The following is a 62,038-nucleotide window of genomic DNA, read 5'->3' as shown; positions in this document are numbered from 1 at the left end:
AAACTGTTAAACCTTTTTCTTTTTTATACTCATAATTGTCTTTTTGTTCACAACTTCTCCACATTTTTAAGTGTTTCCCGAGCCAGAACGACCTATCTTTCTTCCTGGCTCTATAGAACGATACATTTGACCATTTTAAGCTTGGCCTACCATTTGATTGGAGCGATGAGGAACAGGTGGGGCTTGAAAAGGCCCACCTGTTCAAAGTGGGGAATGAGAGGACAAGTTTGAGAACCACTGCATTAGTGTCTGATTGGAAATGAGTTCATCATAGTTTTAAGGTGGACTTACCTGTGAAGTAGAAAAGCTTCTGCTGCAGTTTAGCGTAGTTGAATGAAATGCAAACCTGGAGTACTTCAGGACGTGTCGAGCTACGCTCATTCTGCACAAAAAAGAAGGATGAAAATGTAATAACCCAAATGTGTAGTATACACGTTTAATATTGAACCAGGCATTTTATTATAACAATATTATTTTAAGTGGGTAAAATGTCATTTTATTTTATTACACACTAACGTACTCTTTTCTTAAGTGGTAATATGTTATTTTATAGTTGTAATGACTACCTTTATTTTAATAAATGTGTAAAAAAGTGTTCTATTGTTATAATAAATGACTCTCTTAAATGGTATTACAGTTGTGTTTTGTTCTAATTGTGATGTAATAAAATATACTATATAATGTCATCTTAATTTGTATTTGACAATTTCTCTGCTATAACTGTTAGCTGTTATTGCGTGTACATCTTTTTATTACATTTCAATATGTTTTGTCTCGTGGTGTGGGTTTCATATTGTTTCATTGTTTTTCTTTTCAGATCTTTTCCCTGTCTACACGTTCTGCCTCATATGTTCACCGAAGACAATAACCTGTATGAAAGTACAGGAGCTCTCTATATTCAGTATAAATAAATACATTTTTGAGTTTTGTAATCACACAAAATTAATCTGAAAAGATCACTTTGGGCATATTCCTACGATTTACATTTCATGGAATCCTGCAAAACAAAGACAGCAGATGGCGCCATTGCTCACACAGCTTCAGATGTTAGGGAGCCCTCAGAAACTACAGTGCACACGAAGTCACAGCTATGGCTTATTACTGTTAGAAAATACATTCTTAAATTCATTCTATATAGAAAAGCAAATTATGCTAAACTAATTGGAACAAAAACAGAAGACATTTAGATCAAAAATGAGAAAGACAACAACAGTAATATTAAATTCAAACACTTCATTGAAATACTATGAAAACAGACGTACTGTTTAAAAGTCAAGAGAAAACATCAACACTTTTCTGGGGGGCAAATATATTTCCTCGACCCAAAAAAATAACTGACGGAAAAACGTGTGTCAACTAAAATAGGGGAATAACCAATGAAAGGAGAGTAATGTTCAAAAATGAAAAATACGGTGGCCGCCATGTCAATGTGGGAGAAAAGAAAAGGGAAATAATAATTATTAATATTATAATATATGTTAAATCATTACAAAACACTAATATAAAAAAGACTAGAATAGGGAATATCTCTTGCAGTTATTTAGTTGTTATGTGTTATGTAACTACTAAGGCTGCATGATTTGGAGAAACATTTTTGACTGACTATGCGATTACATTAATGATGGATGGATATTTTTTTGCATCATTATTTTCATTATCATTGAAAGATATTTAAAAATGATCAACATGTGATATTTAGAGAGGATGTGTACCAGATTACTAAAGTAGGTTGGGATATCTCTGCAGTTTCACAACACTTAATTCAAAATAATATTTTTTAACACATGGCGAGCTTCCTGAGATTTAAATATAGCATTAATAGTATTATGGAAGACAATGTGCCGTGTTGACATACAGAACTGACCAGTTAAGTAACTAGGTACATTGTAGTCAAATACTCTACTTTAGCACACTTTTGAGATAGCTGCACTTGACTACTCTAGTATTTCCATTTATGTTACTTTGTACTTCTATTCCACTACATTTATGTAGTGCCTTTAGTTACTTTGCAGGAATCGATTAATGAATAACAATATAATCAACACTTAACGAGACCTTAGTTATACTTGGGCTAAATGCACCCAGCAGTAAATAAAGTTATTGATATCACATTAATATATTATTATTATTATAATAATAATAATAATAATAATAACCAAAACATATAATAAATAATATTCTGAAATGAGTCAATCTTCATAATGAGTACTTTTACTTGTATTTCTTTAAGTATATTTTGATACCTATACTTTTGTACTCCGACTTGAGTAACGTTTTGATTGCAGGACTTTTATTGTAATAGAGTAGGCTATTACAACACTGGTATTTTTACTTTTACTCAAGTACGAGATCCCCTCTGGAACTCAGATAACTGTGTTTGAAAATTATGGAATATAGGATGTGCTTTGGTTATATAGCTAACAGTAATACACTGCGACACTAATAAAGAGGCACCTGCTGACCAAAGGAGGTCAAGTCTGGACTGTTCTAAACTCTCTGGACTTGTCAACTGATAAAAGAGTGCCAGTAAAACACCTTAGGGGATGGTTTCACCCTGTTATTTATCCTCAACAGGTTTGTGTTGCTCCACTGAACCAAAGGAAGCATGTGTTACCGTGAGCTACAGCCGAATAACACTGACCACCTATTTATCTAGCTAAGGCTAACACATGCTAGCTAGCTTTAGCTAACAACATTACTGCTAGCACCGTTGTGTTAGCCTTCTCTTGCAATGGCACAAGGTTATGGCCGCAACTGCGTTCAGTCCTTATTGAAGAAACACGTACCATGTAAGAATAATACTGGTAGAAGTTAAGGCACCACCAGGTCAGCTAGCACAACTTACTTGTCGGTGCTCTTTAATAGCCTACTGCGGTCAACTCAGCCGTCTTTCGCGTTCGCTTGGTCAAATCAGCAGCTCTTCATTTTTGAGTGCGCGATTAATAGCGCCTTTACGGTAATCACTGTTCAAGAGTAAAATAATGCATGTTTTGTTCTGCTTCTCAAAGGTCACTTCTTATTTAAATAAATATCTGAAATGTAGATATTAAATACATCAAATTGAACATATAAATGAAAACTATTTCACAGCAACCGCATCCCCCACTTTTTAGAAAAATTGAATAATAAAGGTGGGGTAGGTAAGTTTCAGAAACCGGCTCGAGATACACTTTTTGTTATATTCCATGGAATGCTCTTAACATCCCGATAGCAATGAATATCTGAAGTGCTTTGACAAAAAATCCATAAAAAATGTCATCTGTAGAAGCCGTAATACTGTAAAAAGTACAACCAATCATCTCGTGCACGCACAAATGTATCTCGTGCCCTCATTGGGCGTGCATTGCAGCAGTACTTTAATGACTCGCCAGGAACAGGCGGCCACTTTCACCAGTCTGCTGACGTCATGTGCGCGTTCATGTGTGTTGGAGGAGGTGCTCTGTAAGGAAGTCTGAAGGAAGGGGCGGATTATTTTCGGCTGTGTACTTTCACATTTTAGTGCACTCGAGCCGGTTTCTGAAACTTACCTACCCCACCTTTAAGATAAGATAAGAAGTACTTTATTGATCCCAATTTTGGAAATGTGTGCATTGCAGCAACATAAAATGTTTTGGCTCTATGAAACCTGATGTACTTATATGATTCTGTTTTCTTCAAGTTTGTATCTTCTTGGTTGAATGCACTTCAAGCTTTGGATAAAAGCGTCAGCTAAATGCAATGTAATGTAATAAAAAGACGTGTTAAAATACAAATGTACAGAAACAAGATATAAAGCAGGATATTATACATGTGTGTGAGGAATGGAATATTAAATATTAGATTGAACATAAATGTAAAATGTGCAGTGTGAGTATAAGTGAAGAATATTTGTTGTCACAAGAAAACGCTAAATACAACCTTTACTTTACATGTACATCACTATTTTTTTTACACAGAGTAATCCCAATCCCTAGCTAGCTTTTTAAACTTGTTGTCCATCTGCAGCCATACAAGTAATAAAAACATATAAACACAAAGAAAAAGTGATTATTTGATTGTGTAATTAAAATAGGAAATATACTTTTTCATGTTATTCGTATTACTTGTATACATTTTCATGTTGAACTAAAGGCTGGATATCTTTCATGCATCAAGGAAATTGAAAAATAAAAAAGTCAACATTAGTTCAAAAGTAAATAATGTTGTGTGCAAACATTTAAAATGTAAATATAAAATGATTACAAGTTGTCCCTTTGAAATTATTTCTGGAAAAAACATTTCTAAATAAATTATTAAAAAATGTTAATATAAGATTTTCTGCCTAATAGTTGAAATTGAACGTAAACTATCAAACACCACGTACATGGCAATTAACCCATTTGTGCCCACTATTAAAATGTACTTTGGTTGAAGTTAATAATAATATAAATATGTTATAAAGATCTTAATATATTATTGCTAGAGAGCAGGGACTTTCGAGCGGCTCTTTTGTGAGAAAATAGCTATATTTCTGATTGGCTGGGCGGATTGCAAACCACGCCCCGTAAAACTCCCAAAAAGTTTTGTGAAGCCGCCATTTTATTATCCTCGCATTAGCATTATTAGCATTAGCCCAGCGCAGAAACGCAGAGAGACTAATACTACAACTACAAATACACAATATTGGACACAGACTATAGGCTACTGTAAAGGGTACAAAGTGTAATTCACTAATGAAAGTCAAACATGTTTGTTTCTGTTTTATTGTGTGCATAGGCCTGTCACGATAAGCAATTAATTGACTTATCGTACAATAAATAAAAATGAACTCCATAACTTTTCAGACCTCGATACATTCCCATTTACATGAGGATGTGACTAGCAGTTTGAAAGGATGTACTTGAACTATTATTATATATTATCATTATGTCAGTGGTCTAAAATGGTCATACAACGGTGCCGACAATATTATCGTTTATCGCAATAATTTCCGGGAAAATGTATCCAACAAAATTAATTATCGTGAGAGGCCTATACATGAAACACACACACACACAAACAAATCTACAGACTTACTCCAAACTGCCAAATATATGAATTAACACACTCTCACTCAGGGACGTGCACACAGACATTTTGGGGGGAAGGTGCTCTAGTGAGAAAAAGGGCACTTCCCATAATCATTTATGAAAAAAAATGTAAAACAAAAAGTTAAATATAGTTGCACATCTCTGACTTACTGACCAATTTATTTTAATACCCTCACTCTCACGCAAGTGTTTAATACTCAACAGACTTCTACAAAAAAATCAGATAACACAGAGACAATGGTCTTCTTTAGTATTCACTACGCACAAGAGCAGACAACAAACTATTACAATTAATAGTTATTAAATGAGCAGCCAACAATCAAAATTATGAAGTTACTGTTTAAGGACATTACAGGCAAAAAGATCATTTTTTCATGTAGGCCTACTAGTTATTTTGGTCTATTTTGCTTCCATGTTTTCTTTCACTCTAATGGAAATATAACTTCCAAGAAACACATATAAATGGTGTTCATTTTACTACCATGTCTGAATTCATCTATAGGCTAGATTTAAAGCTAATCTGCATATTTAAACATTACATAATATTTCAGGGGAAAATACTGACTTGACGTATCTGGGGAAGTTGTGAGGTGATGTGTTTTTTTGTTTTATCCTTTTCACCTGCAATGCCTTGCCCCTGCATGCAAATTAGCGCATTTTAATTAGGCCTAGTCAACGCCTAATTTGCATATCAATGTGGCGATTGTGATGACGTTATTATATACACATTTTACTGTATTAACTTTAAGTGTCTCCCCTTAAGTACAGTACATTAGCTATTAGCCTACCTTAGTAACTATATTTGTTTTTGTCTTTTGGCTAATTAGCTGTAAACTTGAGGCACTGGCAGTTTAGTCATTTGTTCATCATCACTCACCTTCAAACAAGCCAAGAAAAGCCGGCATAACATGGGACTTTAAGGTGGGAGGTGCTGCTACCTGTCTGTCTGAAGGGACTGCCGATGTCCGCACCGCTGTGCAGGAGACGTGGAGGGAGGGAGGGAGAGCTACGGAACTTCACAGTCTAATCTCCTGACCTGATCTTTTAATTTTGTATTCAATCAATATATTGTTGGAAAGGGAAACTGTGCGCAAACAGCAGTAGATATATATTCATGGGCTCAAGCCCACTTTGATGTCTATGTGTGCACGTGCCTGCTCTCACTCTCATATAGTCTTTGACTCTATTTTGGCCTAGTTAGTAGAACAATAAACAGCAGACTTTAACTTTTTATCATTTCTACTGGATCTTAGATCTGCGCATGCGCAATACGGGTCGGGGATTGACCAACCGGCTCCCACTGCTCTGCTGTCTGTTAACGTTGATAAGAGTGGTGGGGGCGGGGAGGGAGCGGATCGACAGCTTGAGCAGAGCGTCAACTCAACATTGTAAATAACCAACCAAAACGATCGCCGGTTCATTTTGTTTTTGGCGTGAGAATAGTTTGGGCAGCGTGAGAGCGTGAGATTGAGAGTGAAAGCGTGTGTCACACGCCAGATGCGTGAGAGTTGGCAACCCTGGCAAAGGACGGATGTTGGTAGAAATGATAACTGCAAAACAACAGGAAAAGCTACTGAAAATGAAGACCCTGAATGAAGTTCGAATTAAAGCCCTGGCCACACAAGGACGATAACGCAAACGGACCGCAATCATTATCAAAAAAGTCTTCCGTCCACACGCAACAGGCACCAGAAACGTGTCCGTTCACACGAAACCGCTCGAAACCGCTGGAGACGCTGTAGTACATATATGCCAGACCTGTAAGTGGCGCTGTAGTCCTGCCACAAAAGCAGCGAAGAAGACTTCTCGTGCATGGTTGCCATGGTTTGCCCTTCTGTTTATTCTCCGCTGTGGACGCTCTGGCTCTTTTTCTCCCTCCCTGAGGCAAGCGCTGTAAATCTCTCCGGATAGTCCACCAGCAAATGACAAACACCCACCTCTTCCCAGTGCCTCTGCCAAGGGCCGAGGGGACCGTGCGGCAGAGTTTCAGTTAGATTTTTTTTTCGACGGTCAAGATGTTCATTAAAGTTTAAAGTGAAATCTTCCGGACAAAATTAGAAAAGTGCCGGTCAAAGGTCTTCTTTGTTATTTATTGAGCTTTAAAACAAATGAGTAACGACTCTATATAATAATATAAGAATAAAAAACGGAGCCTCTCTTTTCCTCCCCCTCTTCTGAGAGCCCAGCAGCTGATCTCTGAGCAGGAGAGGTGGGGAGAGGCGGGGCTATTGCTTCAATGTTATCAGGAAATGATCGTATAGGCAGGGGTGCACACAACCTTTTTGCCCTGGTTCTCAAAGGAGCACCTGGAGATGTTGCTTGGTGCGCATCCTTAAAATGAAATAAACCGGACCTTTTGAGGGGTACTTGACTTTATAAACGGGGGGGGGGAGTTGCGCTAGTGAGCACGCTCATGGACTGTTCACCGGAGCCTCGCAGCAGGGTTACTGTGCGGAGTGCATAAAGCAGACCCTTCACACGATAGCGAGGGGGTAGAGCGAGGGATCGACAGATGCCGTCGTGCTCGCGGACGGATTAAAAAAATCAAACCTTACGAATTATACTTTGGCGGCCGTTAATATACCTGGGTGGCCCGCCCAGGTAAAGTCTATGTGTGGGAAACCCTGCTATCTTACCAGTTCATATGCAACTCGCAAATATCTCTCTCTCTCTCAATGTTGGTGCGCAAATGCGCCTTTTTTCAAATGACCCGGTGCTCCTTTGTTCGCGGCGGGTGCGCATGCGCACCAGTTATGTGCAGCCCTGCGTATAGGCGTAAACACGGAGCCGTTTGGTCCCCCAGAGCATTTCGTTTGCAGATCTACCCACCTTGGGACCCGTTATCGTTTTCTGCGTTTCCATGTCGGCCTTGTGTGGCCGAACCGTCTATCTGATAGTGAAGAAGCTTAATTACCGCTGTGCTGGTACCGCATCCGCCGCCGCAAACACCTGCCGTTGTGAGGCTCCAGCGTCTCCGGCGCAGCGGCACTGTGAAAGTCCACCGCTGTTGCGAGGCTCCGGCTGTAACAGTCCACTACCTCCGCGAGGACCCAGGTTAGATTCCGGCCTGAGGTCCAAAAAATGTATTTAAAAAACAAAAATAATAATAATCTCCCGTTCATCGCGTCCATTCGCGACCCACCTACCACATCTCTGCCCCACATTTTGAAAAACGCTGAGTTAGAGCAATATCGTGTTTTACGGCGAGGGAGGCATTGTCATGGCAGCGGCTTTGGAGGAAAACTCACAATTTGCACATAGAAATGTTGAGGGCCGGATCATTAACCATCATCTGAAGTCTGGTGTTTTTTCGACCATTTTCCATGGAGTTACGACAACATCGTGTTTTATGGCGAGGGATGTGTTGCCATGGAAACGGATACCACCTAATTGACATCGAGCTGTTCAGGGCCGGAGCATTAATGATAGTCTGAAGTCTGGTGCTGTTTTGACCATTTTCCTTTGAGTTACGACAATATCGTGTTTTACGGCAACGGATGCCTCAGATCTGACGTTGAGCTGTTTAGGCATGGACCGGTGTTATACATGTGTAGTGTGGGGGACGATCGGACCGTGTCCATTGGAGTTACAGCGACATCATGTTTTATGGCGAGGGATGCGTTGCCATGGTAACACCACATTATATAACCTCAGTTTGACATAGAGCTGTTCAGGGCTGCAGTGTTAATAATAGTCTGATGTTTGGCGGCATTCTGAGCATGTCAGTTGGAGTTATGACATCATCGTGTTCCATGGCGAGGGATCGCCTAGCATCAAGCGAACGTGAAATTGGGCGCAAAATCACAGTGAAAAGTTACGTTGCGTGATAACTTTTATTCCCTCCATGTCTCGAGACGCTACCCGCCGAATTTGGAGTCAATCCGATAAAATCCAACGCCAAATTCAAATGGCCGACTTCCTGTACGTTTCTTATACACCTCCAAGAGGATTTTTGGTTCATCCCGCGCCCTAGATACAGATGTAGCACCTAATTTCGGACAGTTTGAAACGCGAGGGCCGTGATTGGTACGTGATCTGTCCTCGCTCAAGGGAAAACCTCCAGCTTGACTTAAAACCGCCCCCGTGATAAATAAATGTAATTATAATGAAGCCAGCTGCAATGGATCATTGATCCACCAGAGGGTGCAGTGGGGTTCCACACTGGAGCTCATGTGAAATAAAGTCAGATACAGTAGCCTACCCGCTGGATGTACAGCGGAACTTTAGATCCATATGTCACGGATATCATAGTCTGTGCTAAATAAGAGACATGTAATCATTTACAAAACATCACTATGTTGTTATTTAACAAAATAATGTTGCTTAGTCGAAAAAAACGAACGGGAGGAAATGCAGCCCGGCTCTCGATTTTTAATCCTAATTTAATCATCATCTTCACCACGATCATTTATGTTTATGTTCGCCGAATTGACATGAAATCACTGACACATATGAATATACTGTATTCAACTTCATTAAAACGTTATTAACGTGCCTAAACTCAGTAATTCACTAAAAATATTTATATTTTAATGGAACCTCGTCGGCAGATCAGGATCCCAACGCGTAGAGGGATCTTGATCAGCATGAATGGTGTTATTTTCCCCATAAGGATCAAGTCGCTGCAAATTATCCCGCTTATTACATGGCCACATTCTCAACAAAGTAACGACATGACTCCCAATATTAATTGAAATGCTTTTATGGATTTAGAAAATGTTTTTATTGATTTAAAAAATAGTTGTATATGTATTGATTTAAATTGACATGCATCCGCTAAGAAAAATAGTCCGTTGTTACCGTTTTTAAACAGTTTGAATGAAACGCAGCTCTCAGCTGTGTATTTACACAACTAATGGCCAGCTAATGGCCCATCAACCACAGCGCTCTCCCCCCCCCCCCCTGATCTTTCTTCTCCAGCAGCTAAATTAACTGTAGGTTCAAACGCAGACTTTTGTTCCTCCATATTTCGTTGTTATTGTTTCACTGAGCGGACCCGCACATTTTTTTCAAACGCTCCCTTTTTTGGTCCATCTGCGGCGGTAATAGGTTTTGTGCGCTGTGATGATTCGGCTGTTCCTTTAGTAATGAATATTAAATGTTGTGAGGAAATCTTTCCACAATAATTCCAATAAGTAATCCAAAATGTATTCACTTCAGGTTTACGAAAGTAGGCCTAACTGTAAGAGACTTTAATATTTTATTGAAAAAAAGTTACATTGCACACACACACCACACAAATTGACCCGATTGGCGGTTCTGGTATAAAATAAACTCACTAATTAATGAAACCGCAGTTCAATACGCATTATTCTTATTCTTATCATTCTTTATGAGCGCAGAAATAGTCTTAAAATCGGACCTGTTTTTTTAAATGTAATCTGACGGCAGGCAGTTAGCTCTGATCACCTATGATAAATGCGCCACACCTAATCGCTGGCCATTCAGCCACAGAGCTCCCTCTATACAAATCAAACTGTGTAGACGGTGGGAAAGCACCTATTGTTTTAAACAATGGTCGGAATGTGACCTGTGAGCCTTCTGAATTACCGTGGGACAGCACATTCTAAACTAAAATGTTCAATCAATAAAGTAACATCTTATCTTAATAATATCTTCATTAATAATAATAATAATAAAGACGAAATCAACACACGGCAATTCAAAGTGCTTTACAAAAAACGAAAGACATTAAGAAAATGGCTTTTAAAATCAGTCATTACATTACATTACATTTAGCTGACGCTTTTTTTCCAAAGCGACTTTCAATAAGTGCGTTCGACCAACAAAATACAACCTTGAAGAAAACAGAATCATATAAGTACATCAGGTTTCATAGAGCAAAAACATTTCAAGTGCTACTCAACTGGCTTTAGGTAAGCCAGTCCTTTATTAGTATATAAGTGCTTTGTTAATAGTTATATCGCTCGAAGTGGAGTCAAAAGAGATGAGTTTTCAGTCTGCGCCGGAAGGTGTGTAAGCTTTCTGCTGTCCTGATTTGAATGGGGAGCTCATTCCACCATTTTGGAGCCAGGATAGCAAACCCACGTGTTTTTGCTGATGGGAACTTGGGCCCCCCTCGCAGCGAGGGTGCAGCGAGCCGTTTGGTTGATGCAGAGTGGAGTGCACGTGCTGGGGTGTACGGTTTAACCATGTCCTGGATGTAGGAAGGGCCAGATCCATTCGCAGCATGGTAGCAAGTATCAGTGTCTTGAAGTGGATTCTAGCAGTTACCGGAAGCCAGTGGAGGGAGCGGAGGAGCGGAGTGGTGTGGGAGAATTTAGGAAGGTTGAAGACCAGACGAGCCGATGCATTAAAAAGAAATATAATAAAATAAACATTAAAAGAAAAAATACATGGATAAAAGTTACAGTGCAGTTGTTGCAGCCAATTTGATATATTTTAATATTTGTATATGAAGGTGCTGTGATACTACTGAATTGACCTGGGCATAGGCGGGGACTCTTCCCAATTTCAGGGTACAGCCTACTATTTGGGGAGGACACAGGTGCACAGCATTAGGGATTGGGAATCACCAGAGGGAAGCCACACAGTTTTTCAACCGTGCGTGTTTTCGCTTATTTTCTGTTTGTTTTGAGTTAATTTCAGTTTATTTCTTTATCACAGTTAGTTGTTTAGTTATCAGTTAAACACCCGGCTCTTGTTTTGCTGTCATCATCCTGCAATCCAAATAAACATCTTAAATGCACTCAAAGAGAAGACCTGATTTGCTGTCAACACCACGCGTCTGGAAAAGCTTCACACCATATCCCTCACTGGCAAATATTTGTTGTTCGGTTGCCTTTACATTTGTTGAAAAACTTGCTTCCAAAGACGGATGGACAGAGGAGGACAGCGCTGTATTCATTGACTTTTCCCGACTTAAATCCATGTTACGCACCCGCAAGAGGAACGGGGACGGACCAAACATCAAAGTCACGGTAGGAGTATTTATGAATGAATAAAAGGTTGCGGAGGAGAGTGGACTTCACGCAACGGGATACAGGCAAATCCCATAAAGTAATTCTAAACAAAGCCTCCGTGGATTGCTAAATAATGGCCATGAGTAACGAGGAAAATCAGGAAATGAACGCAGAAATGAACGCTGCTGTCAATCAAACTGAAAAGGAGGATGGGCTTGGTAAGGACAGCTAAACTCACATATAAAGCAGCGGAAGCAAAGATATTATCTATGCAAAAGGATAGGAATTCTGGGATAAAGCAATTGTGTAAAATGGCAAAGGAATTGGAACAAATGATGATTTCAGATGGAAATGTTTCTGACATGCAAATCAAACATGAAATGTTGTGGAAACTGTCTGGGGAAACTACAAGGTTGCATGAGTCATTAAAACCTTTGTTGCCTGAGGATGAAATGTTTAAACAAACGGAATGGTTTCAAAATCAAATGCACAATGTTAAAGGAGTAATACACAAAATGGAAAAATGGGTCCATCAAACAGGGAGAAATGCATACAGGTTGTGGATGATGAAATCGATGATGTGACAAATAATGCAAATGAGGTTGTGGATAACAGTGGCTCAAATAAAAATGATGTGTTACATGCAAATGAGGAGCTGGATAATATTGGGCCAAATGACAGTATTTCTAACATTGGTGACAAAACAAATGTGTCAGGTGGAAGCTCTGGCCATTCAAGGTCCTCAAGGTCAACAACGTGCTCTGCACGTATCAAGGCAGAGGCTGAAAGGGCTGCACTCCTGGCTTTGGAGGCTGCTCTCAAGGAAAAGCATGAGCTGGAAGCTCAAGAGGCTCAAATTAGGAAGAAAAGGGAATTGCTTGAAGTGCAAAGTCAGATTGCTGCGCAGACAGCAAAGTCACAGTACTCAAACAGAGGGTCTGACATAGGAGTCACAAATGGAACAAATTCATATGTGTCAAAACACAAGTCTGCTCTCACACCCTCTGTTGTGCCATTTGTTCCACAAACTTCAAGTTGTACCATCAATCATCCACCAACAGGAGGCAGTAAAACTACAAAACCCACTCAATCACATCAAAATCCATACAACCAGTTCAATACTGCAGCTACAATGCCAAGTGGAACAGGGGCACGGCGCAAAAAACCATTTCACAAGGAACCAGATCAAAAACGTATGCTTCAAATCACATCCCAAGCATGCCTCAAAGGTCTTTGCAGTCATATCCCAGTGCATATACACAACAGCAATGTATCCAAGTCGATGAGGACCAAGGCAGAATGCCTCAAAGATCTCGTCAGTCATATCCAACTGCACAGCCATCACAGCAATCAAACCAAAACAGTGAGGAACCGGACCAAGGCAATATTTTCACCATCATGCAAAAGCAAAACGACATCACAGCATTACTAGTGCAACAGCAGTCTTCATTATCATTACCCCCAAGGGACATACCAGTGTTTGATGGAAACCCTCTTGAGTACAACTTATTTGTCAGAGCTTTTGAAAATGGAGTGGAAGGAAAAGCTGCTAGCAGTGTAGACTGCTTATACTACCTGGAGCAGTACACTCGAGGGCAACCTAGAGAGCTGGTCAAGAGCTGTCAACACATGCCATCTGACAGGGGGTATCAAAGAGCAAGAATGCTTTTAGAAGAACGCTTTGGAAATGAGCAAAAAATAGCCATTGCATATATGGAAAAAGCACTTGGATGGGCACCACTGAAGTCAGAGGACATCAAAGCCTTACAAGCATTTTCACTATTCCTACGTGTCTGCTGTAATGCTATGGAGGACATAAGCTACATGTCAGAAATGAATATGCCATCAAACATACGTGCTATAATCATGAAGTTACCATACAAACTGAGGGAAAAATGGAGAAACATTGCTTTTGAACATCAGGAGAGATGCCATCGTCAAGCAGGTTTCAGTGACTTGGTCAATTTTATTGAGAGACAAGTGTCTATTGCATCTGACCAACTCTATGGAGACATTCAAGACACAGTTGTCTCATTCTCAAAATTCAAAGTTGGAAATAAAGTGTCACAGGGACGCATAAAGGAGAAAGGAAGCAGTTTCGCTCCATCTGTGGCAGCTGTTAACTCTGAAACTCAAAAGGAGAAATACTTACCTGATAAGTCAACAAAGGGACCTTGTCTGCTGTGTGAAGAGGGCCACAGATTGGAAGTGTGCCCTAAGATGGAAAAGAAGCAGCATCGGGATAAAATTGATTTCCTAAAAATGAAAGTTGCTTGTTTTGGATGTCTATCAGTTGGACACATGAGTAAAGATTGTCACAGTCGGCTGTCTTGTAAGTTGTGTAACCTGAAACATCCTAGTATTCTCCATATCCATGCAAAGGAATGGAAAGAAATCAAATCAAAGAACACACATCAATAAACAACATGGATGAGTCAAGCCACTACTCCCAAGACATGTGGCCATATAGGAGCCGGAGCACAGGATTGCGTCTTGTCAATTGTGCCTGTAAAGATCAAGGCAAAGAAAGGCAGCACAATTCTAAAGACCTATGCATTTCTAGATCCCGGCAGCTCATCTACTTTCTGCTCTGAGCAACTGATGAGGAAGCTAAAGGTGAGAGGAAGGAACACTAAATTCCTGATGAAAACAATGAATAAAAGAAAGCTTTGTCAACAGTCACGTCATCTCAGGATTAGAGGTAGTTGCACTCAATGGTAACATATATATTGAGTTGCCTGATGTGTACACCCAACGCAAGATGCCTGTGACTCGTAATAACATTCCACAACAGGAAGACTTGTATGCTTGGCCATACTTGGACTCTGTGGAAATTCCTGCTATCGATGCTGATGTGGAGCTGTTAATTGGAACTAACTCTCCAGAAGTAATGGAGCCATGGGAAGTGATAAACAGCAGGGGTAAAGGACCTTACGCTGTTACAACCTTATTGGGATGGGTTGTCAACAGACCATGAGAGGAGGCAATGAGAGTGGGAGTAGCTGCCCCACAGTCACAGCCAACCGCATATCCATTGCTCACATAGAGGAACTGCTGGTGAAGCAGTACAACCATGACTTCAATGAGAAATCAGCAGAAGACAAGCCAGAAATGTCCATAGAAGATCTTAAGTTCATGCAAATTGCCAACACTTCAGCTGAACTCAACAATGGACATTACTGCTTGAAGTTGCCTTTTAGAGAAGAGGACAATGTTGTCATGCCCAACAACCGCCATCTTGCTGAGCAAAGGGTCCTCTGCCTAAAAAGGAAATTGGAGAGAAATCCAACATTCAAAGAGGAATACACCAACTTTCTTGGTGATGTCATAAACAATGGCTATGCAGAGAGTGTGCCAGAGCATCAGGTGAAAGGAAAAGAAGGAAAGGTGTGGTACATCCCGCATCATGGGATGTACCATCCTAAAAAGAAAACCCTGAAGTGGTATTTGACTGTGCGGCAAGCTACAAAGGTGTGTCACTCAACACTAAACTATTCCAGGGACCTGACTTGACAAATTCCTTGCTCGGAGTTCTCACAAGGTTTCGCCTAAACTCTATAGCAGTTATGGCTGACATAAAAGCTATGTATCATCAAGTCCAAGTGGCAAAACAGGATGTAGATTTTCTTCGCTTCCTATGGTGGCCAAGAGGTGATCTGACACAGCCGCTCACTGAGTACAGATTTGACTGTTTATCTGTTTGGTGCAATATCATCGCCCAGCTGTGCCAGTTTTGCCCTTAGAAAAATGGCTGAAGACCACAAAGCAGACTTCCCAGTTCATGTAACAGACACCATCAAGCAGAACTTTTATGTGGACGATTGCTTGAAATCCTTGTCTTCAGAGGCAGAAACCATGTCTTTGGTTACAGACCTGACCGCTCTATGCCAGTTGGGAGGATTCCAACTGCTGAAATGGATCAGCAACAGCAGGTCAGTGTTGGAAGCCATTGATGTGGAGAAAAGAGCCAAGGAAGTGAAATAACTGGATTTCGACAGAGACAGCCTTCCTGTCGAAAGAACCCTGGGACTGCAGTGGTGCGCAGAAACTGACACCTTTAGGTTCAAGATGGCAGTCCAAGAAAGACCATTCACAAGAAGATCCTGTCGGTGGTGAGCTCGGTCTACGACCCCATTGGATTTTTAGCACCCTTCACCTTACCTGTCAAGATAATGCTGCAAAACCTCTGTAAGATGAGCTACAGTTGGGATGAGCACATTCCTCAAAACTACCAGTTGCAGTGGGTGGGGTGGCTAGAAGATCTAAGAAGACTCAGCACTTTCAGTGTGCCGAGATGTTTTAAACCCAAAGGGTTTGGACAGCTCACAAGTGCCCAACTACATCATTTCTCTGACGCCAGCGAGAACGGCTATGGCACAGTTTCATACTTGAGGCTGCAGAGTGATGATGAGAAGATCCATGTAACTTTAGTTCTAGGAAAGGCACGAGTTGCTCCTCTAAAGAATGTGACAATCCCAAGGATGGAACTAACAGCTGCTGTGCTGGCAGCGAGAGTTGGCAGACTCCTGAAAGCAGAGTTGCAACTAGAGCTGAAAAACTCAATCTTCTGGACAGACAACACAACAGTGTTAAAGTATCAGGAATGAAACAAAGCGCTTTCACACCTTTGTTGCCAATAGGGTCTCTGCTATAAGAGAGGCCACAGACATCTCACAATGGAGGTACGTTGACACAAAATGAAACCCAGCTGATGAGGCCTCTCGTGGGGTGAAAGTTGAACACCTTCTCACTTGCAGCAGATAGATCCATGGCCCAGAGTTTATTTCCAAGAGTGAAGAGGAATGGCCTCTTAACATCTTGGATTCAACTTCCATCAGCAGTGATGACTCAGAGGTTAGAGGAGAAGTTTCAGTTAATACTGTCATCATTAATGATGCACCAAATGCAACAAATAACATCTCTGATGAAGACCCACAGAATGCAGTAAATCAACTGATAACCCACTTCTCCTCGTGGAAAAGGCTTAAGATCTCAGTTGCGTGGTTTCTCCAGCTGAGAAAGACGTTGCAGTTGTTGAGTCAAAAGAGAAAAGAAATACAAGCTTCTCTGTCCAGCAGTGGACTTGACCCAACTCAACAAAAGAACAAAGAGGAAGAGGACATGAAAAGATTCAGAGCCACAATGGGTGGTCACGTCTTATTTCCTGAAGATATTGACGCGTCAGAAAGTGTCATCATTCAGTACTGCCAAATGGACAAGTTTAGTGATGAAATCACTGCTTTGAAAAAGGGAACATCTGCAGTGAAGAAAAGCAGTCACATTTATAAACTTGATCCGGTGCTGAAACAAGGAATCTTGAGAGTGGGAGGTAGGCTTAGCAAAGGAGCAATGCCTGAAGACACAAAACATCCAGTCATTCTTGCTAAGGACCAACATATCGCCACTCTAATCTACGCCACATTCATGAACAGTTACTGTGGAAGAATCACCTACTTTCCAGACTTCATCGACAATACTGGATCACCAGAGCAAATGCTGCTGCTAGAAAGATCCTCTCTTCCTGTGTTGTCTGCAGACGATATAGGGGAAAGCTGGGTGAACAAAGATGGCAGATTTGCCAAAAGAAAGACTGCAATCTGATCTTCCACCATTCACAAATGTGGGCATTGACTATTTTGGGCCGTTTGACATGAAGAAAGGCCGCAGCCTCATCAAACGCTATGGAGTTATCTTCACCTGCATGGCCAGTCGGGCAGTCCATCTGGAAGTGGCCTATTCATTGGACACCAGTTCTTGCATAAATGCAATACGCAGATTCATTTCCAGACGAGGCTAAGTATCACACATCAAATCAGACAACGGAACCAACTTTGTTGGAGCAGAACGTGAGCTGAGAGAAGCTCTATCTCATTTGAACCATCAGAAAATTCAAAACTCACTGCTTCATTCTGGAGTGAAATGGAGTTTCAACACTCCAGCCGCATCCCATCATGGAGGAGTATGGGAAAGAGTCATTCGCATGGTCAGGAAAGTGCTGAACTCTATTCTTCATCAGCAACATTCGGATGATGAAGGACTACAAACACTCCTGTGCGAAGTGGAAGCCATATTGAATGACCGTCCCATTACAAAAACCTCAGAGGATCCAAATGATCTCGAACCTCTGACTCCAAATCACATTCTCTTGTTAAAAGGCAAACCTTCTCTACCACCCGGCTTTTTGACAAAAATGACTCCTACTCCAAACGACGATGGAGGCAAGTTCAATTCCTTGCCAATCTCTTTTGGCACAGATGGATTCAGGAGTATGTACCACTGTTGCAAGAGAGATAACGGTGGCCAAAGGACAAGAGGAACTTTGTCACAGGAGACATTGTCATCGTAGCGGACTCTAATGCCCCTCGCGGATCCTGGCTGTTGGGCAAGGTACTGCAGACCTTTCCCGACAGACAAGGACTTGTGCGGTCGGTTAAAGTCCGGACGAAGTACAACATCCTGGAGCGACCAATCACGAAGATCTGTCTTCTATTGGAAGCTGAATAAAGACTGAAACCCAACTTCTATTATTGGGGTTACCAACCCTATTGGATTATCTACATGAACAATGAACATTATGGATTGAGAATACTGATATGGACTATTCTATTTGGCTGCAATGTTTTGTATGTTGTTGAATTGTTATGTTATTATACAGTAACAATTAGGAGCCGGTGTGTTGCAGCCAATTTGATGTATTTTAATATTTGTATATGAAGGTGCTGTGATACTACTGAATTGACCTGGGCGGGGACTCAGCCAATTTCAGGGTACAGCCTACTATTTAGGGAGGACACAGGTGCACAGCATTAGGGATTGGGAATCACCAGAGGGAAGCCACACAGTTTTTCAACCGTGCGTGTTTTCGCTTTTTTTCTGTTTGTTTTGAGTTAATTTCAGTTTATTTTTTTATCACAGTTAGTTGTTTAGTTATCAGTTAAACACCCGGCTCTTGTTTTGCTGTCATCATCCTGCAATCCAAATAAACATCTTAAATGCACTCAAAGAGAAGACCGGATTTGCTGTCAACACCACGCGTCTGAAAAAGCTTCACACCATATCCCTCACTGGCAAATATTTGTTGTTCGGTTGCCTTTACAGCAGTCTAAGATATGAATAGTTCAATTAAAAGCAGCGACCAAAATAAAAGTCTTCAGCCTGGATTTAAAAGTAGTAAGAGTTGCAGCGGACCTGCAGGTTTCTGGGAGTTTGTTCCAGATATTTGGAGGCATAACAACTGAACGCTGCTTTACCATGTTTAGTTCTGACTCTGGGGACAGAAAGCTGACCAGTCCCTGAAGACCTGAGAGATCTGGATGGTTCATAATTTAGCAGTAGGTCAGAAAATGTATTACGAGCCTAAACCATTCAAAGCTTTATAAACCAGCCGCAGTATTTTGAAATCTATTCTTTGACACACAGGAAGCCAGTGTAAAGACTTCAGAACAGGAGTGATGTGATCCACTTTCTTAGTGTTAGTGAGGACTCGAGCAGCAGCGTTCTGAATCAGCTGCAGCTTTCTAATATATTTTTTAGTGAGACCTGTAAATACACCATTGCAGTAGTCGAGTCTACTGAAGATAAAAGCTTAAAATCAGACCTGTTTTTTAAATGAAATCTGACGGCAGGCCGTTAGCTCTGATCACCTAATGATAAATGTGCCACACCTAATCGCCGGCCAATCAGCCACAGAGCTCCCTCTATACCAGTGTTTCTCAACTTTTTCATACCAAGGACCACTTAACCAATACAAAAACACTCGCGGACCACCTAACTCCACAAATATCCAAAAACACATCGTTTTTTACAAATCGCCCTGAAATGGTACAAACAAGTGGCAACATGTGTGATGAAGGTGTTTTATCTGGGCTATATCATGCAATTGACAGTTAAACTTAAGCTCGTTCCATTGCGGAGATATTCCCGCGAGAGTGCGAAAACTTAAATAAATGTATTTATTTCAAATGTGAAATGTTACCAATATACTCACGGACCACTAGGGGGCGCTCACGGACCACCAGTTGTCCGCGGACCACACTTTGAGAAGCACTGCTCTCAGTGGCGGCCGGCCCATAGGGGCGCTAGGGGCGCCACCCCACCTCTTCCCACATTCAAAAAAAAATATTTTAAAAATATTTTAAAAAAATATATTAAAAAAAAAATATATTTTATATTTTTATTTTTAATGAACAAGGTAAATATCATACAATTGGTATCAGTAAAATGTATAATCTACAATAAATCTCGTTTAAAATTGTGTTACGATGTCTAAAGTTACTGATAAGTCAGGTGTTTCCTGCCTGGCCTTGCCCATGGCATTAGTTTATCATTTACCGGGCGGAGCCCCCGAGACAAACAGCAGCAACCAGCACGTTGCAAAAGTCTCAATAGTAAACTGTGCCGCCGAAACATAATTTCAGCCAATCAGCGCCGTCAAATATTTTTGGTCACAAGGGCGCTCACGTTGGCGCCCATGTTGCTTACGTGACGTGAGTTGTTTTTTAGACTCGTGAGTGACCAAGGTGACGCAGTATATTTAGAATGGTGTGCAGGTGGAGTCGCCGGACCTCGGTCCGCACCCAATTCCGTGCAAGAGCTACTCTCCAATCCTTTCCAAAGGAGAAGTTTGGGAGATAAATTGATACTTAAAGACCTTGGACCGGACCAACCCGATTTGTATATATCACAGCAAGCTCGTGAAAAAGACAAACGTATCAAGAGCTAGCTGGATGCAAACGATGCAAACAGGTAAATGCTATCTTTTGTTTCCCATGCTTGCTCTTCAAACAGCCGGGACAGATACGATCTTTTCAGAAACTAGACAAAAGTTAAACAAGTTACAAACCACAGACTGTCTGTGTCATGGATAATACAGTCGCTGGTTTATTTATGTCTGTATAGGCCGTTGTTGTGAGTATGGACGGTCGGAACATAACGTTATCTTAGCCAAGCTCCATTCAGAAAACAAGCATTCTAAAAGGTTTTTCGCCTGCCGTCTGTCTGCAGGACTTGTCAAAGCATTAATTCATGGTTTTTACTAACCGGTATCAGTATGTTGTTACGTCGGCATCATTTAGAAACGTGTATTACAATTTAATCACGGTAAAATATGTTCATTTTGTTGTAGTTGTAGCTCCCGAGCCAGCGCGGCTTGTTTGAATGATGCGAGTAAACACAGCTGGCAGCCGCGGTGAAACTCGAGCGACTAGAGCGAATGCGATAGGAGCGTTTAGAGCGAAGCGAATATTCTGATCGCGTCCGGTCTGAACGCAGCATTAAAGCGAGCTCCGGAATGTGACCTGTGAGCCTTCTGAATTACCATGGGACAGCACATTCTAAACTAAAATGTTCAATCAATAAAGTAACATCTTTTCTTATCTTAATAATATCTTCATATTAATAATAATAATTAGGGCTGTCAGTCGATTAAAATATTTAATCGCGATTAATCGCATGATTGTCCATAGTTAATCGCGATTAATCGCAAATTAATCGCACATTTTTGATCTGTTCTAAATGTACCTTAGAGGAATATTTTTCAAGTTTGTAATACACTTATCAACATATGAGTGGACAAATATATGCTTTATGCTAATGTTTATTATCATTTGAACAATGACAAATATTCTCATGAATATTAAACACAACAACCTCTGAACATTACAAATATTCGCCTCAATTCAACCTGGAACCTCCCTCATACAATAATAGAATACAAATTGTGTGTGTGTGTGTGTGTGTGTGTGTGTGTGTGTGTGTGTGTGTGTGTGTGTGTGTGTGTGTGTGTGTGTGTGTGTGTGTGTGTGTGTGTGTGTGTGTGTGTGTGTGTGTGTGTGTGTGTGTGTGTGTGGTGTGTGTGTGTGTGTGTGTGTGTGTGTGGGTGTGTGTGGTGTGTTGTTGTGTGTGTTGTGTGGTGTGTGTGTGTGGTGTGTGTGTGTGTGTGTGTGTGTGTGGTGTGTGTGTGTGTGTGTGTGTGGTGTGTGTTGTGTGTGTGGGTGTGTGTGTGTTGTGTGAATGTGTGTGTTGGTGTGTGTGTGTGTGTGTGTGTGGTTGCAACTCAAAGGCATATGCTCGAACGGGAGCTGCCTGGACGCTGCATCATGTTGCGCACTATCTGTGCTGAGGGTGCTGACTTTTCGTACAATGTCCCACTGTCTGGCTGCCTGCATAAAGTCAAGTGCTCGGCGCAGTTGTGTGGATAGAGCGCTCCTCTGTTTTCATTTAAACAGCTCCTTATATCCGTTAGCGCAGCTAGCTAGCACCAGATGCTAACAACAACAATGCACGTAAGGTCTCTCTCTCGCTCCCTCGGGCCACACATACACACACCCACCCGGTCCTCCCAATAGCCAGTCGGTGTCCTGCCGGTGAGCGTGGAAGTGTGGTCTGCCACAAGCGGGCGGCAGGAGCGGGGCCTGTCAGCATCAGCTTGTAGATGGTATTTTAACACTCGATGCGCTCTGAAACTACGGGGCGGCCGAGGAAAAAAAATACACATGCGTTAATCGCATTAAAATAATTAGTGGCGTTTATTAACGCGTTAACTTGACAGCCTTAATAATAATAAATCATACGTATGTGTCCGAAAGGGAGCAGGAGGAAGCAAACACAAAAATATACAAAACATATACTGCATATTAAAGCAAACGATTGTAAAGGTAAAAGTATGAGCATAACAAATAAAGAAGTGTATGTAACATTTATATAATATATTATTATGATTATTAATATTAAAGACTATATAATATTGAATTACAAGATTAGATATACTTTATTTGATCTAAAATATGTTGTTCAAATGCTCTTCAAAACACAACTGCAAGTCCATGAAACTTGTCTTTCTGTATTTGTGAATGAAGCGCCATCTCCTGGTTAAAACCTGAAATTGAAAATCTGGCAACGCCCTCTTGGAAAATAGTGGGAGGGCTTAACATTCCTCGATACTGGTCTTAGGCAGGTCGTAGGCAGGAAGCTGTAAGCTGGAGTCTGAAATGAGGTGCTACATCTGTATTTGTAGCGATTTTCGTTCGTTTACGTGAAAGTGGGGGGAGTTTACGTTAAAAACGTCAGTGGGCGTGGCCTACGCAACTTTTTACACTAAATTCCGGAACCAATTACACATCGCAATTTTCACCAGTCCTGACGTATGGTCCTGACGAGCTTCACCGACGTCACTGTAGTCGAGTGGGCTACCTACTGTATGATTTCGGCCCTTTTTCTGTGCTTTTGCCCGACATTTTCCCTGCTTTGTGTGGTTTTCGCTCGCTTTGATTAAATTGATCGTGTGGATATCAATCATGCAAGTTGTAGTGACATGTGCGCCCACGTCACTAGGCTCGTGCGGACTATCTGCCGTCATGACTTTGCCTGTCGTTTTCCCTGTTTTGTGTGTGTTTGGTACGGTTGATTACAATAGGGTCTTCGCCGACCTCTGGTGTCAGACCCTAATGAACCCAAACAGCACCAAATGCTAGGAATGATCGTGTCTGTTCACAGTTGCTGAGTATGTTCTGTGGTTGGACAGGGATGGGAATGATGGAGGCCACAGCAAATGTGGCCGCAGTAAGTCGCGAGGCTCCAGCGCTCTCAGTTAGCGCGTGCTCGCGACATAGAGGGCCTCATCACATAACTTTGCGTGGGGCCACAAGTTGGCCAGGGGCAGCCCTGCATGGATTTATTCTGTGAAGTGATGTTAGCTTCACGGTCCCTCGAGAAAGCTCTGGTTTTACAAATCATAAATTAGATAAGTAGTCTTTTCTGATGACTTACTTACTTAAGATCAATGCTCCAGTTCAAATGTCAAATTGCAGGTCCTTCCTTCCTGCAGCGGTCAGGCTGTATCCACCACAGCCCCTGGTAGACTCCCACACACACAACATAAAATACTATAACACCCCTGCTGTGCAATACTTCTAATGTGCAATACATTTTAGAAACCGTAAATAGCTCTGCAATATATACTTCCACCTTTAAAGGTCCCATGTCATGGCCATTTCTACTGATCATGATTCCATTGTTCACATTGGTTTCTCATACAGCATCTCTGTATAGCCTGGCTGGGAGTTTGTGTGTGTGCCCAGGCTGAGTTTTGTGGATTGGTCCAAACGTAACGGCGCCGTGGACGTAACGTAACCATTTGGACCAATCTGCGGAGCCGTTACGTTACATCACTATACCCGAAATATGTCACTATACCCAAGAAGTAAAACAATGGAAAAAGAGAAATCTCCAACGAGGCGTTCTGGGGCAGAATAGACAGGTATTTTTCTGTGTTAGAGTTTTATTCGCTACAGGGTTGTACTTTGAGGGGTTTGTGACTCTGCAGACCGTTCACATGCAGAAAAAGCTTCATAACACACAAGGGGACGGGTAATAACCAGAAAAGCATGACATGGGACCTTTAATATCTTTAGCTGGCTGCTATCTCAAACACTGTATATACTGGATGTGTGTTGTGTACTTTGTAAATTCTGTAATTTCTGCTTTTATTTGTAATATTTTATATAATAAAATAATATTATATTATAATAATAATAATAATAATAGTGAGTAAATAAAACAAATTATAATAATGAATATATTTTTTACTTGACTGAGTCAGGCCATGACAAAGTGTTTTACAGAACTCACTGTACTGGAGTACTTGATTTGTTTGAAGTGGTTTGGGCCTGTACGTCACCAGGCAGCGGCCTGCAGTATTTTCTGATGAAGGTTTCCAGCTTTCCTTGGAATCTATTATCTAACACGTTTGTGCATGAGGAGCACCTGCTTTGTTTTACATCAGTGTCAAATCCAAGTTCTATGATGGTGTCCACTGTCCAGCTGTTTCCTTGTACAGGATACAACTATAATATCTATGAAAATGCCAATCAAGTGTTCAGCTACAGCAGTAGATAAACCACTTACAGTCTTAAATACTTTGTGTCAGTATGTGACAAAAACAGTAGTATTTCTCTGCAACTTAGGAAGACTGTAAACATTTGACACATGAAGATACAGCATGTTTGATCTTGTCATCTGCCCATATATATTTAAATATATTTCTGTGATGGAATTGAGATGGAAAGTAAAAGATTATTCCCCTTCAGCAATCAGCTATTTTTTACATTATGAATGTGATACAATCGACCTGCAGTCTCCTTATGTCCAGCAGCAGAAGGAAGTAATTAGGTCATTGTAGTCTGGTAGTCCCAAACATCTGTTAAAGCTGAGTGCTTCAGCTCCAGCCCCCCCACAATAGGGGACAGGAGGGCAGAGGTGTGAAAGAAAACAGTAATTTCCAAACTTAAAATGATTAGGGGATGGAAGCATCAGCCTTATAAACAGAACAATTTGGGGAGGAAAAAAACGACTATTTACTCAAGTGGTGTAATACCATTTATGTAGATTTACTTATTCTACAGAACTTTGCATGAGTATTTTCTTTTTTTCCAGCTGTATTTTTACTTCATAACATTGCACAATAGAATGTATTTGTATGTTCTTATATTGTAATCTAGTCTACTTACATTTTATTAAACACAGATACAATAGTTACCTTCAAGATTTAGATTTGACATTTAAAGACCTCTCCACAGGTTCCAGAGCCTCTACGCACAGCGTCGGCTCTGGAACCTTACTTCTGGATAGGGATGGACTCTATTCTTCTCCGGAGTTGCTCAAGGTGTGAGGCGCCGGGCGGGTGTGGGGATACTCACAAGTCCCCGGTTGGGTGCTTTGTTGTTGGAGTTTACCCCAGTGGACGAGAGGGTCGCCTCCCTACGCCTGCGGGTTATGGGGGGGGAAACTCTGACTGTTGTGTGTGCTTATGCACCCAACAGCAGTTCAGAGTATACGGCCTTCTTGGAGACCCTGGAAAGAGTCCTGTATGGGGCTCCTGAAGGGGGACTCTTTAATCTTGCTGGGAGACTTCAACGCACATGTGGGCAATGATGGAGACACTTGGAGGGGCGTGATTGGGAGGAACGGCCCCCCTGATCTGAACCGGAGTGGTGGTTTGTTGCTGGACTTCTGTGCTAGTCATGGATTGGCCATAAACAAACACCATGTTCGAACAATAAGGATGCTCATAAGTGTACATGGTACCAGAGCACCCTGGGCAGAAGGTCCATGATCGATTCGTTATCGTATCATCGGACCTGAGGCCGTATGTTTTGGACACTCGGGTAAAGAGAGGGGCGGAGTTGTCAACTGATCACCATCTGGTGGTGAGTTGGTCGAGTGGCGGGGGAAGCCTCTGGATAGACCTGGTAAGCCCAAACGTGTAGTTCGGGGTGAACTGGGAACGTCTGGAGGAGGCCCAAGTTCAGGAGGCCTTCAAATCACACCTCCGGCGGAGCTTTTCGGGCATTCCTGTGGAGGTTGGGGGACATTGAACCAGAGTGGGTCGGTGTTCAAAGCCTCTATTGCCGAAGCCGCGGCGGGGAGCTGTGGTCTCAAGGTCCTAGGTGCCTCAAGGGGCGGGAACCACTCGAACCTCCTGGTGGACACCGGTGGTCAGGGAAGCCGTCCGACTGAAGAAGGAGGCCTTCGGGGATTTGTTATCCCGGGGGAATCCCGAGGCAGTTGCAAGGTACCGACAGGCCCGAAGGGCAGCAGCCTCATCCGTGGCCGAGGAAAAGCAGCGGGGTGTGGGACAAGTTCGGAGAAGACATAGAGAAGGACTTTCGGGCGGCACCAAAGTTGTTCTGGAAAAACTGTCCGACACCTCAGGAGGGGGAAGCAGGGAACCATCCAAGCTGTGTACAGTAAGGATGGGACGTTGTTGATCTCAACTGATGGAGTGTTAGGGCGTTGGAAGGAACACTTTGAGGAACTCCTGAACCTGACAACTCCGCCCTCTATGTTAGAGGCAGAGCTGGAGTATGACAGGGGATCAACACCAATCTCCCGGGGGGAGGTCACTCAGGTCGTCAAACAACTCCACAGTGGCAAAGCCCCAGGGGTGGATGAGATCCGCCCAGAAATGCTGAAGGCTCTGGGTGTTGAGGGACTGTCATGGTTGACACGTCTCATCAACATTGCATGGAAGTCGGAAACAGTACCGAAGGAGTGGCAGACCGGGGTGGTGGTTCCCCTTTTTAAAAAGGGGGATCAGAGGGTGTGTGCCAATTTTAGAGGCATCACACTACTCAGCCTCCCCGGGAAAGTTTACTCTAAGGTACTCGAAAGGAGGGTCAGGCCGATTGTCGAACCTCAGATTGAGGAGGAACAATGCGGATTCCGTCCTGGTCGTGGAACGACGGATCAGCTCTTACTCTCGCAAGGATCCTGGAGGGGGCTTGGGAGTACGCTTATCCGGTCTACATGTGTTTTGTAGACTTGGAGAAGGCGTATGACCGAATTCCCAGGGAATTACTGTGGGAGGTGTTGCGGGAGTATGGGGTGAGGGGGTCTCTACTCAGAGCCATCCAATCTCTGTACTCCCAAGCGAGAGCTGTGTCCGGGTCCTCGGCAGTAAGTCAGGACCCATTTCCGGTGAGGGTTGGCCTCCGCCAGGGCTGCGCTTTGTCACCAATCTCTGTTTGTAATATACATGGTCTGCAGTTCGGTGGACTAAGGATTGCACAACTGCTTTTTTCAGATGATGTGGTTCTAATGGCTTCATCGGTCTGCGACCTTCAGCACTCACTGGATCGGTTCGCCATCGAGTGTGAAGCGGCTGGGATGAGGATCAGCACCTCCAAAGCTGAGGCCATGGTTCTCAGCAGGAAACCGATGGACTGTCCACTCCAAGTAGGGAATGAGTCCTTACCCCAAGTGAAGGAGTTCAAGTATCTCGGGGTCTTGTTCTCGAGTGAGGGAACAATGGAGCGTGAGATGGGCCCGGAGAATCGGAGCAGCGGGAGCGGTACTGCAGTCGCTTTACCGCACCGTTGTGACGAAAAGGGAGCTGAGCCAGAAGGCAAAGCTCTCTGTCTACCGGGCCATTTTCGTTCCTACCCTCACCTATGGTCATGACCGAAAGAACGAGATTGCGGATACAAGCGGCCGAGATGGGTTTTCTTCTCCGCAGGGTGGCTGGTGTCTCCCTTAGGGATAAGGTGAGAAGTTCGTTCATCCGGGAGGGACTCGGAGTTGAGCCGCTCCTCCTTCGCGTCGAAACGAGCCAGTTGAGGTGGTTCGGGCCACCTAGTTAGGATGCCACCTGGGCGCCTCCCTAGGGAGGTGTTCCAGGCACGTCCAGCTGGGAAGAGGGATTATATCTCTTCGCTGGCCTGGGAGCGCCTTGGGCCTGGGAGCGCCTTGGGCCTGGGAGCGCCTTGGGATCCCCCAGTCAGAGCAGGTTGATGTCGCCAGGGAAAAGAAAGTTTGGGGCTCTCTGCTGGAACTGCTACCCCCGCGACCCGACCACAGATAAGCGGGAGAAGATGGATGGATGGATTTAAAGACCACAAGATAAATTCACAAGTACAATGTATTGCTTGTGTGTGTTTTATATGTTTATGTGAGTGTGTATTTGTGTGCATGTATGTGTGATTTGTGTGGTCATGAGAAACATACATTTGTTTAAAAGAGTTCAAAGGAACAGTATGCAACAACATATGTGGAAATATCTGACATAAAAGGAATAACAAGTGTGTCATCTGACTAATATATTTGGCTTGAAATAAACGATTTGATGCCTGACCTGCCGGCTTACCTGTTTTCCACAAGAAACTAGCTTGACAGCTGTGAGCTACAACAGCCTTAAAATAGTTGATGTTCATTACGATCTGTTCATAATGATCATTTTGGGGTGGTTGATTTAAAGCGAGGCCTGAAGGGACGGGCAGTGTTTGCAGCTTTGCGATGTTCTCTCTAGATTTAACAGCTTTTAGAGATCTAGCGCTGCTTCTTTTTATTGGAAAAGAGTGCATTTATACATAAATAAAATATAAATATATAGATAGTAAAAAATATTAATACTACAGTAAAGAAATACTATGTTACAAAGAAAAAGTACTGCAATCATTTGAATTACTTGATTTTAATTCATAAAAATCAATTTCAGTTTTGTGTACATCCTTTACGTTTTACAGCTGGAAAGGTGAAGCTAATTTTAACAACTTTTGATAATGCAAGGTATCTTAGTCTATAATAATAAAAACATTATTTATATTTTGTATAAATGATATGAACCTGCAAAGCAACAAGTACCAATGTTGACGAATAAAGGCAAATTAGTAAAAAGTACAATGTTTCCCTCCGAAATAGTGGATTTTATAATAAAAAGTATTATAAAATGTAATTTTTTGAAAAGTAAAGCAACACAGGCACCAACAGTATAATTGCAGTACAGTACTAGGGTATATGTATTCAGTAACTTCCTAGTACTGAAGTATTAACATTTGTTTGCTACTTAGTACTTCTACTCCACTACAATTCAGAGGTAAATGGTGTACTTTTCCTCCACTACATGTATTGAATACCTTTAGTTACTTCACAGATGTGGATGAATGATGTGAAATATAATCAAGTGTTAAATCAGACTTTAGTTCCACCTGGAGTAAATCCACAAGATACCCCTGCAGTATACAAAGTCATTCAAACTAGCTGCACCTTTACCAGCTTTGAGAACACTTTCATGATCAATCATTATCATTATCAAGCTCCACATTTGTGGAATCAGCTTCCAGTTTGTGTTCGGGCGGCAGACACCCTATCCGTTTTTTAAGAGTGCGCTTAAGACCTTCCTTTTGATAAAGCTTATAGTTAGGGCTGATTAGATCCAGCCCCTAGTTTTTGCTGATATAGGCTTAGTTTGTCGGGGGACATCTTACTTCTTCCTTCTCTCTGTCTATACCTGTGTACTCTCATGTTCCGATTAACCCAGCTTCCCCAAATGTCTTTCTTTTTGGTGTCTATATACGCCGGGATCCGGAGTCATGGATGATCCTGCGCTCCTCTGTCCTGGATCGCGAGCCCTGGATCTTGAGTCGTGGCTGTGGTCCTGGATCATATAGGTCCTGGATGGATATCCTCGTGGATTCATCTTCCTATTATACACACATGCATTTCCAAACATTTGGACTACCTATGTTGCAAATGTATTATCTTTTCAATTTACACACGGCATCTATTGCACGTCTGTCCGCCCTGGGAGAGGGATCCCTCCTCTGTTGCTCTCCCTGAGGTTTCTCCTCCATTTTTCCCTTTAAACTGTGGGTTTCTCCGGAAGTTTTTCCTTGTACGATGTGAGGGTCTAAGGACAGAGGGTGTCGTATTGTCATACTGATATTTTGTACAAACTGTAAAGTCCACTGAGACAAATGTAACATTTGTGATATTGGGCTATATAAATAAACATTGATTGATTGATTGATTGATTATAAAACATATCATATATATTATTCTGAAATGGACTAATTTGCATCATATATACGTTTGCTTTTGCTACTTTAAGTATATTTGAATGCTAATACTTTTGTACTTTAACTTGAGTAACATTCTGAAGGCAGACTCTTACTTGTAACAGAGTATTCCTGCACTCTGGTACTTCTACTTTTATTTAAGTTAAGACCTACTTAGTAGTCTATTTTTACTCAATAGGCTACTTCTTCAACCACTGTAAAGTTGAAGAAAGTACAGTACTTGAGTAAATTAACTTAGTTACTTAACACCATAGACACTACACTAATACATGCGGATGAGTGAGTACGATATTTTCGTGTAGTTGGAATTAGTGGAGTAAAGTATTAAGTATTATAAAATGAAACTCAAGTACCTGGAATTATACTTGAATAGGCTACAGTAGGTTGCTTAAGTAAATGTACTTAGTGACTTTCCAGGACTGCTAACATGCAGCATATTAAAAGATAATTTAACTTTAGATTTAATTAGGCTACATCTAGCTGACGATTGGCTACCATGCATTTAGAAAAGGTATATCTTTTTTAATAAAAATCTTCGTTACTTCTACTATTACAATGTTGTATTGGTAGTCTACTTTTACTTAAATACAGGATATGAGAAGGCTACTTCTTCAGCCACTGTATGGCAACAATAGATACAAAGCTATTAAATAAGAATAGCCTAAGGATATAGCTGATGTTGTTGAGAGTATAATTAGCAGAGGATTGTCGGAGTTTTGGCCTTTCCCCTCTGCAGCTGTCTCATAAACAGCCCTGATCTCACAGTGTGGGTGTTTCTCAATGTCGAGGACGCTTGTAGCACATGTCTTCCAAGTCACTTGCTTCAGAAGCGAGGCAAGAATCCTTCCTAGCCTCGGAAAACGCAGAATTGTGGAACAGGCAGATGTGCGTCATACGCGAGGCCCCGCCTTAAATGGAGCGCGATTTCCACCAAAGATTTGGAAATTGGTCCGTGCGCAAAGCATTGTGTGGATTTTAAGACCGCGGAGTCTACACCAAGCCCCCAGGAAGTGCGCCGGACTCTGTGCCCAACATTCGTTGGCCGTGGCTGCTTCTCAGGTCGACTATTTTCATTTCCTCGCTCCTCGGTCCTCGGTCTCACCGGAAGTTGATTTGCCTGCGCCATCTTGAGTACCGTCCCATGGCTCTTATTTCTGCCGGAGGACCGAGGAGCGAGGAGCGAGGAGCGATCATGGAGGAGCGATAACCGAGGAACCACCAGACCATCCTCCGATGAAATCCTCAGATACTCACCCCGCCCCCTTACTGTGTATCGCTCACTGATTGGACGAGGCAGTGCATGCACTGATTTGATGCTTCTTGACATGAGAGCAGTTTCCCAGCGGAGTGAAGAAAATACATGAACCTCACGGGACTCACTCCTCAGTTTATACCGTGTTTTGTTTCAATTAATGTATCATTTAGTTACAAATATGAGATATATCTGAACAACAAAGTGGTCAAAAATCATTTTATTCATTTATTGGAAACATTTTCATGATCGCTTTTTTCGTTTTACATTTTCATTTATTGTCATTTCCATTCAGTCAGTCATTAAGTGCTATTAAAATATTAATTTGCTCCACACAAACAAACAAAGTGTGCAGTCCAATGAATGTTAATCTAACTGGGTTTTGATATATAACATATCTGTTTTGTTCTCTGAATAATTGTATTCCTATTGTGCACTCTAATCAATATTAATCAAACTATTGTTCGTTTAAATACATTTTAAGAATGGCGTTTATCTTTTTTGAGAATGACTTCTTATTTTATTTCATGTATTTGGATCTACAACAGATGATACTAATGTTTGTGTCAGTAAATGTGCACTAACAGAGGCGGGGGTGTGTGTGGAAATAACGGGGACAGAGCTGCTGCCAGACGAACAGCTGTGCAGCGTCATCACAAACGGACGTCGCTTCACGTGACGCTACGGAGGAAAGGACGTCCCATTGCTCTTAAAACTCATTTCCCTGCTTCTCGTGGTTTCCTTGCGTCCCTCCATGCTTCCCTGGTGGGAGGGACTAAACGCAGGGAAACGACGCAAGTGAGGGATTTCATTTAATCGACCTGAGAAGCAGCCCGTGTCTCAATTCAGGGGATGCACCCTTCGGAGGCTGCATTTGTCACTTCCGCCGAAAGAAGGCTGTCCCAATTATTTTAAAAAGACGAGACTCCTCCGAATGCTGCCCACAAATGCGGCCTTATTTTTCCCAGATTTGAAGGATACATCTGATGCATCCTCCGCGGTCTACCATATCCCAGGGTGCAATGCGTGCAGGGAACAGTGAGTTTTTTTCAAATTAAATGGCTTCCGGTCTCCCCAGCAGAGTGGATTTAAAAGCAGCAGCAAGCGGAGGAATCACTAATAAATGTGAGTATTGGGTTTTAACTTACTTTAAATTAACTAACACGTCAAACCCAAAGGGAATTAAAACGGATAAATATGTGACGCTAACTAGCTAGCTGGACGTACTGCACTGTTGTTTACACTTATTTTTAATTCAATTCAGAAGTTTACTTAAGTCATACAGAGATCTTTGCTCTGTTATAGATAAGTTATACTTTATATTACATAAATAGACCAAAACGTGAAAACATTTAGACCGGTATAGCCTACAGTACGGTGGGATTTATAAAACGCTACCCTGATGTGTAGCTGCTGTTAGCTTTATTAATTTCTCTGACATGTTGCAGTAATGTTTTACTGTTTATTAAACTTTGGGACAACATTACAACCTTTGTATTCAGCTCATGCTGCTTTGAGGTAGGGCTAAAAGAAAAGCCTATTTTAAATATTTCCACCAGATTTGATCATCTTTTATTTAGGTTAAAGTGTATTTAATTGATCCTAATCCCATAATAATAATAATAATAATAAGACAATCAAAAATAGACAGCAGCCTTTTGCTTGATGTTAGTTTGTGCTGTCAAAGGGATGCAAGTGTGACTGTCATTTAATCTCTTTAGTTTAAAAAAAAAAAAAAAACAGTAGCCTACATCATTTGAAATAATCCTTTAGGGATTGTTTGTCTGAAATGCTGAGAGTTACATTTTGCAATAATACATTACATTACATTGCATTTAGCTGACGCTTTTATCCAAAGCGACTTACAATAAGTGCGTTCGACCAACAAAATACAAACTTGAAGAAAACAGAATCATATAAGTACATCAGGTTTCATAGAGCAAAAACATTTCAAGTGCTACTCAACTGGCTTTAGATAAGCCAGCCCTTTATTAGTATATAAGTGCTTTGTTAATAGTTCTATCGCTCGAAGTGGAGTCGAAAGAGATGAGTTTTCAGTCTGCGCCGGAAGGTGTGTAAGCTTTCTGCTGTCCTGATGTCAATGGGGAGCTCATTCCACCATCTTGGAGCCAGGATAGCAAACCCACGTGTTTTTGCTGATGGGAACTTGGGTCCCCCTCGCAGCGAGGGTGCAGCGAGCCGTTTTGTTGATGCAGAGCGGAGTGCACGTGCTGGGGTGTACGGTTTAACCATGTCCTGGATGTAGGAAGGGCCAGATCCATTCGCAGCATGGTACGCAAGTACCATTGTCTTGAAGTGGATTCTAGCAGTTACCGGAAGCCAGTGAAGGGAGCGGAGGAGCGGAGTGGTGTGGGAGAATTTAGGAAGGTTGAAGACCAGGCGAGCCGCTGCATTCTGGATGAGCTGCAGAGGTCGGATGGCACATGCAGGTAGACCAGCCAGGAGGGAGTTGCAGTAGTCTAGGCGTGAGATGACGAGAGCCTGGACCAGACCCTGTGTCGCTTTCTGGGTCAGCTGGGGACGTATCCTCCTGATGTTGTAAAGCGTGTATCTGCAGCAGCGGGTTGTAGCAGCAATGTTGCTAATATTTTTGCAACCCTGTGTTTAATGTGATTAATTGACTTTTTTATTTTTCTCTTGTTTTTCTCTGTAATTCGGACAATTCTGGAGAAATGGATCTGCTGGAGAAGGACCCCTAATCTGTGTGTGCACAGCGGATCATCAGGACAGGGCTGCCATCCACCTGGACACCCGAGGTGCTAGAGAAAGCAAAACGGCGATCAGGAACATCCTCCACCCAGACCTCTGCTTACTGCCGTCCTACAGACTTGTGTCTTAGTTTCAGAATTTGATGTTGTATGTGTCCTTTCTTTTAATAGATATTTAACGATTATAGCTTGAGTCTGTCTGATTCCCCAAACAGCTGCTTCTATATACTTGCTGCACATACAATACAAATAAACAACTCCATAAACACACTTTTGCTCATATTTGTGTTACTGCTGGTGATGTTAAAGTACATGAGTGATATCCTCTGTCTCAATGATGAAAGTTATAATCATAGAAGACATGAAGCTGCAGAGAGAGGATGGATATATTCTTACCTCTACTTTGTGATTAGATGAAAATACAATATTACATTGTAATTGTTAAACACGTTGTTTATTTCATTTACTGAGGTTTTAACCATTATTTACAACATGTGTACATACGCAGTGGAATAATAGTATATCTTTAGGTCATTAAACTGTCTTCAGTTTAATTTTATTTATACAAAAAATAGGTCATAGAAAATGTTTAATTGTGTATTTCAGCAGAGCGGGGGGTCACGGTGCTGCTGGACCTGGAGGTGCTGACCTGGTGTCAGTGGGACATCATCTGGGCTGGTTTATGGGAAGAAGGAGAATATAAATAGTTAGCTTGTAAGCTAATTTGCCAGCAGGCTGCTGGAGCAGCGCAACCGAACAGCGCTTATCACGTGATGTAAATGTGAAGCGCTCCGTAGGCTAGACCCAGGGGTGGACTGGCCATCTGGCATACCGGGCATCGTCCCGGTGGGCTGTTGACCCAATGTGGGCCGGTCCTGTCTGTTTTTTTTCTTTTCTTTTTTTCTCTAAATTCCCTCCAATTGGGCCGCCCAATTGGCTACAGAGGGCAAGCAGTGTGTTGCCAGCATCGACACATATGATTGGTCTATTGTTTGTCATTGTCAATCAATCATGGGCTGACAGGCTCAGAGAGCCCTGACAGCACTGTCAATCACAACACAAACCAGGGTGGGGCGGGACTTCATGGCATGGGCGGCAGTCGCGGGACGGGCTGCTGCTGAGCTGAAAATGGAATAAGCGGAAGAAACGCCCGGGTGGCGCTGAAAAACTGCGACTTAAAAAGCTGAAGTCTCTGGAGGTGGAGGCTGCTAAATATTCTAAATTGACGGACCTATTTGGTGCCGGGGGTCACCACCCCCAGCAGGTGCTGCTGCGCCGGTTATCAGTACCAGATATGTTCGGGCTACCAGATATGTTCGGGTGTATTTCCGTCATATCCGTCTACTCACCTCCCTCTGCTCCCAGCGCTCTGCTGCCACACACCGGCCGTCTGCGGAACTGCAGCCGGAGGAACTCGGTACAGCTTGTTATGTGTGTGTACTTGTGCACATAAATAATGTTTCTAATTATTTACAATTAAAAAATATATATATTCTGCGTTACTTTAGCCAACACTTTTATGATATATAAGCCTGATCATGTCGTTGAAAGCAAGTACAGATGTTCTCCCTTTTCCACAGTTCTGTGTGAACTTCATCTAAGGCAGATGCTTTGCTTCTGCACCAGTTTACCAGAAGTCTGTTTTGTAAGACTGGTTTTGTTGCAGTCTGTTCATGCTATGTGTTTCTTGCGTAAGACTATATACACACGGAACACATGTATTACAGGGCTGTACCCAGTGTGCTTCATAAAACATTTTTGAAGCTTATTTTTTTTAATTAAGCCGTTTCCATGTTATACAGCATCTCGTTAAATCAATATCGGAAACAATAATTGTTTTTTTGTGGTTGTTTAAATGTAATTTATGGTGCTGTTAGAGTGCTTATAGACTGACCCGTTAATACAGATGCCCCCCCCCCCCCCCCCCCCCTTTGTGTGCGGTGAGCTGGAGAGAAGGCAGTCTATGTATTGTGGTGAAAATGTTGTTTAAAAAAAACCCTAACATATATGGATTGAATCAGAATATTGTGTTGGATCAAAACATATTGTACATTTTGAGAATTCTTACATCTATTACAATACATTTTGAGCTTTAGACAATGTTTGGATCAAACGAGCCAGAAACAACCTTAAGCAGCCACCACTGGAATATTATTGCAGTAATATTATAATACTAGTAGCCTTATATTAGTGTAGCCTAATATTGATCGACAAATATTTAGAAATAAATCTGGTTCTGCCCTGCCTGCCTCATCGCACTCTGCCCTGCTGCATTACCATGTATAGTATTTACATTCATAATGATCCTTTTTTGTTGCAGAGCTTTAGAGGCTTTAAGAGACTAACTGTCAATGATGCCAACTTGGCGACCTACAAACTAGATATAGCAATCTTGGAGCTATTGCGGCTAGCTACTTTCATTGGAAAGAGTCTCTAGTTTTTTTCGCGGTCATTATGGGGAAGCGGAGGGATCTAGATCGTTCACACATAACAAGCTATACCGAGTTCCTCCGGCTGCAGTTCCGCAGACGGCCGGTGTGTGGCAGCAGAGCGCTGGGAGCAGAGGGAGGTGAGTAGACGGATATGACGGATGACGGATGCGACGGAAATACACCCGAACATATCTGGTAGCCCGAACATATCTGGTACTGACACCGGGAGACGAGCGAGTGGAGGCATACATGGTAAGTAACGTTAGCCTGGGGCTGGCTCGGCTATATTTTTGAGACATGTCCAAAAGATGTGATGTGACCTAATTAACTGCATAGTCCTACTTGTGACAACATATTAGCCCAGAGTTGAAGGGCTGTGAATGTTGGTAGTTGTGGTTGATTTTGTTTAAATATGCTGAATTGTGATATTATGGATTATTGTTCAGATGATTTAGCTAGGCTATCTAAGAGCTGCTAACGTCAGCGGTCTCTTGTTGCCATAGCAACAGTAAACGTTCACATGGACCAACGAGCTGTAAGTAGAGATGCAGAATCAAGCTGTATTGTAAATACAGATGAGATACTTTGAATTTTAGCACAAAATACAAGTAAACCTATAGGAAATAATTAGTTTAATTTGCAATATTTGCCATTGAATTTATTGTAATCTTTCAATTCATTTATTGTTTACTGAGGTGATAACTATTTCATAATTTGTGTGTAACTTCATTTCTGTTGTAAATGTGTTTACTTTTATACTGTAGTTTTCAAATGGCTGTGTATAGTGCTGTCTCTGAGCATTGTTCAGGTATTGTCACAAAGATCTGACTTGTTTGCATTGGAAAACACTAGTAGTGTCATAATGAAAACATGGCAAAGCCAAGTGTTGTGGGCTTTCCCTATGTCCAGCCCAGAAGGTTTCAGGGCAAGTCCAAGCTGTCAGTTCAGGGAGAGAGCCAGACCAATTCAGGCAGCCCAAAGACTGCACCACCTGAGAGGGAAAAGGCTGTAGAGAGTGAAGAGTGTGTCAGCCACAAAGACAGGATCACCTGAGAGGGAAAAGGCTGTAGAGAGTGAGGAGTATGTCAGCCCAAAGACAGGATCACCTGAGAGGGAAAAGGCTGTTAGAGAGATGAGGAGTATGTCAGCCCAAAGACAGGATCACCTGAGAGGGAACAGCTGTAGAGAGTGAGGAGTATGTCAGCCCAAAGACAGGGTCACCTGAGAGGGAAACAGCTGTAGAGAGTGAGGAGTATGTCAGCCCAAAGACAGGATCACCTGAGAGGGAAAAGGCTTGCTAGAGAGTGAAGAGAATGTCCAGCCCAAAGACAGGATCACCTGAGAGGAAAAGGCGTGGTAGAGAGTGAGGAGTGTGTCAGCCCAAAGACAGGATCACCTGAGAGGAAAAAGGCTGTAGAGAGTGAGGAGTATGTCAGCCCAAAGACAGGATCACCTGAGAGGGAAACAGCTGTTGAGAGCTATGAGTGTGCCAGTCAAATAACTGATTTTTTTTCACAACCTGATCAGAAAAATCTCCATGTCATTTTTTAAATTACCATCCTCAGCAAAAAAGTAGCAATCCAGTGCTGCAAGAAAGTGTTCTGCTAGCAGAGACGGCACCAGTAGAAGGTGGCTGACGTACTGTCCAGAGCGTCACATGCTGTATTGTTTCATCTGCATGGCATTCGGTAAGAGAACTGATAGCAGTCTGTTCATCAGTGGAATGTCAGATTGGAGGCATATACACCAGCGCACAGAGGAGCATGGGAGAGAAGCAGTGCACACAGAAACTGTGCTGAAGCTTACCTCTTGAAATCCGCCAGTGCTGATATCAGCAGTGTGTTTGGTGGCAGTCAGATGTCGGCGCACAGAGAGCAGGTCAGAAAGAGACGGCAAGTTTTGGAGCGCATCATAGATGTCATCATGGTTCTTGGGAAGAGGGGGCTTGCATACAGGAGGTCAGAAAATGAGGCAGCATATACTCTGGAAGACCACACAGTTGATCATGGTAATTTCTTGGAACTCATACTTCTACTGGGGAAGTATGATTTCTGTTTAAAAGAGCACCTGGACAGCTGCATTGAGAACAACAAAAAGTTGCATTTGTCTGGTGGCACGAGAGGCAGAGGCTCCCTCAGTCAACTCAGCGATCGATGCAATTCACCATCTGATTCAAGAAAACATCTCCAGTGATATCAAGAAAGCAGGAATGTTTTCAGTGCAGCTGGACACAACGCAGGACATCACCTCTCAGGATCAATGCTCTATAATTATGAGGTATGTTACTGATGTTGTTCATGAGAGGCTTGTTGCAGTGCTGAAGTGCAGTTCATCCACTGGACAGTCCTTTGTCAACATGCTGTCAGAGGTTCTGGACAAAATGGGCCTCAGCAAGACCATGTGCATTGGAAATGTGACTGATGGGGCATCAAACATGCAAGGAAAATACAAAGGATTCTCCTCACTGTTGTCTGCACAATCTCCAAACCAGGTGCATGTATGGTGCTACGCACATGTACTAAATCTGGTGCTTGCAAACACAACCCAGATTGTTATTGAGAGTGGGTCCCTGTTTGCGCTCCTCAATGGCGTTGCGGTATTCATCAAAGAGTCATATAAAAGGATGAATGTGTGGGAAGAGTCAGGCCGAAACAAGAGACGTAGACGCCTTGCTCCTATTGGCGAGACACGCTGGTGGACCAAGCATGAGGCCCTGAAGAAGGTGTTTGGCTCCTTTGGAAAACCCGAAGATGGTCTGTACGTTGATGTGCTGCTGACATTATCAGCTATACAGAAACAGGCAACAGTGAAACCATGTATCCGTGTCATGGCCAGAGGATATGCAGAGTCATTGCTCAAGTATGAGACGATCTTGACGGCTCAAATCTTCCTCCGCATATTTGAACATACCTCTCCATTGTCTAAATACCTTCAGACTAGGGGTCGACCGATAATCGGGGCCGATATTCCGCATTTGACCGATTATCGGTATCGGCCTTTTTTTTGTCATGATCCAATTCTATCAGTTTCCCAGTTACACAGGGACGCGGGAAGTCAGTCAGAGTTGGGGGTGCGTGCAGCGGAGTAACTGGTGCGGAGGGGGGGGGGAGGGGCTGCGAGTGGAGCCTCGCAGTTTTCAGGTTGATATGTGAAGCTCATTAGCTAGCCAACATGTATCTAGCAAATGTTTAGCAACATATTAGAAGTGAGGCTACTAGACTAACGTTAGGTCTACTGTAATAGCCTCACTTTTAATAGTTTGCAAAACATTAGCTAGCACTAGTGTTTTGCAGTTGCTAGCAGCTTATATTGGGATTTTATGCTAGATAGACAGATATAATAAATTAAGCATTATTGTTAGTTAAGCATGTCAGCCTGCAGCCCCACTTCTTGTCTCTCTAACTCATTGCAGATGGCTGCACTAAAGAAAAGGGCACAGAGAGGAAACCAGTTGTAAGATGTTTAAAAGTTCATTAAACATAATATATGCTTAAATTCATTTCAAATAAGTTGTGTTGGAGTTTGTGTTATTCTACATTTTGACACCAAGATTTTCTGACTTTACTGCAAATGTATATCGGTTCCAAATATCGGTTATCGGTCTCCTTGATTACTAATAATCGGTATCGGCCTTGAAAAAGCCATATCGGTCGATCCCTACTTCAGACGGCAGGATTGGACATCCTCTGCTCACAGAATGGTGGCATCGACACAGGATACGCTGAAAAGCTTGGGAAGAGATTTTGAATCTGTAAAAAAAGCAGCAGACACATTTGTCAACTGGACAAACACAGAAATCCAAGAGAGAGATGACACGGACATTGAAGTGGAGGCCACACTGCCACAAAAGAGGAGGAGGATGAAGAAAGTCTTGCCTGGAGAGATGGCTCAGGATGACACCCTGGATGATGCAGAAAAATCCTATGAGGTGAATGTGCATAACCGGATCATGGACACAGCAATTGAAGCCATTCATAGGCGCTTTTTAACACACGGCAATCTATATGCTGACTTGGCATGTCTGGATCCCAGAAACTTCCCTCAGCTCTGCACCAGTGCTCTTCCCCAGTCTGCCCTTCAAGACTTAAGCAAGTGCTTGCAAGGATTTGACAGCAGGGCAACCAAGGAAAATCTGCAGGCCGAGTTGAAAAGCTTTGCACTCCAGTGGAACAGGCTGAAGGCATCCCCATTGGCAGAGTACAAAGCAAGAACAGTAGAAGATGGATCAGGTGGTGAGGAGGAGGACAACACAGAAGAGGTTGAGATAACTCCCATAAGCTGTTGCTCCTGCAAAGAATGCCCTCTGTGCTGCTACCAGATACTTCGCCGTTTCAACATGCTAACAGATGCATACCCTGTCCTAGGCCTTGCTTATAAATACCTGCTTACATTATCCCTCACACAGGTGGCTTGTGAGCGCACATTTTCAATTTTGAAGTTTATTAAAAACAGACTCAGAAGCACCCTCTCATCTGAGAAATTGGAGGCATTTATGTTGATGGCCACAGAGAAAGACATCCTCATGGCCTTGGACTCTGTGATAGACAGACTTGCAGAGAAGAGTGAGCTGCTTAAAAAGCTGCTCCACTGATAAGGCGAGAAATATTTCATATTATTGTTATTATCACACATTACACATTATGGATGTAGTAATTCATTATTTGTCATTTGAATGATGCTTTTCAGAAGTGTTATTGTGCTCATGTGTTGATCCTTAATGGTGTGATCATGAACACTAAATGATCAATTATTCTCCCTTACAGGTTGTTCTGATATATTTGAGGAGTCGTTCTCCCTCTGTTCTATATGTGGACTTGTTCTCTCATTTGGGACCACTGTTAGAATTTGGTAAGTTTATCATGTATTTTTTAATGTTGTATAAATTCATACTTCATCATTTTAAAAAAGTTTGGAAGAAACGCACATCCCAAAAGTTTTCAACTCTAGGTGAGAGGAAAACATTTTATTTATTTTTCAGACTTAATAATGTATCAAATTCCCTCTCAGGTTGACCACTTGACATGTGAGAGCTTGAGGAGTTGTTCATCCTCCGTCCATTTTCAAGGATTTGTTCCACTTCACCACTTTTTGGCTACTGAGAAGTCTATGATTTGTTGAGTATGTCATGTGTCTTATAATGTTATATGAATTCATACTTGATTTGTGATGAGAGACTTAATAATGTTTCCATGTCTCTTTTAGGTTGACCACCCCTATATATGAGAGCCTAAGGAGTTGTTTTCCCTCTGTCCCCTTTTGAGGACCTGCTTTGTCTCCTCCATCATTCACTGGGCCACTTTTGGGTTCCTGAGCTTATTTCATGTGGTGAGAGGAATGCAATGTGTGTATGTTTAAAGGTTTATGTGAAGAAACATACTATATGTGTGATAAAATGACAATTGGTAATTCATAAATGTCTCTTTATATTCTCTGCTACCATTATCTCCTGTCAAACAGGTTTTCCTGACCTGCTAGAAGTTCTTCTATGATGCTTGAGTCATCATCATATCTGAGAGCTTCGTCTTGACTTTGTGAGTTTATTATGCAACTTGTTTTGTCTCAGATTGAAACAAAAGGTTTGATTATGATTATTTCCTGGCTGAAGATTTTCATATTGATGGTTTTAATTTCAAACATCTGCAAATCTTTTAAGTTCAATTAACAGTTATGCAGGTAGGCCTTAGGGCTCTTTTGAGACTTAAGTCATCCTTTATCACAGATAAATGTGTTCACTAAGTGTCACTACGTCACAAAAAGGCTACATGGCTACATATACTTGTCAGTACACAGATACTGAGTACAAGTTCTGTTTGCTGTTTCTTGCAGGTCACGAATTTGGTGAGGAGTGGAGCTGGCTTGCTGCGGACGAGGAAGTAGAGCAATACATACTTGTGCACATACACGTATATGAGAATGCATAATCTATTCAGACCTGTAACCCATGTCTTAGACTTTTCACACAGCTATATATATATATTTTTTTTTTCCAATTCTCTATTTATGGTTTCATAATGACTGAGTCACCGTTGAGTGAGTGAGTTTCAGCTCTAATGCTGCTACTGTCTGTAATATGTTTCTATTTAGATTATTTGTCAGGATATTTTTTTGTTATATTGTCCGAGTCTGGTTTTAACTAATACTGGGCTTACACCAAAAGGTTTTCACAGTCACAGACTAAAAACTGAAAGGGTAGCATAAGGGTTCTTCCCGTTAGTCTCGTCCCACCCCTAGTCATGACATAACTTCTGTTGTGATTTGACACTATAATGAATAAAGATTGATTGATTGATTGATTGATTGATTGATTGATTGATTGATTGATTGCTATAGCTGTACATTTTAGTCCTTGAGTTCATAGTTAAGTGCTTTATTTGTAAACTGCTATCAAGGACTATGACTCCCCTTTGTAGTATGCATGAGAGAAGATGCCGCGAGATTAGTGGATTTCTATGTAGTGTCCGCTGATAATGTAGTGGGCTGGTCTGGACAGAAAATGCCAGGGCTGAATTTTTGTCCCAGTCCACCCCACCGTCTCATTTCGTAGGCCGCTCACTCCAGCCTACCCGGTCTACGTGGGCTGGGTCCTCCGTGGACCGCGCAGGCTGTGTACACCGAAGGGTGCAGCCCCTGAATTGAGACACGGGGTGTTTCTCAATGTCGAGGAAGGCTGCTCCAGAGCCACTAAAGCATACTACGTCATCGGGTGCCACCGAAGGACTGTTCCAATATCCAGCTTAATTGAATTCTACCGAGGCCGTAGCAAGAAATTTCAAGGCTGCACATGTGTAGACTCTGCGGTCTTAAAATCCCCACAATGCTTTGCACACGGACCAATTTCCAAATCTTTGGTGGAAATCGCGCTCCATTTAAGGCGGGGCCTCGCATATGACGCACACCTGCACACCTGTTAGCCTGTTCCACAATTCTTCGTTTTCCGAGGCTAGGAAGGATTCTTGCCTCGCTTCTGAAGCAAATGACTCGGAGGTACATGTGCTACCAAGCAAGCGTCCTCAACATTGAGAAACACCCACAGTGTCCAAACGGCGGTACTGCAACTTCCGTATCAGTCCGTGACGTCACCCGGCCCAAAACAACTTTTTCCCATTGATTAACATAAATCGGTGGGTAATTTTCTTTTAACTAAATAAACTACCAGTATTAACTATGTTATAGCCCTTATTAGAATAATTCGGTCCTTAAAGTTGTAAAATGCACTAAAAGCCGAATCTAGATTTATTTTCTCTCTCCATTCATTCTAGTGAGGCGAGAGTGGGAGCTCGGTGGGCGGGGCTTAAGGGGCGCATGCTCTTTGAGCGCACATATGGGTTCTTCTGCTCTGGCAGCCAGGCATGATGGGTAATCTGTGACGTTTCGCTCTCTCAAAAGTTGGGCCATTTTCACTTCATGCGCCAATGAGCAGCTCTCATAGGAAAGAACGAGACCCCGCCTCCCACACTAGAATGAATGGAGAGAACGCTCCCAGTTCTTATTATACATCCATGGTCCACACATGTGCAGCTACGAAGTACGCCGGCCTCGGTAGAATTCCAAGTATGCTGGACATTGGAACAGTCCTTCGGCGGCACTCGATGACGTAGTATGCTTGAAATAGAAGGCTCCTTTGAGATGAGCGAGACCGACGCAGACCTGCGTAATTGCGACCGCCGTCTTGCTAGTGCGTTGCATGATAGTTAGTCATTTTGTCCGACTTGCTCTGGAGGACGCCGGCAGCCTTGAGAGCGAGGCGGAGCAGTTTCTCTCCACGAGCTGCAAAAGCTAAATGCTTGATGGGAAACGACTCGTATATCGAGCTGAGCGCTCATTGGTGGTTTTTACCGCGTGCTGCTGATGAAACTCTCCAATTGGCTCCACAAAAGTTTGTTGTTGCTTTGTGTCAGTTTTACGTCGCCACTTCCATTCATATCCAGGGGATGCAGTTTGCAGAGCTGTCATTGGTTGAGATTAGGGCTGTCCCGAATACCATTTTTCGGGCTCCGGATATTCGGTAGTAATCAGCAGCGAATATTCGGTGCGGAGAGAATTTTTTTTATTTAATAAAAAAATGTTTTCCCACATTTTTTTCATAATACGCTCCGAGACACCTGACAACACGCTGTTAAGCAGAGGCGCAGAAAGAGAATACTATTACGATTTATATGTATTTATTGTCTCAGTACTCGCATACATTAAAACTAAATGTGTCCTCTGCATTTAACCCAGCCGCAGTGCAGCGCCCGGGGACCAAATCTGGTTCCAAATTCCGTCTATAACGTTTTACAACCTGAAGATACAAAACACATATTTCTGTTATAACAACAATACTTTTAATAACATAGCCGTAACAGTAGGCCTAACAGTGTAATACTTGTTACCGATACAGTAAACAGTATTTAAATAAATGAAGAACGAAAAATAAATGAACGAACTGTATGCCAATAATTGCCTTAGCCCCAGATGTTCCCACATTGCTCCTATTATTTTCACTATTTGGATACAATTTAAAAACTAATATAAAAAAACAATTCGGTTGCTTGCTTGCAACTATTTTCCAAGCAAGGTAAGTGCACGATATTTATCATGTGTGACGTTACTGTTTAAACGGCGGATAAAGCAGCTTCATCATGGCAACTTGACAACAGCTAAGCTAAGCTAGGCTAGTACTTACAGCATCCGGTGACTTTTCAGAGTTGTTGTGACACCGTTCTTGTCGCATATTTGGCACACTGCCTTCTTCTTACCGTCGTCCAATTTAAAATGGTCCCACACAGCTGAAGTCTTTGGCATTTTGTGTTCAGGTGTGTGAAACGAGGTGAAGCGTGCCGTTTGCGTTCGTGACTGTGAGTGAACGCGATGTCAGGAGCACAGGCTGAGATTGTATATATTTCCGCATTTTAACAGTGCAATTCAAAAGTATAAATATAGTATAAGAATATGGCAATTCACCTTTATTGATAGCATACATTTAGGAAAAAAATGTATTGTTTTGGAAAAAAATAAAAAAACGAATATCCGAATAATGAAATTGAAACCCGAATAGTTGGCCAACGAACGAATATTAGAATAGTCGAATATTCGGGTACAGCCCTAGTTGAGATAAGTCAGTACATCAGTGTATCCTGCAGTTATAGCTCCTCCAGAGAGCCTCCTCGATGCTCGATCCATTCACATTTTTCATCATTGTTCCACAATGTTTATCATCATGAAATTCATATCTATATATTTTATACTATACTTGCACTGCTTACCGTTTTCATACTTTATATATCTTAGCATATTTATACACACTGTTAATACTGTTCATACTGCTCACAGGCTGCTGTGTATATCTAGTGCAGTGGTTCCCAAACGGTGTGCCGCGGCACACTGGTGTGCCGTGAGGCAAGTCCGGGTGTGCCGTTGGATTTTGTGACAACCATACGTTATTATTGCAATATACAACTACACAAAAATAATTATTTTCAGTACTTTGTAGGTTTATATGTACGTAATCTGCGCGACTTGTGCGTCCACATCTCCAAGTGCAGTGCTGCATAAACATGGCTGAGTCAGCGATAACTTTCAAGGGGTGGCCCATTACTTTGAGTTCGTCCGAAGAATAGACAGGAATGTGACGGTGAGGTGCAAACTGTGTCCAGGCCAGAAGCTGTTATCCACTGCTGGAAACACCACGTCAAACCTCAACAAACACCTGCAAAGAACACATGCTAAGGTGAAGCTACCGCACACGCTATTTGTTGTTTGTTTATATCACGTAGTCTGTTCTTCTTCTCTGTCTTCCGGTTGTTGCCTGTTTTGAATGACAAATACACACTACCGCCGCCTGCTGGTAAGGAAAGTTATTGCCACTCACGCATGCGCAGTTTGTATGTGCTCGAGTAAAGTAACGAGTAAAGTAACGAGTTACTTTATGTAGATAGTAACGAAGTAATGTAATATATTAAATTTTTTTAGTAACGACCCCATCTCTGGAGTTGGCGTTCTCTACTATGATTTACATGAAGAACAACAGGAGGTCACGGCTCTCTGTTGAACAGGACTTGCGAGTGGCCCTCTCCTCAGTGCCACCAAGGATAAAGGCGAGGCGTGTGGTGCAGTGGGTTGTGAGTTGGTATTCGGATCAGGAGGTCACAGGTTCAAACCCCACTGCAGTCAGCATGTTGTCCCCAAATTGCTCCTGTGGGGATTGTCCACAGTATTGAGTATTGAGTATGTAAGTCGCTTTGGATAAAAGCGTCTAACAAGTGACATGTAATAATAAAAAAATTCTGCGCGCCCCGACAGGCACATGTATCTCCAGGGCCGCCCCTCCCTACAGGCCAATCACGCAGGCTGCATGGGGCCCCTCCTTGCGCAGGGGGCCCCGCCCAGAGGGCCTCAGCTGCTGTGCGCAGTTCTCCGCACCCCCGGCTGACACGCGAGAGTGAGAGGTGACAAGGGGAGCACGTCTGTAACCCGACACCGTTGCAATGAATCGACATCTGACCAATCACAACTCTGATACGGCCACTAGTGCAGGTGAAGAGATGTCGGTGAAAAGACAGTTTCAGTCCGGCGCAAAAAACAAACCATGAAGAAACTAGAGCATCACTCGAAGGTGGGTTATTGTATGAGTCAAATGTACAACTTGCGAATGTTGTATAAGTCAAATTGCCATTTGCCATATTAAAACATCAGCTGCAATTCACGACATGAAGAAGGCAGTCTCTGCAGAGCATATACTAATGGAGATGCAGTTATTTCCAGCATTCTTTATTTACCATTCATTCAAGTATGTTATGCCTTTTATCTGCTAATGTACAGGAGGAAGAGTGATACACTGTCTGTCTACTTGGCTTACATAACAGTTAAAGTTTACAGCCTAAAAAACATGGAGCATGTTCCCCCCTTATATTCATTTTGATGTCAATTTGCACATTTCATGGTGATGCTCAGCCTCTCCCCTTAACTCCTAACAGTCATCATCATGTCAACCACAACACAGAGAAATACTGAAGTGTGTGTAGTTGTTGATACATTGCTGACAGAGGGAACTACTGTACATTTGAATACAGATTTAAGAAATATCAGTTTTTGAGCATGTCATAAGCATGTTTTGTCTTGACTATATTACAACTATATTATGATAAAACAATATAGTATTTATATTATTGAATTGATTATGATTATTATTATTAGTAGAAGTTGTTTATTTGCATTAATTATATTTTAATCTTTTTGAGGCTAGTATTTGGCAGGAAATGCAGACGTATTCACCTGTAAACGCATACTGAACGACATTTACATTTACCATTTACCTCACTGCATAAAAAAGTGTTGATAATAATAATAAACAGGAATTATATTTGCAAAGTAGCCTACTTTGTTTCCAAAAACATTTTTTTTCACTCCTGTCGGTTGGGGGGGCCTCATCTCACAATGTCGCTTGGGGCCCCAAGTTGGCCAGGGGCGGCCCTGTGTATCTCACTAATTTGTAAATCGGCAAAATATTTACAATAGCACATGTTTCAATGCTGATTGCTGAAATGTTACATTTATAATTTGTAGTTCAGGACCATGGACAATGCAGCTTCCTTGCATTGACAGTTCTCTGTGCTGAATTTCTGCTGAGTTTCCTTTGCCTCATTTTTAATGTTGTGACCTGTCTGGTTTAAATGAGTGTGTTGCTGCTTTGATGAAGCCTATAATTTGATAAAGTTTCAAATTAATTTCTGAAATATTTCGTTAATAAATATTTCATGAGTAATATAATTGTCTTTGTCACATTTTATTTGGCATTAGTAAATAATTATGCACATTTACAGATATTTTACATGATATGAGTGATAACACGTGTTATAAGGGCTATTTTGCACAATAGGTGTGCCTTGAGATTTTTACTTGTCCTTTGGTGTGCCTTGGGCACAAAAAGTTCGGGAACCACTGATCTAGTGTATTCATATTCCTCACTGTTTATTCATGATTCAATTAATTCTATATTTTATTCTAGATTGTGTACATTACTTTTCACTTTACTGCTTTTTGCACTCCTGGTTAGAAGCTAAACTGCATTTCGTTGTCTCAGTACTGTAATCTGTGCAATAACAATAAAGTTGAATCTGATCTTGAGCAGGAACACATGTATTTACTTAGTACATATCTGACATTAACGATTAAACACATGTGTGGATTCTTTATAAATGCAAACCAAGTCAAGCCGACTCCGAGCTCCGACTCAAGCTTTTTGAGACCTCCCCCGGCTGCAATCAGCTATTCTCGTCTACTTTCGAGGCGAGCCTCAGCTCATCTCAAACAAGCCTAATGGCTCTGGAGCAGCCTTCCTCGACATTGAGAAACACCCCCAGTCTCAGCCGGTCTTCCTGAGGCCCCGCCTCTCTCGGTCTGACAGGACTGTCGGGCTGCCGAGGATCCAGGAAGGTCTGCGGGCAGAGAGAGGGGACCGCACCGCGCACACCATGATCCGACACATCACCACCGCCTAAAACACCGCTCACATCCTCAGCTCCAGCTCTCCTCTACAGCCAGGTAAAGCACCGACACTGCTGCGATGTAGCCATGACACGGTCCGGTGTGTGGACTATCTGCGGAGCGTCACTTATTTACACTGCGACCCGCATTCCGATAGTTTACCTGGGGTACACGGACGGTGTGACTGCGCATTAGTTCACAGCCTTAAAGGCGAGATCAACTCTCTCTTTAACATGTCCTTCATATTCTAACGGTTATAGCTGGTTAGTGCTGACCTCAGGATGAATCACAGCTCCTCTGACTGTATTTGCACTTTTTCAGGAGCTTCCGTTTTAACTTAGAAAAAGTGTGCCTCATTAATAACTGCCAAGATGTTTTTTTTTTTTCCACATTCTTAACGAGACAGGACTTTTTGTTTGCCTGGGGCTGGGTGTGTTTCTAAACATGTCTGTTTTTGGAGATCTGGGATTCAGACACATTTCCTGTCAGGAAGGGACAAGGATAGGAGGGCCTGGTCAGCTCACTCAATGGCTGACTCATCCAGGGGAAAGACAGGAACTCTCCTGAGGACTAATGCTAAACACAGGCTTCACACACTGACCCAAAGCATCTATTCTCTCTGCCCTTTTTTTCTTTTTCCATGACTCCACCCAGTTATTACAACTTTAAAGGTATCATACAGTCATCTGTTTTCCACACTTTCCACTCATAGACACATACGTATTTGATTTAGCCTACGTTTAGGAATAGAGTGTTACAGTAATGACATGTTTTTGTAAGCTGACCTGGGAGTTAGACAAAAAGCTAGGGAATGTTCCATTGGATGTGGGAACCTTGCGGAAATAAGATCTGTGGCTAACACAAGTTTATGACACGTTTTGAACAGCATATATCTCTACTGATGCCACTTTCATAGTCATTGAAGCGTAAATGCAATAGCCAGAATAAAAAAGCTAACATTAGTTTATGAACAAACTACATCGTGGTCACATGACTTCGCATCACCATCGCTAAGCTAAAGGCGGCTAATGTTTGACATGATGACGTTTTATAGTCTCATTTAGACGCGTGTTAGGACACCCTTTCTAGTCCCTGTGAAACCAGTCATTCCCAATAGAGTGTTTACTGACGTAGTTTATGTTGTAAAACAAAACGTTAAATTATCTTTAGCTTGTGTTCCTCTCCAACTTTTTTTCAGGTATCTAATCCGTTCAAAAAACCATTCACTACAAGACGACGTTACCCGTTGTGTTGTGCTAAGATGCTGACTCATTTCAGCTTTTATGACTCATTCCTGCATCTCTATTAAGTCTTTGGAATTTGTATCTGACCCCTAAAGGAGGACTTCACCTATTTGATATGGATAATGTCACTAGGGATGTATCTGTGTGGGCTTTAAAGCCTGCATTACAAAGTTTTGATGTGGAGTTGGAGGCATAGAGGATCTAATGAAATAGGCTATAGAGTTGCATGATGGGAAATGTTGAGTGTTTGGAGTGTAACTACAAGTCGGAATTTCTTTACCTCTGCTGATCTGTGATTCCTGCAAAAAAAGAGCTGAGCGTTATTAGTTTAACTCTGTAGGTTATGATTGGCTTTAATAAAGTTCACCTCTCATTCTTTGCTGCAGTTTACCCTTATTAATCTGTCACTCCCCTAGCATAAATATACAGATTTTGAAATAATGTAGGTCATTAGTCTACAATAGTCAGTCCGTCATCACAACCTTTCATTATTCAGTGTGACTAGGAGGTCAGGAAATTGTAAAAAGAAAAATAGTCCACACTGAAAAAGGTTGGGAACCCGATATTATTATTCTGTATATTAAAAAAAAATGTGTTCAAGTAACTCACTTGCAACTAAAGCTGCCAAAAACATTTAATGGATCTAAAATCACATTTTTGCAATGTTGTGGAGCACGAGGTTCAAAAAAAGTAAAAATACTCAAATGAAAGTGCCTCAACATTGATCTTAAGTAAAATACTAGTAATTGCACTTGTTTAGACTTTACAAACTGGGTTAACATAGATTCAGATTCACAGGGACCAAAAGTAGTTCCATTGAAATCCGTTCACAGCGAGCTCTGTGTATAACACAAGCAACAAGATATCATTGTGACTGAATGTCAGTGTTGCTGTTGGATGTTTGTTTTATTGAATACACATTTTTCAATGTTCAAAAAACTAAATTCCATTATGATAGATATCTCAAACATTGGCTCATAACATCAGCACAGCTACATACCATAAGTGAGATAAATGGTTCTTGTATTATGCCTGAACTCACCCATAACTATCAGCAGACAGTTCAGTGTAAACAACATCCACTCTCCAGCCTTCCTGTTGTTTATGATGGTGAGATGGAAGAATCAATCAAATATTTTGTGTGAAAACCTTTATTGAAGTATCAATTATATAAACTCTCTATAAAGCCCCAATGCTTTCAGCAACACAGGGTTTCCCACACATAGACTTTACTTTGGCGGGCCGCCCAGGTATATTAACGTCCGCCCAAGTATATTTCGCGACCCATTTATTTATTTTGATTTTGTATTATTATTATTTTTTTAATTCGTCCGCGACCACAACACCATCTGTGATCGATTAACTTGTGGACAATGATCCCTCGCTCTACGCCTCCTGTACCCAGTCCCGGACTGACCATCGGGAAGACCGGGGGGTTTCTCGATGGCCTGGCCTGTTAAGTGGCCTGCCTCACACAGGGTGACTGGCTGTCCACATGATGTGGCCTGCCAACATGGCCACTGTCATACAGATCATAAATTAAAGCCCTTGATTGGTCTCTGTGTGTCATTCAAGCTCGGGATAACCTCAGCTCAGGCGAGGTAAAGGACTCTCTGAGTGTTTAGATAGTTAACTTAGTCTAAGTTCTCAGTGGGTCTCAAACGGTTTGGTCACCATTTATGTAAACACATATTTCCATTTGAGGGGGGAGTGATTAGTAAAATATGCATGAATAAAAAAAGAGAGCTAAAACTAGTCCTTGCTGCTGCCTCAAAGAGAAGAAGGGAGGAGAGGAGCAGGGGGGAGAGGAGAGAGGGAGACAGGAGAGGCTGATTCAGGAGCCCAGACACACTCACAACTATAAATGAACCAAAAATAAATAAATAAATAAACAAGTTTCAGTGTTTTTCATATTGGAAATGGTATGTTATTGGTTATGGCCATGATTTAATGATTATTGAAATGTATACAGTTCTGTTTCATATAGGTGTTTCCATAGATCTAGTCTCTTTATTTCCCCCCTCAAAGTGTACCAGATTGATGCATTTAACTCCAAAATAATCTTACCGGGGGAGCATGCCCCCGGACCCCCCTAGAAGGTTTGAGGTCCACCCCCACTTAAAATCACACGGATAGGTTCCTAAATTCATTTTAAAATAGTAACCCATGTACCTGTTCGCTCTGCCATGGCGTGAAGGGTCTGCTAACAAGCGACCAACAGAAAGGTTAATGTTAATGTTGTTGCACGTCACAAAGGCACGTCACCTCAACCCCCCCGCTACCACCACCCCCCCAAGTATATTTCAGATCTGTGGGAAACACTGCAACATACTCAAAGTTACCTTCCAGCTAAATGAATAATGAACCACAGTTTGAGTGTATTGACAGCACCTGACTCTGTGGCTCCTTGGAGCTGCAGATGATAAAACACTGTTATTTATTCTCTGGCTCATTGTAGCTTATTCATAATACCTGCTTAAACTTTTAGACACATACGGGACATGTTTGTTTACATTTTTTCCAGCAGGCCGTTTAATGCACTTTGCTAACTACAAACATCAGTGCTTATACAGACTTGTCATCGCCTACACCTGTTAAAGTTTGAATGACACTGCAGCCAACCTACTAAATAGGACACTGGCTGCTGTAGTAAGCACTTTACAGAAGGTGAGCACAGTCATGTGAGCAGGAGGCTGCAGCAGGGATAACCACTCTCTATCCTGCTACATCTGTTAACAAAGACAAGTGTTTCAATACTCTTTAGGGATTAAAAGCTTGAAGAGCATGCTGGGAGTAAAAGGAGATCCGGTGTAATTCAGTTTTGTCGTTGTGTTCATTAAAGCCACTTAACAAACACGTGGGCTTCTTGGACTATGAAGATCATCTCTAAAAACACAAGTTTTACCAAATTAATCATAGTTTACTATTCTGTGTGCACTCACTTTTAAATAATGACTTTTTAATGTATTTCTGTATAATGTTGGAGCTCCATTAGAGAGGGACTCATCAGATTAATTAAAACATGTATTTAGTGGTCTGTGTTTCCCACTGAGTTAATGCCAAATTAGACAAGGTGTGAAACCTCAAGGTTCTGGGAAAGGAGGACTATTTGGGTTTTGAGTTGAACTTCAAGAAAAGGCTGCATCTATGCTAGCTGCTTAATGTTTCTCAGGTATGTTAACCCTGGTCACCTTGTTAGTTAATTATGTTGTTGTGCTAACAATTTGAAACAGAGTTCACATTGAAGCTGAGAAAGGCCCCTGCTTCACCCACTATGCTATGTCTATGCAATGGCTCCTTTCATTGCAGGTTAAGGATCATATTTCCCATAGGACTACTGTTGGTCTCCGTAACGTCCCCTGTGGTTTTCTGAAGAGCCAATCTAAAGGCTGGCTTTGGCAGTTGGGACTCCACCTAACCTCATTTCGTTTTACTATGTGAAAGGACAATAAATAATCTAATCTTTATCCAAAAAGGGGAAGAAATAGCTAGCAATCGTCATTTAAAGTTGCCACACACTTATTAATGCACACATTTATGTATTAATATAATTTATATGGGTGACTTTTATAAAAAAGCTTTATCCAAACGCTAATAGTATGCTAAAATGCTCACAATGACAGTGCTAAAATGCTAATGCTTCGACGGTGTAATGTTTACCAGGGTCAAAGTTTATCTTGCTATCATGCTAAGGTTAGCTAATTAGCACTAAAGACAAACAAATGATTTGAGCTAAAATAAAAGTCGCGATATATTGACAGTTCAGGTTTGAACAAATTATTTACAATTAATCTTAAGGGAGACATGAATGTAAGGTAAAACGTATATTGTTGTGACTGGAACTGAATAAAAATAGTTTCTAGTGCCTACTAAATATTGTAATGTTTCACCTCCCTATCGCCAAAACTATTTGTGAGGTGGCTCTAACGTTCCACTCTTTTGTTCACAGGCATCATGATTCCTGTGATGGAATTCCGGCAGTTCTCTGAACAGCAGCCAGCGTTCAGAGTCCTGAAGCCGTGGTGGGATGTGTTCACTGACTACCTGTCCGTAGTCATGCTCATGATTGGCGTGTTTGGATGCACTCTTCAGGTCAGTAACCGTGCCTCACCATGATGTTTCTTCTTAAGAGAACACACTGTAAGCATAATGTTTTGTAATGACTTGTGCTGCTTGTGTTTACTCTTTTCAACAGTAATCATCTCTTCAAAAGCCTGGGAGAAATTAAGCTAATGCACGCTAATCTAGTTCAAACTGCAACATGTGTACGAGAAAAAATGAATTGTTCTAATTTTCATTACATCAACAGTTATTGTATTCATGTTTAGGCACTCTAAAAGACCATTATAGAACATTACTGCTGTGTCTCATGCACTGGCACCAGCTCAAAGACACTCATTATCTTACAACCTGGCCTGTGTGCAGCAAAGGAAGCATTCAGCTTCAGTGGAAACATTTTCCCACCCAGCCCCTTTTAGTAAACATGAGATTCCAAAGTCTTGTGGCCTGGCACTTAACTTCTCTCTCAGTGGGGAAAATAGGAGCATTTTGTTTGGCTGCTGCAATACTATGTTGTGCAAATACTGGAAATGATACCAAAACATTCTTCAAAACAACTGTTCACAGGATATTTATCAGGCTGGGAGCAGCTATTGTTTCCCAGTCTCGCTATAACAGTGTTTGGACATAATCTAATAGTTTGTAAATGAAGCGGATCATTATTTATGTAGCCAAGCTTACTTCCCAAGTCAGAACTTTATCAACATGCTATTTTGTGTAATTACTTCATTGCCTCACACGATATTCCCTGCGTTAAACGTGAGAAGGAGAAAAACAGAGAGAGACTGAGCCTGTATAATCCTCTGTATACAGACCACGGCAGACTTTTCATTTCAGTCTGTGATGTCCTGCAGCACAACAGCATAGCCTTACCATAGTAATAATGTTCTGAGTAGTTTGCTTGCAGATACATAATAGTTTCAGATTATTTGCCGCTGTACTGTAAAGAGTGCACAATATGCCTCCCCTACAGCCCTGCCACTATTGAATCAATGTGCCCATTTCCTGTTATTACATTGCAGAGTAAAGCATCTGTTTTTCATGTTGTTTACTATTGCAAGCTTTTGGCCAATATTTAGTATGATAACTAGCACTCAGTAAACATGTTATTTATCGAAATCAGGTTAGAGAGGAAACCAGTAACATTTGATCTGCTCCGAAGCCTGGTCACTTCAAATCCTTTTATTTATGCAACAGTTTATATTACTCTGTTTACCGTTAGCACACTTACAGAGCTATTCCTTGGCAGTGAGTCAGTGCATGTTTGTAGATGGGAACAAGCTTCTACTGAGCCAGCTGTGGAGTGTTGTCAGACTTCTTTGCTTGTGTTATACATGGTTAAGAAATTGCCTTTCTCAAGGGGAAATCCAGCTTCGAAAATCATGTGTCTAATGCCAGGTTCAGCTTACACATAAGGTTTCTATTACAGTGGTCTCTGTGTCCGATTAGGCAAGTATTCACTATTTCTTTCATCAGCTGTCTCAGATTAAACTGCTTTGGAAAATATGAAAGGAAGATAAAAAAGAAACTTGATCCTGCTCAGCATCATAATTGATTGATCATTCTAACATTATGATACCTTCACCCTAATCTTTAACTTTTTCCTACGTTTTGTTTCAGGTAATGCAAGATAAAATCATATGCCTTCCTCAGAGAGTTTTGCCGCCTCCAGAGAACACAAGTGAAGTGGAAGTAAAGTCACTGTTACACCTGCAACCCAATATTTCTGCCGCACCAAGAGAAATGACCGGCCTGAAGACCGATCTGGATCTTCAACAGTACAGTTTCATCAATCAGATGTGTTACGAGAAGGCTCTGCATTGGTATGCCAAGTACTTTCCTTATCTGGTTCTCATACACACACTCATTTTCATGGTGTGTAGCAACTTCTGGTTCAAATTCCCTGGCTCCAGCTCTAAAATAGAGCATTTTATCTCCATGCTTGGCAAGTGCTTTGATTCTCCCTGGACCACGAGAGCTTTGTCGGAGGTGTCCGGAGAAAATCCTGAAGAAAAGGATAAAAAGAGCATTACTCTTAGGTCCAACATCACCGTGTCTCCTGGTGAAGGAAGCTTGGAGAAGACACAGTCCCTCAGGTCGATCCCCGAAAAGATTGTGGTTGACAAGCCATCAGCGAGTGTTCTTGATAAAAAAGAGGGTGAACAAGCAAAAGCTCTTTTTGAAAAGGTGAAGAAGTTCCGTTTGCATGTTGAGGAAGGAGATATCCTTTATCTTATGTACGTACGGCAGACAGTGTTCAAGGTATTCAAATTCCTCCTGATCATTGCCTACAATAGTTCTCTAGTGAATAAAGTGCGAAATAGAGTGCATTGTGTAGTTGAGATCCAGGACATGACAGGCTACACAAACTTTGAATGTAATCACACAATGGCTCATCTGTTTTCTAAGCTTTCCTACTGTTACCTGTGTTTAGTGGCTGTCTATGGATTAACAAGCCTTTACACATCTTACTGGCTGTTTTACCGCTCACTGAAAGAATACTCTTTTGAGTATGTGCGTCAGGAAACGGGCATCAATGACATCCCAGACGTCAAGAACGACTTTGCCTTCATGCTACACATGATTGATCAATATGACCCTCTGTATTCTAAGCGATTTGCAGTTTTTCTATCCGAGGTCAGTGAGAACAAACTAAAACAGCTCAACCTCAATCATGAGTGGACCGCGGAGAAACTGCGTCAGAGACTGCAGACTAACAGCAACAACAGACTTGAACTCCAGCTGTTCATGCTCCCGGGGTTACCTGACACTGTCTTTGAGTTGACAGAGCTGCAGTCACTCAAGCTAGAGATCATCAACAATGTCACCATCCTTGCCTCAATCTCTCAGCTGGAGAACCTTCAGGAGCTGTCTCTTTACCAATGTTCTTTAAAGTTGCACACAACAGCTACCTCCTTCCTCAAAGAGAACCTGAAAGTGCTTCGTGTTAAATTCGATGATAACAGGGAACTTCCAAACTGGATGTACGGCCTGCGCAACTTAGAGGAGCTCTATCTCACCGGGTCTCTGTGCCCTGACGCCTCCAAAAACATAGTTCTTGAGTCGCTGCGGGACATGAAGTGTTTGAAAACGCTCTCCCTCAAGAGTAATTTGACCAAGATACCCCAGTCTATAGTTGATGTTTCCAGCCATCTGCTTCGGCTATACTTTCACAATGATGGCACTAAGCTAGTAATGCTCAACAACTTGAAAAAGATGACCAACCTGATTGAGCTGGAGCTAGTACGTTGTGATCTGGAACGCATCCCACATGCAATCTTCAGCCTAACGAACCTGCAAGAGCTCGACCTGAAAGAGAATAACCTGCGATCAATAGAAGAGATAATCAGCTTCCAACATCTTCGAAAGCTCACTTGCCTCAAACTGTGGTACAACAGTATCATGTATATCCCAGAGCATATCAAGAAGCTTGGTAGCCTAGAGCGCCTCTACTTCTGCCACAACAAGATCGAAGTATTGCCTTCACACCTGTTTTTGTGCAACAAGCTGCGCTACCTGGACCTGTCCAACAATGACATCAGATTCATCCCTCCAGAAATTGGAGTCCTTCAGAGTCTACAGTATTTCTCTGTGGTCTGTAACAAAATCGAAAATCTACCAGATGAGCTCTTCTTTTGCAAAAAGCTCAAAATACTAAAGCTTGGTAAAAACTCACTGTCCATACTCTCGCCAAAAGTTTCCTACCTGGCTCTACTGACATACTTGGACCTAAAGTGCAACCACTTTGAGGTTCTGCCACAAGAGCTCGGTTGCTGTCATGCTTTGAAGCGCAGTGGCCTTATAGTGGAAGAGACACTGTTTGAAACTCTGCCTTCTGATGTCAGGGACCAAATGAATGCTGAGTGAGATGCCTTATAGTAGCCACAGTGCCTGCTGCGTGTTCTGTCTACCAGATCAGAGCATTACTTTTGTATGAACTCATTACCAAAGTTAAGTATTATACAGCTGTTATAAAAGTTATTTTTTTAAGTTTCCTTGACAAATTAGATTGCACTTACTCATGTTGTCACATGGAGTGTGGCTGCAACAGGGTTGATTGTTCTGCTGTTATTCATCTTTCACATACTATCAAACCACAAATCATTCCTCAACTAGGAGTTATTGCTAAGAGTCAGATGAGAAGATGAACATCAATCTCATTATTTGCAAATTAAACATGAAGGCACAGTTAGCAGGCTATTCGCTTTGCTTACTGTCTGCTTCTGTCCAACAGTGAAAACACACCTACCAGCACAAAGCTAACTTAATACATGTTATATTGCTTGCTTGTAGCTACATTAAAACTGAAGTAGTGTGAATTGGGGATTACATGTTAGACTATTTTAGGGCCTGGTTTAGTTTTGCAGTCTCCTAATTAGAAAGCTTTAGAGGTGATGGTCGGCAGATTTGTTTAAATCATTGGACAGAACCATGCTAGGTTCATACCTCCCCCCATTACAGTCTTAATGCTAAGGTAACTATGTTCTGGCTTGAGTTTCAGATTTAGCAGCCAGGCACGAGATACTGTATATATCCATCTTATTATCTAACTCTTGGCAAGAAAGCTAAATAAGTCTTTTTTTTTTTACAAACTATTTTTAATGTACATTTCCTGTCAGTGCTACATGAAATAATTTTATTACCAAAAATATCACTTAGGTTAAGGCCAGTAAACTTGGGTATTCTGTATTGTATATGTGTTTTGCCCTTATAAGTCATTTTTTATTATTCAAGATAATTCGTTCAAGAGGATCATAGCAGGCAAGATGCAACAAACAAGGAATATAATGTCTTGGCTAAACAATTCTGTATCATATAAAAATACATATACATACAAGTGCATTAAAACTTAAAGGATTGTAATACCAGTGTTTTTTTTCCACTCTTGAAATGTGCGCAAGAAATATGCAACCTATTTCAAAAATGTATTTTCATAAACAGTTTTTTATGTTGTTGACCATTAAAATTAACCAATCATTTGGAAACATCATATGCTAGGATGGATTGTTTTCTTAAAGTCTAACAGAACAAAAATCCACCATTTAATTAGGACAATGTTCTTGGGCAGAACCAATAAGATGGTAATATTATTTTCAAAAAATGTAAACAAAAGGCAGGTGAAATTTGGTGAATATTATTTTATAGAATTGCAAAAGTGTATATGTTGATTTTTGTACATTTGTATTTTTTTTTTTTCAGAGATGATGCACAGAGAAGATGCACACATGACAAAAATAGCCTTTTCCCTCAAAAAAGTAGCTTTCAATTAAAGACATTTTTTTAAAATAGGAATCTATTATGAGAGTCTCTTGAATGTTTCTTCTGGTGAAAGGCTTGTATTTTTTATTCCCAAGAAAACAAAGCTGTGATATAACTGAAATTGCACCCCTTTGCACTTTCACGACGGTCCCTAACTTCAGTGGGTCATCTCCTCTTTAACAGTGTCAACCAGTGCAAGGTTTGCTAAGAGCGCTATGCTGTAGTGTACATCATATCAGGTTATGATGTGAAACAACACCTGTTCCACACCAGGAGAGATTTATCCTGAACATTACAACAGAGCTGTTAGGTCATTCTACAGAAAAGGTGGAATCTGGGAGATACAAATCTGCTGAAATATATTCCTTCTCAGGGGCGGACTGGCCATCTGTAGAATCTGGAGAACCACAGAACGGCCGGTCGTCAAGGGCCGTTGACGGCCGGCTGGCCCTTTAAAAAAAATTGTTTAACGTCATAATTTAAGTTGCACTGACGGCCAACAGAGGGCGACAGCGGCCGCTAATGCAGTTGTGTGGTTCTTATCTGTCAAATAATAACACACAAAGAAGAAAAAAGACCGGCCACAGGAAGAGAAGGGATTAGACGCCACGGCAGACAGGGGCCCTTGTCACTGTCACTACCCGATCTGCAGCTCTGCCCGATCTGCAGTGCGCATGTGCGAGATGGTCCGCCATATTGGACAACTCCGGACGGCAACCCAAGATGGACACTTGACACAGTGGCTTTTAGCAAAGCTCAAAAATAAAACGAGAGAGAGATGAGTTATTGTTATTACAACGTGACTTCACTATTATTTAACAACTCTTTTTATTGGGTTCTTTTATTTGGGGTTAAGTACATTGTCAGAATAAGTGAGAAATGGATTTAACTTCTGTTAGACAGCCATATGCCATACATTTTTGCACACATTCACAGTAAATATGTATTCAGTATGATAGCTGTCTAACAGAAGTTAAATTCATTTATCACTTATTCTGACAATGTACTTAACCCCAAATAAAAGAACCCCATAAAAATAGTTGTTAAATAATAGTGAAGTCACGTTGTATTAACAATAACACATCTCTCTCTCGTTTTATTTTTGAGCTTTGCTAAAAGCCACTGTGTTAAGTGTCCATCTTGGGTTGCCGTCCGGAGTTGTCCAATATGGCGGACCATCTCGCACATGCGCACTGCAGATCGGGCAGAGCTGCAGATCGGGTAGTGACAGCCCTTTCTCATTTAATCAAATCCCCCTCCTCGACTCCTCGGTACTCCGGTAGTGATCCGGAAATGAATTTTAGCGCGCCATGTTGAAGGACATCTAATTTCTCTAAATGCACTTCGAGGACAGAGCATCGAGGAGGCTCTCTGGAGGAGCTATAACCGAGGATACACTCATGGGTCCTCCACGGTCCTCCACGGCTCCTTCGTGGATGCATTTCCGGGAACAGAGATGTTTCAAAGAGGCGTGACGCACTGCCGGACTTATCTCAGCCAATGACAGCTCTGCATGCATCCCCTGGATATTATTTTAGTAACTGCTCTCATCGCAACGCGATGTTTACAGAGAGAACAGCTGTGAGGTCCGTGCAGAAAGCAGAGCAGTGTGTAAAATATATATCACTCAGTAACAAGCCTACATTACTCTCTGTATTTGCTGTAGTTTAGTAGATATCTACAAACAAAGAGTCGATATTTTTCTAAAACCATTTAGTGGTTCACATAATAAAATACACAACGGCTGCAGCCTGATGATGCTTTAGGAGCTGTAGGTGTGTGTGGTACAGTGTGTAGGTGTGTGTGTTGCACAGTGTGTAGGTGTGTGTGTTGTACAGTGCGTAGATGCAGCGGACAGACAGGTCTCAGTTGGTTTGGTGTCCTATGCTTACTTTTAATACTTGTAAATAAAACTTTTGGCTCGTAATTTACTTTCCTCATTGTAGCGACCGGGGGGGGGGGGGGGGGGGGGGGGGGGGGGGGGGGATATATATCCAGTCTCTGATAGTGTTACCTTATTATGAGAGTGCTCTGTTTGATTCTGAAATGGTATTTATATAAATATATATATAGCCTATATATATATATATATGCGTGTGTGTGTGTGCGTGTAGGTGTGTGTGTGTGTGTGTGTGTGTCCGCATCTGTAGCCTGTTATTGTCTCATTATACCGCACTGTGAATGAATTAAAAGTAAATATATAAGTGGTCATGAACACATCTGTCCATCAGACAGAGGGCTGCTGTGCCTCCTGTCATCATTAATGGACGTCTCTTT

General features: G+C 41.8%; 2 protein-coding genes across 4 annotated transcripts in view; one reads left to right on the top strand and one right to left on the bottom strand.

The window, feature by feature from the left end:
- The window catches only part of LOC117559060 (kynurenine--oxoglutarate transaminase 3-like), a 27,933-nt gene extending 24,997 nt beyond the window's left edge, over nucleotides 1-2,936 (bottom strand). Inside the window, exons 1-2 of one of the 2 annotated variants that reach the window (XM_034235702.1) lie at nucleotides 2,846-2,936; nucleotides 292-382 (exon numbers count right to left, since the gene is read on the bottom strand). In XM_034235702.1, the coding sequence (XP_034091593.1) occupies nucleotides 292-381 (90 nt within the window). In that variant the 5' untranslated portion in view covers nucleotide 382; nucleotides 2,846-2,936. Of the gene's footprint in view, nucleotides 1-291; nucleotides 383-2,786 lie in introns of both variants that reach the window. The other variant, XM_034235703.1, reaches the window with a different exon arrangement.
- Nucleotides 2,937-49,106: 46,170 nt separating this feature from the next.
- On the top strand, nucleotides 49,107-59,490 carry lrrc8c (leucine rich repeat containing 8 VRAC subunit C). 2 transcript variants are annotated; one of them, XM_034235701.1, is made up of 4 exons: nucleotides 49,169-49,256; nucleotides 54,393-54,535; nucleotides 54,639-54,708; nucleotides 56,123-59,490. In XM_034235701.1, the coding sequence occupies exons 3-4, from the start codon at nucleotides 54,676-54,678 to the stop codon at nucleotides 58,367-58,369; spliced, it is 2,280 nt and encodes a 759-aa protein (XP_034091592.1). In that variant the 5' UTR covers nucleotides 49,169-49,256; nucleotides 54,393-54,535; nucleotides 54,639-54,675; the 3' UTR covers nucleotides 58,370-59,490. The 2 variants fall into 2 exon arrangements, with proteins under 2 accessions (XP_034091591.1, XP_034091592.1); XM_034235700.1 differs by lacking the exon at nucleotides 54,639-54,708 and having other exon boundaries at nucleotides 49,107-49,256.
- Nucleotides 59,491-62,038: the final 2,548 nt, after the last annotated feature.

This window comes from Gymnodraco acuticeps, unplaced genomic scaffold (assembly GCF_902827175.1).
Source record: "Gymnodraco acuticeps unplaced genomic scaffold, fGymAcu1.1, whole genome shotgun sequence".
Classification (NCBI taxonomy): Eukaryota; Metazoa; Chordata; class Actinopteri; order Perciformes; family Bathydraconidae; genus Gymnodraco; species Gymnodraco acuticeps.
This window is presented reverse-complemented; position numbering and strand designations above follow the sequence as displayed.

What these genes read in the sequence shown, in the direction of transcription:
- lrrc8c (XM_034235700.1), top strand. Translation starts at nt 54,398, where the DNA reads ATGATTCCTGTGATGGAATTCCGGCAGTTCTCTGAACAGCAGCCAGCG. An exon ending in TGTTTGGATGCACTCTTCAG is followed by an intron (nt 54,536 to 56,122) that starts GTCAGTAACCGT and finishes GTTTTGTTTCAG; the next exon opens with GTAATGCAAGATAAAATCAT.